This window comes from Zalophus californianus, chromosome X, assembly GCF_009762305.2.
Source record: "Zalophus californianus isolate mZalCal1 chromosome X, mZalCal1.pri.v2, whole genome shotgun sequence".
Taxonomy (NCBI): Eukaryota; Metazoa; Chordata; class Mammalia; order Carnivora; family Otariidae; genus Zalophus; species Zalophus californianus.
This window is the reverse complement of record NC_045612.1, coordinates 87379903-87449911: the sequence shown is the minus strand read 5'-3', so window position 1 is coordinate 87449911 and position 70009 is coordinate 87379903. Positions and strand designations below refer to the sequence as shown.

The 70009-nt window shown below is 50.0% G+C and overlaps 4 protein-coding genes and 2 pseudogenes across 4 annotated transcripts; 4 read left to right on the top strand and 2 right to left on the bottom strand.

The window, feature by feature from the left end:
• Nucleotides 1–2155: 2155 nt before the first annotated feature.
• LOC113931007 (polyadenylate-binding protein 4-like) lies at nucleotides 2156–4229 on the top strand. Its single transcript, XM_035725660.1, is given in 1 exon segment — nucleotides 2156–4229. A coding segment is annotated over 1 exon segment (1932 nt). The 5' UTR covers nucleotides 2156–2281; the 3' UTR covers nucleotides 4214–4229.
• Nucleotides 4230–15635: 11406 nt separating this feature from the next.
• On the bottom strand, nucleotides 15636–31942 carry LOC113930377 (annotated as a pseudogene).
• On the top strand, nucleotides 20119–20212 carry LOC113931641 (annotated as a pseudogene).
• A 7498-nt stretch (nucleotides 31943–39440) lies between the features above and the next one.
• On the top strand, nucleotides 39441–45888 carry WAS (WASP actin nucleation promoting factor). The gene is made up of 12 exons (XM_027608304.1): nucleotides 39441–39604; nucleotides 39862–40002; nucleotides 40852–40938; nucleotides 41049–41151; nucleotides 41264–41305; nucleotides 41398–41451; nucleotides 42116–42290; nucleotides 43313–43355; nucleotides 43562–43715; nucleotides 43911–44317; nucleotides 44587–44701; nucleotides 45604–45888. Exons 1-12 carry the CDS (start codon nucleotides 39473–39475, stop codon nucleotides 45657–45659), a joined length of 1509 nt encoding a protein of 502 aa, XP_027464105.1. The 5' UTR covers nucleotides 39441–39472; the 3' UTR covers nucleotides 45660–45888.
• A 5731-nt stretch (nucleotides 45889–51619) lies between these two features.
• SUV39H1 (suppressor of variegation 3-9 homolog 1) lies at nucleotides 51620–65290 on the top strand. Its single transcript, XM_027608504.2, has 6 exons — nucleotides 51620–51775; nucleotides 53837–53982; nucleotides 55292–55954; nucleotides 62337–62483; nucleotides 62566–62695; nucleotides 63433–65290. The coding sequence occupies exons 1-6, from the start codon at nucleotides 51757–51759 to the stop codon at nucleotides 63564–63566; spliced, it is 1239 nt and encodes a 412-aa protein (XP_027464305.1). The 5' UTR covers nucleotides 51620–51756; the 3' UTR covers nucleotides 63567–65290.
• LOC113930897 (60S ribosomal protein L36a-like) lies at nucleotides 57362–62234 on the bottom strand. Its single transcript, XM_027608505.1, has one exon. The coding sequence runs from the start codon at nucleotides 57731–57733 to the stop codon at nucleotides 57413–57415; it is 321 nt and encodes a 106-aa protein (XP_027464306.1). The 5' UTR covers nucleotides 57734–62234; the 3' UTR covers nucleotides 57362–57412.
• Nucleotides 65291–70009: the final 4719 nt, after the last annotated feature.

Genomic DNA, 70009 nt, shown 5'->3' with positions numbered 1-70009 from the left:
CGCTTATGCTCTCTCTCTCTCAAATAAATAAAACCTCAAAAAATTAATAATAATTTGTAAATAGCATCAAATACACAGTCAGCCTTCACATCGCCCTGATTTTGTATATATACTAGGGAAGGCTTTCATAAGGATGCTGTTTACTGGGACACCTGGGTGGCTCAGTTGGTTAAGCATCTGCCTTCAGCTGAGGTCATGTTCCCCGAGTCCTGGAATCGAGTCCCGCATCAGGCTCCCTGCTCAACAGGCACCCTACTTCTCCCTCTGCCTGCCGGTCCCCCTACTTGTTCGAGAGCTCTCTCTGACAAATAAATAAAATCTTTAAAAAAAAAGGATGCTGTGTACCTCCATAATTAGGCATGTAACTGTTAGTGATCGCTTTCTGGGATATTATCAATCACTGATGAGCAGAGGTTGGATCATTTATTCACAAAGGGTGGCAAAACGGAATGTTCTGATTCCCTTGTTCCTTCTTCTTTTATTAGCCCAAATATATCTATAAAGGAGAACTTCCCCTGGCCAACTCTTTGGTGTGTATAAGAAAAACAGGAGAGCTGCTCGATTCCTGCCTCCTCTTTACCAGTTTTCAGTATCAAGTGTTGTTTCCCTAAGCATCCTCTCAAGGAAAACCATGAGCTATTTTTATTTAAGGAGCTATTATTATTTATTCGTCAACTTGTGAGTTTCATATTGCTTTTAATTTTAATTCCAATAAATTAACATGCAGTGTTATAGTAGCTCCAGGCGTACAATATAGTGATTCAATAATTCCTATATATTTCTCAGTGCTCATCAAGGTAAGTGTACTCTTTAAATTTCACCTATCCCCCACCCACCGCCCCTCTGGTAGCCATCTGTTTGCTCTCTAGAGTTAATTAAGAGTCTAACTTGTGGGTTTTATTTTTTAAATTTGTATTATTTTTAAAAATATTTTATTTGGGGCGCCTGGGTGGCTCAGTTGGTTAAGCGACTGCCTTCGGTTCAGATCATGATCCTGGAGTCCCGGGATCGAGTCCCGCATCGGGCTCCCTGCTCAGCGGGGGGTCTGCTTCTCCCTCTGACCCTCTTCTCTCTCGTGCTGTCTCTCATTCTCTCTCTCAAATAAATAAATAAAATCTTTAAAAAATATATTTTATTTATTTGATACAGAAAGAGAGAGAGAGCACAAGCAGGGGGAGAAGGAGGCTGAGCAGCTAGCCCCGATGTGGGACTCGATCCCAGGACCCGGGGATCATGACCTGAGCCCAAGGCAGGTGCTTAACCGACTGAGCCACCCAGGCGCCCCTATTTTATTTTTTTTTTAAGATTTTATTTTTCGGACCAGCAGCGCCGGGGGCGGGCGAGTATAAATGGAGCGGTGGCTCCCCCCCGGCCGCCTCTCTCCGCCCTGGGTCGCTGCAGCCTCCGTCGCTTTCGGGCTGTAGCAGCCTGAAGGAAAACCAGGAAAAGATTCAAAAAAAATCCCAAAATGCTTTAAAACCTAAAAAAACAAAATGAGAGAGAGAGAGAAAGAAAAAAGCGCATCCTCCTCCGAGAACCCGCGGGCAAGTCACTTCTGCACGCTTCCGGCCTGCCCGCACCTGCCGCCGCCGCCGCCGCCGCACCTTGGCGCCCGTCGGTCCGGTGGGGAGCCGCCCACCCGCGTCCACACGCCTCCGCTCCGGCCGCCCCCGCGCCGCCTGGCAGCCCCGCGCCCGCCGCCCCCGCCCCCCGCGCGCCGGCCCCGGGCGCACCAAGTGTCCGCGCTGCCCTTCGCCGGCCCGGCGTGGGAGGAGGCTGCGTGCCCGGCCCCCGGGGGTTGCAGAGTTGGCGCCCACCAAGATTTGGCTTCTCTCTTGCCCTGGCTGCTGTAATATTAAACCGCCGGGAGCCCGCGGCCTATATTTATAGAGAAACGCGTGTCCCGGAGGCCGCCGTGGGCACCATTTGGTTGCCTCTTGGAGAGTTTTTATAATTTGGAGGGGAGTCCCCGTTTTAATACGTTATTTTTTATTTTCTTCTCTTTTGAAATTTGGAGCTTCAGACCAGGACAGCTGGAAATTACAAACTCCCAGGGAGGGCCATATTGTTTTTGAGAGCCTTTTGTCTGCGGTTTTGCAGTCTGGAACGAGCTGTCCCTGAACTCCCCCGTCTCTCCGAGCCTGCTCTGGCGTCTCTTAGCTTCACTCTGCCACCTGTGAGCCGCGGCGCGGGCCACGGCTCCGAGAAGAGCCCCTTTTGTCCTGTGTGGTCCCTATAAGAAGTTCTCCTGGCGGGGCTCGGGGTGGTGGGGGCTGGGGAGATGAACGCTGCGGCCAGCAGCTACCCCATGGCCTCCCTCTACGTGGGTGACCTGCACTCGGACGTCACCGAGGCCATGCTGTATGAAAAGTTCAGTCCTGCGGGGCCTGTGCTGTCCGTCCGGGTCTGCCGCGATCTGATTACCCGCAGCTCCCCGGGTTATGCCTACGTCAACTTCCAGCAGCCGGCTGACGCTGAGCGGGCCTTGGATATCATGAACTTTGATGTGATTAAGGGAAAGCCAATCAGTATCATGTGGTCTCAAAGGGATCCCTCTTTGAGAAAATTTGGTGTGGGAAACGTCTTCATCAAGAATCTGGGCAAATCTGTAGATAATAAGGCACTTTATGATACTTTTTCTGCTTTTGGAAACATTCTGTCTTGCAAGGTGGTGTGTGATGAGAACGGCTCTAAGGGTTATGCCTTTGTCCGCTTCGAGACGCAAGAGGCTGCTGACAAGGCCATCGAGAAGATGAACGGCATGTTCCTCAACGACCGCATAGGGTTTGTGGGCAGATTCAAGTCTCGAAAAGAGCGGGAAGCTGAGCTTGGAGCCAAAGAGTTCACCAATGTTTATATCAAAAACTTTGGGGAAGAGGTGGATGATGAGAGTCTGAAAGAGCTATTTAGCCAGTTTGGTAAGACCCTAAGTGTCAAGGTAATGAGAGATCCCAGTGGGAAATCCAAAGGCTTTGGCTTTGTGAGTTACAAAAAACACGAGGATGCCAATAAGGCCGTGGAAGAGTTAAATGGAAAAGAAATCAGTGGGAAAGTGATTTTTGTAGGCCGTGCCCTGAAGAAAGTGGAACGGCAGGCTGAGTTAAAGCGGAAATTTGAACAGCTAAAACAAGAGAGAATTAGTCAGTATCAGGGGGTGAATCTCTACCTTAAGAACTTGGATGACACCATTGATGATGAGAAGTTAAGGAAAGAGTTTTCTCCTTTTGGATCGATCACCAGTGCTAAGGTAATGTTGGAGGATGGGAGAAGCAAAGGGTTTGGCTTTGTCTGCTTCTCATCTCCTGAAGAGGTGACCAGAGCCGTCACCGAGATGAACGGACACGTCCTGGGCTCCAAGCCACTATATGTCGCCCTGGCCCAGAGGAAGGAAGAGCGAAAGGCTCACCTGACCAACCAGTACATGCAGCGGGTGGCTGGAATGCGAGCACTCCCTGCCAATGCCATCTTAAATCAGTTCCAGCCTGCAACCAGTGGTTACTTCGTGCCAGCAGTCCCACAGACCCAGGGAAGACCTCCATATTACACACCCAACCAGTTAGCACAGATGAGGCCTAACCCCCGCTGGCAGCAAGGTGGGAGACCGCAAGGCTTCCAAGGAATGCCAAGTGCTATACGCCAGTCTGGGCCTTGTCTGGCTCTTTGCCATGAGGCTCCAACAGGGTCTGAGTGCCCGGACCGCTTGGCTATGGGCTTTGACGGGGCTGGCACCGCCCAGCAAGGGCTGACTGACAGCTGCCAGTCTGGAGGTGTTCCCCCAGCCGTGCAGACCTTAGCACCTCGTGCTGTCGCTGCTACTGCCCCTCGGGCTGTCGCACCTTACAAATACGCCTCCAGTGTCCGCAGCCCTCACCCTGCCATCCAGCCCCTGCAGGCGCCGCAGCCTGCAGTCCATGTGCAGGGGCAGGAGCCCCTGACCGCCTCCATGCTGGCCGCAGCCCCCCCCCCCCCCCAGGAGCAGAAGTAGATGCTGGGAGAACGTTTGTTCCCGTTCATCCAAACCATGCATTCAAACCTGGCTGGGAAAATCGCGGGCATGCTGCTGGAGATCGACAGCGCTGAGCTGCTGCACATGCTCGAGTCCCCCGAGTCGCTCCGCTCCAAGGTGGATGAAGCTGTGGTGATTCTGCAGGCTCATCGTGCCAAGAAAGAAGCTGCCCAGAAGGTGGGCGCTGTTGCCGCTGCTACCTCTTAGCCAAGGAGAAACCGATTCAAAAGCCAAATAACCCCTCCTGGAATTCAGCTCCAGGTTTGAAGATTTCTAGCGTGTCCTATGGACCTCAACACCAAGAACCACAAATTGGAAATTTAATAGGTCATTTTGTATCAAAAGGTCAATTATGAAGCACCTAGACTTTTTCAGTTAAAAGAATATATTCTCTGGGTTCTGCTATGGCCCAGACAGTGTTAACTTTTTTTTTCTATTGTGGGTTTTGATTTTTCCCCCCAGAAATTGGTTTTATTTGATGTACCCGAGTCTTAAGTCTCTCAATAAAGAAAAAAATCTCCATTAAAAAAATTATTTTTCATCATCTCTACACCCAAGGTGAGGCTCAAACTTAGAACCCCGAGACCAAGAGTTGCAGCTCTACCGACTGAGCCAGCCGGGCGCCCCTAACTTGTGAATTGCAAACACGTTTATAATTAATGTTTCTTTTTTTTTCCTAAAGATTTTATTTATTTATTTATTTGAGAGAGAATGAGAGAGAGAGAGAGCATGAGATGGGGAGGGTCAGAGGGAGAAGCAGACTCCCCGCTGAGCAGGGAGCCCGATGCGGGACTCGATTCTGGGACTCGATCCTGGGACTCCGGGATCATGACCTGAGCCGAAGGCAGTCGCTTAACCAACTGAGCCACCCAGGCGCCCCTAATTAATGTGTTTCAATCCATTGCAATCATAACCCTCGTGGACGCTCCAATTGCCCATCTACAATCAGTGGGATCATCCTGAACTTGGCTTCTGGATCCTTTCTCAGAACTTCCGAATTTTCTGCTCTAACAGAGCATTCCTTTCTTTCTGGTACTGCTGGCTCATCCGGTGCGCCCACGGGGCTTGAGGCTTTGTCAGAGTTTCCTCTTGGTGACAGTGTTGCTCCAGAAATACCAAGAAGCCCGCCGGCCCTCCTTCCACCCCCTTCCACACTCGGCCTCTGCTCCCGCCCTTCGGGTCTGGAAAAAAATGCCAAGGAGCCGGAGAGCTTCGGGAAAGGAGGCCACCTGCTGCCGGCTTTGCAGGAAACCGGCTGGCTGCGGCAGTACTTGCCTTTTTGACCCCGAAATCAATCTGAGATCTAAATGGCAAACTCTCATCAGACATCATTTCTAGAATTCCATTTCTACCCGTCCTAGGCTTTGTCAGCCCGCCCTCGTTGACTCCACCTGAGATCCCCGCGAAGTTACCGTGGTGCCAAGCAGTGCTGGAAAGTCAAGGCCTGGAGGGAAGAAAGCAGCCCCGGAGGTCGGGGGATGTGGGGGGCTCACACACCTCCCAGGCCCCCGGGTGTCCGTACCCCGGGTGTCCGCCTCCAGGTGCGGATCCCAGCACCGAGGCCCGGGATTCTCAGAGTGCGCTGGGTGGCTGAGCAGCATCTGCATCCCTGGGAACTTATTAGAAATGCAAATTCCCAGACCCCAACCCAGACCCCTGGATGGGAAACTGGGGAGCCTGTGTTGAAGCAAGCCCTCCAGTGGATCCCGAGAATCACTGCACCAGGCCAGGTGTGTTCAGTGGGAAGTAGCAATGTGGGGCAAGGCTTCGGAGGACCGGTCAGACGGTCCGGATAGGTTGGTCAGTGTGCACCATGGACCGCTCAGGGGACGCGCCCGGGCGCTCCACGCGGAGGGGAAGGACAGTTTGGTCTTGTGGTTTTATCACTGATACTGGAACCGGCACCCTTTCTCATGCCATTAAACAGCCTTCCATTGCTTCCCATTTCCTTTACTTTCATTTAAGAAAGAGTGTTTAATATTATCATTGGAAAAGTCCACTCCCTGAGCGCCACGCCGGCTCAGCTGGTGGAGAGTGCGACTCTTGCTCTCTGCCCCGCGTTCGAGCCCGACGCTGGGGGTAGAGAGTACTTTTAAAAAAAGAAAGTCCATGCTGCTCAGAAGGTTTTCAGAAAAGAAAGAACTATATCGGAGATATTTCTACATTTCCATGTTTATATTTACATAAACGTTTTTATAAAATTGGGTTCACTTCTACATATTATTTTAAATTTTTATTTATTCACTTATTTATTATTGAAGTGTTCTATTAGTTTCAGCTGTACAATATAGTCATTCAATAATTCTATACATTACTCCGTGTTCATCAGGGTAAGTGTAGTCACCATCTGTCACCAAACAATATTATTAAAATATTATTGACTCTATTCCTTATGCTGTACTTTTCGTTTCCGTGACATTTATTTCGTAACTGGAAGTTTGTACCTCCTGATCCCCCCTTATCTATTTGTTCATATCATTGTGGATGGTACTTTTTCACTTCTGTTTGTACTGTTACACGATATGCAGTTTTCCAGTAACCGTAACTCGTGAAGGCGTATTTTACAATTTTAAAATAAAAATGTAATAATCAGGGGCACCTGGGTAGCTCAGTCGTTAAGCAACTGCCTTCGGCTCAGGTCATGATCCCAGGGTCCTGGGATGGAGCCCTGCATCGGGCTCCCTGCTCAGCGGGAAGCCTGCTTCTCCCTCTCCCACTCCCCCTGCTTGTGTTCCCTCTCTCGCTGTGTCCTTCTCTGTCAAATAAATAAATGAGATCTTTTAAAAAAAATGTAATAATCACAATGAAGAAATTAGAAATACAGAAACAAAATATTTCAAATCTCAAATTTCTGGAAATATATCCAGTACTATTGGCTTTATATGCATAATTTCAGACTCTATTCACATATAGTCATTCAATTATATCTAACATATGTGAGCAGGAATACAAAATGCCCAGGGTTCATCAGTATAATCCATATAATACTCATCATTCATTTTGCAAGATATATTTAAGTGTATATGTAAGCATATTCATAAACAATACACATTTTTTCTTTTATACAATTAAGACCGTGTCACATACAGTGTTCATGCCTGCAATTCATCATTTACCCCACGCCCCATATTATGACAATGTCCCTTATAGTTGTTCTCAAAGTGCCTGCTGTTTATTTTTTTATAGATTAAAAAAGTGTTTATTCTAATTGGAAATTCAACACATTCATTTACAAAGTTTAGAAAAGTTAGAAATGATTTAATAAGCAAATAATTTACATATTTAAAAATTTTAGGTGCAAGGGGCACCTGGCGGGCTCAGTCAGTGGAGGGTGTGACTCTTGATCTGAGGGGTGTGAGTTCGAGCGTGCCCCTCCCCCCCGTCTGGGTGTAGAGATTACTTAAAAATAAAATCTTTAGGGGAGCCTGGGTGGCTCAGTCTGTTAAGCGACAAGCTCCTGATTTCAGTTCAGGTCAGATCTCAGGGTTGTGAGATTGAGCCCTGTGTCGGGCTCCATGGTCAGTGGGAGTCTGCTGAAGATTCTTTCTCTCTACCCCTCCCCCCCATTTTCTAAAATAAATAAATAAATCTTTAAAATAAAATAAAATAAAAATTTTTTTTAACTTTTTAAAGATTTTATTTTATTCATTTATTTGAGAGAAAGAGCACAAGCAGGGGAGGGGGAGAGGCAGATTCCCCGCTGAGAGGGGGAGCCCCATGTGGGGCTTGATTCCAGGACGCTGGGATCATGACCTGAGCCAAAGGCAGATGCTTAACTGACTGAGCCACCCAGGCGCCCCTAAAATAAAATCTGTAAAAAATAAATACATAGTGGCACCTGGCTGGCTCAGTTTGTGGAGCATGTGACTCTTGATCTCAGGGTTGTGAGTTCAAACCCCATGTTGGGTGTGGAGCCTACTTAAAAAAATAAAATAAAATATAAAATAAAATTTATAAATTCATTTCAGTTTCGGCTTTTATAATATTTGTATTTCACATAAAAGTGGAATTATTTTCTACAGTTTCTTTCTAAAGATTTTTTTTATTTGACAGAGAGCACACAAGGAAGGGGCAAAGCAGAGGGAGAGGGAGAAGCAGGCTCCCTGCTGAGCAGGGAGCCCGATGTGGGGCTTGATCCCAGGACCCCGGGATCATGACCTGAGCCGAAGGCAGACTCTTAACCATCTGAGCCACCCAGGCGCCCCTATTTTCTACAGTTTTATAGAATATTTCTCCATCACGTTATGATCATTACTCATAAGTTTTTGTATTCCCAAAATTATCCAAAAAATAAAGGCTTAAACAGGCTAATCCTATTCTTCAGACCTAATGACTTTTTTTTTTAAAGATTTTATTTATTTATTTGAGAGAAAGAATGAGAGAGAGAGAGCACATGAGAGGGGGGAGGGTCAGAGGGAGAAGCAGACTCCCCGCTGAGCAGGGAGCCTGATGCGGGACTCGATCCCAGCACTCCAGGATCATGACCTGAGCCGAAGGCAGTGGCTTAACCAACTGGGCCACCCAGGCGCCCCTGACCTAATGACTTTTTAACTTAATCAGCAGCCATGATTTAATTCAATCTATGTGTACATTTGTTTCACTTCCTGGATTGATTTCGGAGTTTTTATTCCATTTTTTCTCCCAATGACTTGGAAGTTATGTTTTCTATTTCTATTATTTTAATCTTTATATAGAATTCTTTTCAAACTTAAACTTACCTACATTTTCTTTTAAAAGATTTTCTGGGGCGCCTGGGTGGCTCAGTCTTTTTTTTTTTTTTTTTAGATTTTATTTATTTATTTGGCAGAGAGAGAGACAGCGAGAGAGGGAACACAAGCAGGGGGGATGGGAGAAGGAGAAGCAGGCCTCCCGTGGAGCAGGGAGCCCGATGCGGGGCTCGATCCCAGGACCCTGGGACCATGACCCGAGCCGAAGGCAGACGCCTAACGACTGATGGGTGGTTCAGTCTTTAGGCTTCTGCCTTCGGCTCGGGTCATGATCCCAGGGTCCTGGGATCAAGTCCCACATTGGGCTCCTTGCTCAGCGGGAAGCCTGCTTCTCCCTCTCCCCCTGCTTGTGTTCCCGCTTCTCACTGTGTCTTTGTCAAATAAATAAATAAAAATTAAAAAAAGATTTTCTTTTATTTTTTTAAAAATTTTAAAGATTTTTATTTATTTATTTGTCAGAGAGAGAGAGAGCATGAGCAGGGGTTAGAGGCAGAGGCAGAGGGAAAAGCAGACTCCCCAGTGAGCTGGGAGCCCGATGTGGGGGTCGATCCCAGGACCCTGGGATCATGACCTGAGCCAAAGGCAGATGCTTACCTGACTGAACCACCCAGGCGCCCCAAACCTATATATTTTTTAAAGATTTTATTTATTTATTTGATAGAGACAGAGAGAGAGGGAACACAGCAGGGGGAGTGGGAGAGGGAGAAGCAGGCTTCCCGCTGAGCTGGGAACCCGATGCAGGGCTGGATCCCAGGACCCCAGGATCGTGACCTGAGCCGAAGGCAGACAATTACTGAGCTACCCAGGTGCCCCAATTCTACATTTTCTTAACAATAACTAAAGTTAATAAGTTATTTTCCACTTTAAGAAATTTTTATTTTTAGGGCGCCTGGGTGGCTCAGTTGGTTAAGCAACTGCCTTCGGCTCAGGTCATGATCCTGGAGTCCCGGGATCGAGTCCCATGTCGGGCTCCCTGCTCAGCAAGGAGTCTGCTTCTCCCTCTGACCCTCCCCCCTCTCATGTGCTCTCTCTCTCTCTCATTCTCTCTCTCTCAAATAAATAAATAAAATCTTTAAAAAAAAAAAAGAAATTTTTATTTTTATTTATTTTAAGATTTTATTTATTTGAGAGAGAGAGAGCACTTGAACAGTGTAGAGGAGGCAGAAGGAGGCGCAGACTCCCCGCTGAGCAGGAAGTCTGACATGGGGCTGATCCCAGGATTCTGGGATCATGACCTGAGCCCAAGGCAGACCCCCAGGTGCCCCTATCTGCTCTTTTTTTTTTTTAAGTCATCTCTACATCCGCCTTTTGTCTGGAATCAGCATCTTCCAGTAATTCACCAAATGATCAACACAAAGGGAAAGAGGAGAGGTACCTGCTATATGTTCTCCAGCCCTTTTAGAAAACATGGAGTTGTTCTTTGGCCACATAGATGCAAATCTATGAGAAAGGTGATATTGTGGACATCAAGAGAATGGGCACTGTTCAAAAAAGAAGCCGCCCAAATGTTACCGTGGCAAAACTGGAAATCTACAATGTTACCCAGCATGCTGCTGGCATTCTTAAAAACAAACAAGTTAAGGGCAAGATTCTTGCCAGGAAAATTAATGTAAGTATTGAGCATATTAAGCCCTCAAAGAGCCAAGATAGTTTCCTGCAGGCATGAAGGAGAATGATCAGAAAAAGAAGGAAGCCAAGGAGAAAGGTACTTGGGTTCGATGAAGCGCCAGCCTGCCCCACCCAGAGAAACACACTTAGTGAGAACTGATGGAAAGGAGCCTGAGTTGTTGGAACCCATTCCCTATGAATTCATGGCATGATACATGTAAAAAAAGGGGTGGGGAGGGGAGCCTGGGTGGCTCAGGCAGTTAAGCGTCTGCCTTCGTCTCAGATCATGATCCCAGGGTCCTGGGATGGAGCCCCATATCGGGCTCCCTGCTCTGCGGGGGGCCTGCTTCTCCCTCTCCCACTCCCCCTGCTTGTGTTCCCTCTCTCGCTGTATCTCTCTCTTTCAAATAAGTAAAATCTTTAAAAAGAAAAGACCTCAAGATTGTACCAAAAAAAAAGTAATCTCTACATCCAACATGGGGCTTGAACTCACAACCCCAAAATCAAGAGATGCATGCTCTTCCAACTGAGCCAGCCAGGCACCCCTCTTTTTTTTTAATTGAAGTATAGTTGACATATTAGCTTCAGGTGTTCGACATGGTGATTCAACAACTGTATACACTGTGAAATGCTCACTACGGTGAGTATAATCACCATGCATCACCACACAGAGTTATTACAACAGTATTGTTTTTTAAAGTTTTTATTCACTTATTTAAGTAATCTCTACACCCAACGTGGGGCCCGAGCTCAGGACCCCCGAGATCAGGAGTCTGCATGCTCCACAGACTGAGCCAGCCAGACGCCCCTATTTCCTGCTTTTGAAAAGCTTAATGTATCGCTTTGCTTTAACAGGAAAAGATTCATCAGGACCACAGGATACTGAAGGTTAACTGGGCAGTGATACAGACCTAGGTTTAAGACAGTTTTTAAAGAAACTACTGCAATCAGTCACGTAAGAAGTGTTTACCGAGTATTTACTATGTGCCTGGCCCTGTTCTGGGGACTGAAGACATCAAAGGAAAAACTGCTCTGATATTCTGCATTCGACTGAATGAGAAATGAGATACCACGTTGATCCGTATTCTTACAAATTTAATCTGTTTTTTTTTTCTTTCTCAGGATTTTTTTTTCTTTTGATCCTTGTACTCTCGAAGTTTCACTACTATTTCAACGGCTCGGAGAAAGCATCAAGCTAAGTGGACTAGAAATGTCAGGACTGGGGCGCCTGGGTGACTCAGTCGTTATTAAGCGGCTGCCTTCGGCTCCGGTCATGATCCCAGGGTCCCCGGGATCGAGCCCGGCATTGGGCTCCCTGCTCTGCGGGAAGCCTGCTTCTCCCTCTCCCACTCCCCCTGCTTGTGTTCCCTCTCTCACTGTGTCTCTCTCTCTGTCAAATAAATAAATAAAATCTTAAAAAAAAAAAAAAACAGCCAGGACTACCAGAGCAGACGGTGGAAGAAGGGTCAAAGATGAAGGCCTGCTGGACTGAGTCTATGATGTGGATCTGGGAAATCCCCACAAAAAAAACCCCGAGGATGATGTCCCCTGCGAGGGCCCAGGGGATCCTCTGTTTACCGAAGTGATAATAAGGAATGCCATGGTGAGGGGCCCCCGCATCACAAACAGGATGGGTGGTGGCGCTCCTCTGTCAGCCATGGCCAGTGGGTGCCAGTCAAGGAAGGAGGTGGATGGTGGGGCTGGGTGGGGAGGGAGGGGGACAAGAAGGGCCTTGGGATCAGCCTGGGGTGCTCCACCCACCCTCAGGTTGCCCAACACGAAGGTCCATGAGGGGTTCAAGATCAACAAAAACATCTACTCTCTCTTTTTTTTTTTAAGATTTTATTTTTTATTTTTTTTAAAAGATTTTATTGTGTTGACCATCTTTTTATCTTTTTTTTTTTTAAGTAGGCTCCATGCCCAACATGGGGCTCAAAGTCACAACCCTTAGATCAAGAGTTATTGGATGCTTTACCCACTGAGCCACCCAGGCACCCCAGTGTTGACCATCTTTTTATGAGCTTGTTTGCCATCCTTATAACCCCTTTGGTGACGTATCTATTCAAATCTTTTCCCCATTTAAAAAAAATTAGGCTTAAAAATATTAAAAAATTAGGCTTCTTTTTTTTTTTTTAAGATTTTACTTATTTTTTGACAGACAGAGAGGGAACACAAGCAGAGGGCGTGGGAGAGGGAGAAGCAGGCTTCCCGCAGAGCAGGGAGCCCGATGTGGGCCTCGATTCCAGGACCCCGGGATCTTGACTTGAGCTGAAGGCAGATGCTTAATGACTGAGCCACCCAGGTGCCCCTGGGCTTGTTTTCTAATTGTTGAGTTTCAAGAGTCCTTTCATATTCTGGAATCGAGTTCTCTGTAAATGCGATTTGCAAATATTTCCTCCCAGTTTGTACCTTGTCTTTCCATTCTTTTAACAGTGTCTCTCACAGAACAAAAGTTTTTAATTTTGATGAAGTCCAATTTACATTTTTTTTCTGTTGTGGATCGTGTGTTTTGTGTCCTAAGAGCTCTCCACCTAATTCTTGGTTACGAAGATTTTCTCCCATGTCTTCTTTTTTTTTAAGGTTTTATTTATTCATTTGAGAGAGAGAGGGAGGGAGGGAGAGAGCACAAGCAGGGGGGAGGGGGAGAGGGAGAGGGAGAAGCAGGCTCCCTGCTGAGCAAAGACTGCATGCGGGGCTCGATTCCAGGACCCTGGGGTCAAGGCAGCCGCTTAACCATCTGAGCCACCCAGGCGTCCCCTCAGGTCTTCTTTTTAAAAGTTTGATTGTTTTATGATTTTTTTTGAGAGAGAGCAAGAGCCTGTGCGAGCCAGCGGAGGGCAGGGGTCAGAGGGAGAGAGAATCCTGACATGGGGCTCAACTTAAGGACTGTGAGATTGTGACCTGAGCGGAAATCAAGAGTTGGAAGTTTAACCAACTGGACCACGCGCACCCCATTTATGTTTGACATATAGATCTATCATCCATCCGGTTTTCATTAATTTTTGTATAAAGTGTGAGGTTTCCATTGAAGTTCATTTTTTGCATATGGATGAGCAATTGTTCCAATGCTTTTTAAAAAATATAATTACAGAGGTGGGTTTTTTTAAAATTCCAGTATATTTCACATACAGTGCTATATTAGTTTCAGGTATGCAATATAGTGATTCAACACTTCCATACAACACCTGGTGCTCATCACGAACGTGCCCTCCTCAATCCCTATCACCTGTCTCACCCAACCCCCTTACCCCCTCCCCTCTGATAACCATGAGTGTGTTCTCTATAGTTAAGAATCTTGTTTCTTGGGCACCCAGGTGGCTCAGTCGTTAGGCGTTTGCCTTCGGCTTGAGTCATGGTCCCAGGGTCCTGGGATCGAGCCCCACATCAGGTTCCCTGCTCTGCGGGGAGCCTGCTTCTCCCTCTCCCCCTGCTTGTGTTCCCTCTCTCACTGTCTCTCTCTCTCTCTGTCAAATAAATAAAATTAAAAAAAAAAGAATCTTGTTTATTGGTTTCTCTGTCTCTCTGCCCTTTGCTCATTTGTCTGTTTCTTAAATTCCACATGAATGAAGTCATATGGTATTTGTCTTTCTCTGACCGACTTCACTTAGCATAATATTCTCTAGCTCCAACCATGTGGTTGCAAATGGCAAGATTTCATTCTTTCTTATGGCTGAGTAATACATACACACACACACACACACATATATATATGTATGTATATATATATATAAGCCACTTCTTCACCTTTTGTTGGATACATGGGGGACTTCCATATCTTGGCTATTGTAGATAATGCTGTTATAAACATAAGGGTGCATGTATTCCTTTGAATTAGTGTTTTTATATTCTTTGGGTAAACACCCAATAGAGCGATTACTGGAAGGCAGTTCTATTTTTGATTTTTCGAGGAACCTCCATACTGTTTTGCAGAGTGGCTGCACCAGTTTGCTTTCCCACCGACAGTGCACAAGGGTTCCTTTTCTTCTACATACTTGCCAATTCTTGTCTCTTTTGTTTTTGGTTTTACCCATCCTGACAGGTGTGAGGTGATATCTCATTGTAGTTTTTTTTTTTAAAGAGCTAGGAGTCTTTTTTTAAGATTTTATTTATTTATTTATTTATTTATTTATTTATTTATTTATTCGAGAGAGAGAGAAACAGCATGAGAGGGGAGAGGGTCAGAGGGAGAAGCAGACCTCCCGCCAAGCCGGAAGCCCGATGTGGGACTCGATCCCGGGACTCCGGGATCATGACCTGAGCCGAAGGCAGTCAGTCGCCCAACCAACTGAGCCACCCAGGCACCCTCACTGTAGTTTTGATTTGTATTTCCTTGTTGATGAGTGACGTTGAACATCTTTTCATGTGTCTGTTGGCCATCTGGATGTTTTCTTTGGAGAAATGTCTGTTCATGTTTTCTGCCCGTTTTTTAAATTGGATTATTTGGTTTTTGAGTGTTGAGTTGTATAAGTTCTTTATATATTTTGGATACGAACCCTTTATTGGGTATGTCACTTGCAAATATCTTCTCCCATTCTGTAGGCTGCCTTTTAGTTTCTTTTTAAAGATTTTATTTATTTGACAGAGAGAGAGAGACAGCGAGAGGGGAACACAAGCAGGGGGAGTGGGAGAGGGAGAAGCAGGCTTCCCGCCGAGCAGGGAGCCCGATGTGGGGCTTGATCCCAGGACCCCGGGACCATGACCTGAGCTCAAGGCAGATGCGTAATGACTGAGACACCCAGGCACCTCCTTTTTTTTCTTTTAAAGATTTTATTGACTGATTGATTGATTGATTTGAGAGAGAGCACGAGTGGGTGGAAGGGCAGAGGGAAAGGGAGAGGGAGAAGCAGACTCTCTGCTGAGTGGAGAACCTGAAAGATCATGATCTGAGAGATCATGACCTGAGCCAAAGGCAGCTGCTTAACCAACTGAGCCACCTAGGCGCCCTGGTTTAGGAGTTTTTAATGCTTGGAATGAAAAATCACAGGCTGGGCTTTTCATAAAGTTATTGGTCCATCTCTGGCAAGGCAAGGATCTGCCCTCACCCAGCAAGGTCTTCGGAGTGGGGGAGCTCCTTCTGTAGTGTGGTATAGTGACGCCCCAACCAGGAGGCACAAAAGCAAGAAGTATAAGGACCATCCACCTGCCAGGCCCAGGCACGACACAAGGCAATTTCAAGTGTTATCTCACTTAATCCCCACACCAACCCCATGAGGTAGGGATCCCCGTTTTACCAATGAGGATCCTGAGGCTTGGAGAGGTTCATCAAATTTGTCCAAAGTCATAAAGTTCAAAAGTCATGAAGTCTCAAAGCCGAGATGAAGAAAGCCTGGTCTTCTGGTCTTCCCTACTCTGCCACACTGAATTCTTTCTCTGATCCAACCTCAGTGTCCCATAAGAGGTTCTTTCTTAACATCCATATCCCTCGCTTTGTCCTGGTCCCTCTGACTGAGGGCACTCCAGTCCCAGCACTGGTCGCTTTGGTGCTCTTGGGGCGGGGTCAACACAGGTCCCCCAATGCCCAACCAGTCCCGGACTATGCTCACTTCCCGAAAGGGCACCCCAGTCTGGGCCATGCCAACGGGCCTGGGGTTCATGCCCAAGAGGAGTACTTCCTTGGGGCCCTGGCAGTAGCGGGTCACCTAGCTGCGGTGAGGCTCCCACGCATACTCCACAGGATTGTAGATGATGCCCACAGGCTCGGAGAACTGCAGTTGGCTCAGTTCAGCACTGAGCCGCAGCTCCTCCTCCAGGAAGCCCTCAGCCACACTTTGAGGGCAAAGCTGCGGCTCTATCGGGGCACTGGGAGGCTCATGGAGGGGCCCCAATGGATAAGCCTGGGGCACAGCCACGTCACTGCCCCCTTTTTCAATCCTGTTTAAAACGACCTTCTACCAAGGAGTCTTTCTTTCCCGATGGACTCCTCTCCGTTTCTACAAGCCCGAGTTCACTCAAGACTCAGCTGCCCGCTTTGCACTCCAATTGCTTCTGAGGGTTTGCCAGGCTCTGGGTGTGTTTCCATCATGTCTGGGCCTCCCATGGGGCAGGGATCAAGGTTCTTCTCCCCCATGGGACCTCGGGGTTGACAGAACAGCTTGATCCATCAACCTGTTCTCTGACCCTAGCCTGGTTCAGCTCTCCACCCAGTTTCTGCCTTTTAGTTTTGTTGATTGTTTCCTTCACTGTGCAGAAGCAATTGTTCCAACACTGTTGAAAAAGACTCTCCTACCTCCATCGAATTTCTTTGGCATCTTTGGCAAAAATCAAATGTCAGCATTTCTGTGAGTCTATTTCTGAGCTCCTCTGCCCCATGATATGTGTGTCTGTTCCTTTGCCAGTACCACACTGTCTGGGGTATTATAGTTTTGTGGATTTTTTGTTAAGATTTTATTTATTCATTTGAGACACAGAGATACAGAGAGAAAGAGAGCATGAGCAGAAGAGGGAGAAGCAGGCTCCTCGCTGAGCAGGGAGCCTGATGTGGGGCTCAATCCCAGGACCCTGGGATCATGACCTGAGCCGAAGGCAGACGTTTAATGACTGAGCCACCCGGGCGGCCCTCCCCTCACTCCTATATACAATTATTTATTTATTTATTTATTTATTTATTTATTTTTAGTAGGCTCCATGCCCGATGTGGTGCGTGAACTCATGACCCTGAGATCAAGAGTTGCATGCTCTACCGACTGAGCCAGCCAGGCGCCCCTTGGGTACGATCATTTTACCATAATTTTAAAAATTGATTGGTGTGATTCCTCCAACTTTATTCTTGCTTTTCAAAATTACCTTAGCTATTCTAGTTCCTTTATCCTTCCATATAAATTTTGAAATCAGTTTGTGTATAATTACACAAATTCCTGCTGGGATTTTGATTGGTATTGCATTAAATATTTAGACCAATTTGGGAGAAACTGGCATTTTTCTTGTGTTGAATCTTCCAGTCACTGAACACAACATGCCTCTTCATTTATCGAGCTGTTGTTGATTTCTTTCGCCAACGTTTTGTAGTTTACGGCATGCAGTCCCAGTACATGCTTTATTAGGTTTATAACTAAGTATTTCATTTTTGGTGGAGCTGTTGTACATTTCTTTGTTGTTGTTTGTTTTTAATTTTATTTACTTATTTGAGAGAGAGAGTGTGAGAGAGAGAGCACGAGCGGGTAGGGCAGAGGGAGAAGCAGATTCCCCGCTGAGCAGGGAACCCAGTGCTGGACTCTATCCCAGGACCCTGGGATCATGACCTGAGCCGAAGGCAGATGCTTAACAGACCGAGCCACCCAGGTGCCCAATGTATATTTCTTCGGTTATCAATTCTACATCGGTTTCCAATGCGATTGAATTTTGTTTATTGACCTTGTACACTGCGACCATGCTAAGCTTATTCATTAGTTCTAGGAGGGGTTTTTTGTTTTTCTTTTGTAGATTCCTTGAGATTTTCTACATCGACAATCTTGTTGTCTGTGAATAGAAGCAGTTTAATCTCTTCCTTTCTAATCTGTATGCCTTTTATCTTTTTTTTTTTTGTAAGCTCTATGCCCAAGTGGGGCCAGAACACTCAGAACCCCATGATCAAGAGTCATTTGCATGCTCCGCTGACTTCTAGGCACCCCTTATCTTTTTTTTTTAGAGAGAGGGAGAGAGAGGGCAGGGAGGGGCAGAGGGAGAGGGAGAGAGAAAATCTTAAGCAGGCTCCACGCCCAGCCATGGGGCTCGATCTCACAGCCCTGAGATCATGACCTGAACCAAAATCAAGAATTGGTTGCTTAACCGAAGGAGCCAGCCAGGCACCCCCAAAGTCTTTGTTTTCCCAAGAAGTTCCTGAATGGTCCTTGATTGCTTCTGATCTGAATATGACTTCAGAAGGGAATAAGACAGCACCAAGCAGTATCTTTTCTATGCTCCAATTCAGCATCATACTAAAGATCAGATGATTTAGAGAAAAATTAATTTGTGCAAAACATAACCAAGGAAGGTTTAGTTAAATTATAGGCTTTCTTTCTTTCTTTCTTTCTTTTTTTTAAAGATTTATTTATTTGAGAGAGAGAGACCATGTGCCGGAGGGGCAGTCGCTTAACCAACTGAGCCACCCAGGCACCCGCTGGAGAACTTCTATTACCCAATTTCTTTTTTTTTTTAAGATTTTATTTATTTATTGAGAGAGAGAGAGAGAGAATGGTAGAGAGCATGAGAGAGAGGAAGGTCAGAGGGAGAAGCAGACCCCCCGCTGAGCAGGGAGCCCGATGCGGGACCCGATACCGGGACTCCAGGATCATGACCTGAGCCGAAGGCAGTCGCTTAACCAACTGAGCCACCCAGGCGCCCTCTATTACCCAATTTCAAAACTTTCCAGAAACCTACAGTAATAAGATAGTGTGGTATTGGTAGATAGGCATATAGGTTGAGGCAAACTGATTTTGACAAAGGTACGATGAGAATTCAGTTGCAGAAAAGACAGTCTTTTCAACAAATGGTGTCAGGACAACTGGCTATCCATATGCAAAAAGTCAGCTTACACTGTTAGCTCACACTGTACAGAAGAATTAACTCAAGTGGATCATAGACCTATATATAAACCTGTAAAATGTTTAGAAGAAAGCATAGGAGAAAATCTTTGCAACCTTCAGGCAAAGAGTTCTTTAAAAAGACATTAAAAGGGGCGCCTGGGTGGCTCAGTCGTTGGGCGTCTGCCTTCGGCTCAGGCCCTGATCCCAGCGTCCTGGGATCGAGCTCCGCATCGGGCTCCCTGCTCGGCGGGAAGCCCGCTTCTCCCTCTCCCACACACCCTGCTCATGTTCCCTCTCTCTCTGTGTCTCTCTTTCAAATAAATAAAATCTTTAAAAATAAATAAATAAATGAAAAGACATCAAAAAGGGCGCCTGGGTGGCTCGGTTGAGCATCTGCAACCGGCTCAGGTCATGATCCCAGGGTCCTGGAATCAACTACCGCATGGAGTCCCACCTCCAGCCCCTGCATTGGGCTTGTAATTTAGCAGGGAGCCTGCTTCTCCCTCTGCCCCTAGCCCCTACTCGTGCTCTCTCTCTCCCCCTCAAAAATAAATAAACAAAATCTTAAAAAAAAAGACATCAAAAAGAGGGGTACCTGGCTGGCTCAGTTGGAAGAGCATGTGACTCTTGATCTCAGGGCTGTGAGTTCAAACCATGTTGGGTGTAGAGATTACTAAAAAAATAAATAAATAGAAACTTTATTTTATTTTATTTTATTATGTTATGTTAGTCACCATAAATAGAAACTTTAAAAAAAGACACCAGGGGCGCCTGGGTGGCTCAGTTGGGTTAAAGGCCTGCCTTTGGCTCAGGTCATGATCTCGGGGTCCTGGGATCAAGCCCCACGATGAGCCCGGAAATGGGTTCCCTGCTTGGTGGGGAGTCTGCCGCTCCCTCTGCCCCTCCCCCACTCTGTTCGCGTGTGCTCTCTCTCTCTCAAATAAATAAAATCTTTAAAAAAGAAGACACCAAAAAAAACATATTAAAAGAAAAAAAAGTTGATAAATTGGACTTCATTAAAATTTAAGGTGTTTGGGGTGCCCGGGTGGCTCAGTCTTTGCGCGTCTGCCTTCGGCTCAGGTCATGATCCCAGCGTCCTGGGATCGAGCCCCGCATGGGGCTCCCTGCTCCGCGGGAAGCCTGCTTCTCCCTCTCCCGCTCCCCCTGCTTGTATTCCCCCTCTCGCTGTGTCTCTCTCTGTCAAATAAATAAAATCTTTAAAAAAAAATTAAAGTGTTTGCATTTCAAAAGACACCACCAAGTAAAGGAAAAGACGGTGCTTGCTTTGGCAGCACATATACTAAAATCGGAACAATACAGAGAAGATTAGCGTGATTGACACACAAATTCATGAAGTGTTCCATATTTTTACAGAAAAAAAAGTAATACCCATTAAAATGGCAAAATTAAGGGCTCAAGCCGGCAGAGCAAGTGACTCAATTTTTTAAAACAATTTTTCTTTAAAGATTTTATTTATTTATTTATTTGACAGAGAGAGACACAGCGAGAGAGGGGACACAAGCAGGGGGAGTGGAAGAGGGAGAAGCAGGCTTCCCGCCGAGCAGGGAGCCCGATGCGGGGCTCGATCCCAGGACCCTGGGATCATGACCTGAGCCGAAGGCGGACGCTTAACGACTGAGCCACCCAGGCGCCCCTAAAACAATTTTTAAAAATATTTTATTTATTTGCCAGAGAGAGAGAGAGAGAGAGAGAGGACAAGCAGGGGGAGCGGCCGGCAGAGGCAGAGGGAGAAGCAGGCTCCCCGCCGAGCAGGGAGCCCGATGTGGGGCTCGATCCCAAGACCCTGAGAGTGTGACCTGAGCCGAAGGCAGACGCTTAACCGAGTGAGCCACCCAGGCGCCTTCATAGGCTAGTATTCATAGCAGCGTTATTCATAAGAACAAAAATCCGGAAACTATCCGTATGTCTATTACTGATGAACGGATAAACAAAACGTGGCGGCTCGGATATGCAATGGATTCCTATCAGCAATAAAAAGGAACAGAACACTGACAACATGGATGAACCTCAACAACATTACACTAAGGGAAAGAAGCTAGATACAAAGTTCCGTATGTTGTATGAGTCCATTTATATGAAATGTCCATAAAAGGCAAATCCATAGAGACAGAAAGGTCAGTGGTTGCCTGCGACTGGGGTTCGGGTGTGGGCAGTGACTGCAAGTGGGCTTCGCGGGAAATTTTGGAGCTGATGGAAAAGCTCTGAAACTGGCTTGTGATGATGTTGGCCCGAGGCTATAAATGTACTAAAAATCATTGAACTGTACACTAACAATGGGTGAACTTTGTGATATAGAAGCTATACGCTGATGAAACTATAAAATGTGCCCAGTGCCAGGAAAGACGGCAGGTTTTATCTTGCCCCTGCAGCCCCAGCACCGCCAACCACAGTGTGTGTGGCCGGAAACCAAGACCGGGGTTCACCCTCGCGCCACAGATGAGAGAGAGGGAGCTGGGGGGTGCTACAGCCGCGGCTGTTCTCCTGACCAGACACTGCCAACCTCCCCAAGGACTGGCCATTAGAAATGTGAGGAGCGGGGCGCCTGGGTGGCTCAGTTGGTTCAACCGCTGCCTTCAGCTCAGGTCATGATCCCAGGGTCCTGGGATCGAGCCCCACATCGGGCTCCCCGCTCGGCGGGAAGCCTGCTTCTCCCTCTCCCACTTCCCCTGCTTGTGTTCCCTCTCTCGCTGTGTTTCTCTCTGTCAAATAAATAAATAAAATTTTAAAAAAAGATTTTATTTATTTATTTGAGGGAGAGAGAGAGAGAGCACGGGCGGAGTGAGGGGCAGAGGGAGAGACAGACCCCCAGCCAAGCAGGGAGCCGGATGCCGGGGCTCGATCCCAGCACCCTGGGATCCTGACCTGAGCCGAAGGCAGACGCTTAACCGACTGAGTCACCCAGGTGCCCCCACACCAATTTCTTTTTTTTTTTTTTAAAGATTTTATTTATTTATTTGAGAGAGAGAGAATGAGAGATAGAGAGCATGAGAGGGAAGAGGGTCAGAGGGAGAAGCAGACTCCCTGCTGAGCAGGGAGCCCGATGTGGGACTCGATCCCGGGACTCCAGGATCATGACCTGAGCCGAAGGCAGTTGCTTAACCAACTGAGCCACCCAGGCGCCCCCCCACACCAATTTCTTAAATCAAGAAGGGATCACAGGTACTGCCAGGCCTTAACACCATCAAAAAGACCTTTTTGTGTGCCTTTGGGAAGAAATTCACATTTCCTCCCAAAAGGTCTTCTGAAGTTTTACCCCAAATCTCCTTAGCCCCCCAGCAGATGTCCCTAAAATGTTATCTGGAAAAGTGGGAGTTACCTCTCTTCTCTCCTTCCTGCTCAGTCTGTGACATCTTCACACCCGTTCTTTTTTTTTTTTTTTTTTAACTAGAAGTTTGTTCCTCTTCGTCTTCACCTAGACCACCCATCCCTCCACCCTCCTCCCCTCGGGTAACCACCAGTTTGTTCTCTGTACTTATGAGTCTGTTCTGTTTTGTTTTGTTTTTTGTTTGTTCCTTTTTGTTTTTTAGATTCTACGTATACCTGAAACCATAGGGTATCTGCCTTTTCTCTGTCTGACTCATTTCACTTAGCATTATACCCTCTAGGCTCATCTATGTTGTTGCAAATGGCAAGATCTCATTCTTTTTCTATAACTGAATAATTTTCCATTATATATATGTACCACATCTTCGTTATCCATTCATCTATGGTTGGACCCTTGGGTTGCTTCTGTATCTTGGCTATTGTAAATAACGCTGCAATAAACATGGGAGTGTGTATATATTTTCGAGCCAGTGTTTTGGTTTTCTCTGGGCAAATGCCCAGCAGTGGAATTACTGGATCATATGGGTTTTTTTTATTTTTAACATTTTGAGGAAATTCCATACTGTTTTCCACAGGGGCTGCACCAGTTTGCATTCCCACCAACAGTGCACGAGGTTTCCCTTTTCTCCGCATCCTCGCCAACACCTGGTGTTTCTTGTTTTTTTTAATAAGTATTCTTTTTTTTAAGGTTTTTATTTATTTATTTGGTAGAGAGACAGCGAGAGAGGGAACACAAGCAGGGGGAGTGGGAGAGGGAGAAGCAGTCTTCCAGCCGAGCAGGGAGCCCGATGGGGGGCTGGATCCCAGGACGCTGGGATCATGACCTGAGCCGAAGGCAGACACTTAACCACTGAGCCACCCAGGGGCCCTTTGTCTTTTTGACACTAGCCATTCTGATGGATGTGAAGTGAGATCTCAATGTGGGTTTCATTTGTTACTTCCCTGATGATGAATGATGTTGAGCATCTTTCCATATGTCTGTTCTTCACACCCATTCCTGCTTCTCTGGATCTCCGGAGCCCCAGAGGATGACAGGGCTATATTCTGAGATTATGTCCTTCCTACTTTTCTTTTATGTGAAAAAAACCTCTTCTTTCTTTTATAAAATGATGGTGAGAAGTTAGAAGTTGAGGCTTTGTCAGTTTGTTAATGTCCCAAACTTGGCAAAATGGAGAGTTGGCCAACCTCTGCCCCCTCCCACACACTCACATACATGACTACACCTGTTTTTCTTGGGGGGGGGATTCATTAGTCCAAAAAATGTGGCTAGTATCCACATTATATATCTAAATTTTCTTACACTTTAGAAACTTATGTAATATTTATCATAAAATAATTTATCATAGGGACACCTGGGTGGCTCAGTCAGTTAAGTGTCTGCCTTCGGCTCAGGTCATGATCCCAGGGTCCTGGGATCGAGTCCCACTCCCTCCTTGGCGGGAAGCCTGCTCTCCCTCTCCCACTCGCGCTGCTTGTGTTCCTGCTCTCGCTGTGTCTCTCTCTGTCAAATAAATAAATAAAATCTTTTTTTATTTTTTTTAAAGATTTTATTTATTTATTTGAGAGAGAGAGAATGAGAGATAGAGAGCACGAGAGGGAAGAGGGTCAGAGGGAGAAGCAGACTCCCTGCTGAGCAGGGAGCCCGATGTGGGACTCGATCCCGGGACTCCAGGATCATGAGCCGAGCCGAAGGCAGTCGCTTAACCAACTGAGCCACCCAGGCGCCCATAAATAAAATCTTTTAAAAAAATAGGAAAAAAACATAATAATGGCCAAAAGTTGGGTCGGTGCCAGGCACTGCCTCAAGAAAATGGCCAGAGGCAATCTTGGATGAATGAAATGAAGAAGAAGAGCAGGCTGGAGGTGCCCACCACACCAGGGCGGTGCTGCGGCAAGCAGGAATCTCCATCTCTCAGAGCTTAGAGCACTGCTAAGAAAGTGGAGGTCCCGTGTTTGATTTTATGTTTTCCGCTATGGGACCCAGGGCTATCATCCCTCTCCCGTAGCCCCACAAACACATAGCAACAGAGAAAAGAACAAGAATTCTGGGTACGGTGGGATTCAAGGCACAGGTGACCACGAGGAGGTATCATCTAAGTGCCAAGAAGTAAATAATATGTAATGTAACAGTGATGATGGTGATGATGGCGATGGCAGAAAAAAATGTAGAACTTGGACTCTTGGCTAGGGCGAACTCATTTAATCAACTGCATGGGATCTAATCCCAGCTGCTAATGTCAAAATGTTGTTCCCTGGTGGCCCCATTCTTTGCTTTCTACCATTTTTTTAAAAGATTTTATTTATTTGAGAAGGAGACACAGAGAGAGCTCGTGCGCGCGCGCGCACGCACACACACACACACACACACACGCACACACACACACACACGCACACAGGAGCTGGTGGGGAGCGGCTGCGGCAGGGGGAAAAGCAGGCTCCCCGCCGAGCAGGAAGCCCAACCCGGGGCTCAATTCCACAACCCTGGGATCATGACCTGAGCCCAAGGCAGAAGCTTAACCGACTGAGCCACCCAGGCGCCCCTCTATCTTTTTTTTTTTTTTTTAACTCTGTTTCCAAAATGTTTGCGTCTCTGGTCGGACTGTGATAAAGGGAAATAGCTATCCTGGGCCCCGGGGGTTCAGCCCAGAGCCTGCTCTTTATCTTGCACACGCCGTGTCCCTCCCCCGGGATGAATTTCTGCAGATGAGAGGCCGGGCGTTTCATTATCCTTACACACTGCCTGGCAGACTGCCTTGCGCAACAAGGTTTCTAATAAATGTGCTTTGAAAAACAACTTCTGGAGGACTGCAAGGGAGCAGACGGGGGAGGATTCAGTGGTGGAGGAAGGCCCAAAACCTATGCCATGTCTCCGGGGCAGATTTTAAACACGTGTCAACTGGTTAGTAAAGGAATCAGTTAAAGGGACAAGTCTTCAGCGAGATCCCAGTATGTTTTCCCCTTTGGTTCCAATCAGACATTGACTTTGGCTACTCATTTTCCCAGAGAGTGGCAGCAGGAATCTCTCCTTGGCCCAGACTTTGCCAAGAGGGGGCCTTCAGGAGGTTACTCTGCGACAGGGGGGTGGTGGATGCGGTTTCCCCATTAAAGAACCTGAACCTGATTTCTTCTCTCTTACAGGAGTGTGAAGGGTGGCGTCTTGGGGAGCAGAAGGGAGGAGAAGGGGGACCAGTAGGGAGTAGGGAGAGAGCTGGGGGAGCAGCGGGTCTCCTCCCAGCTGTCACCCAATCAGAAAGCCAGAGATTTATCAGAAGACTCACAGGGCCAGGCCAAGGGTTCTCTTTGTTCTACCTCTTTTCCCATGCCAGAACCAAAGAGGAAAAAACCCAAAACACATCAAAGGACAAGAATTAATGGTGTCAAATAAATAACATTAGGGACAGAGGCTTCTCAGTCTGTGATAAGAGCCGTGCTGCTCAGCCTGGGGCTGAAGTTCATGGTGCCTTGGGCAGAGGCAAGCCGCTGGTGCCTCCTGGGAGTGAAATCCAAAACTATCAGACCAGGAAAAAGTGAATTAGGATCTGAGAGACAAACGCATCGCAGTCCACATTTATAGGAAAGCAATACATTATCCATCGGGCACCCATCCTCTACCTCCCTCCAGCTTTTGGTCTGACTCGCCCCAAACACCGTGGAGGGAACACAAAATATGAGTCACTCATTACTCCTGTCCTCACATCGCTTCCAGCCTTCGCAGGGAGCTCATCCCGGTCCAAAGAGAGAACCAGCCAAGTGGGGACCGGAGCCGGGAGCCAGGACAAAGGACAATGTATGACCGAGGAAGTGAGCACAAGGGGACAGGCTAAATACACACACTTTTACCTGTGAGTGATTTGTTATTTACAAAGGAGTAATTATTGCAGGTGATCTATTATTTGCCAGTAGTTCCAAGGCATCAGCATCGGACTCTAAAGGTGTCAGGCTTGGGGCGCCAGGGTGGCTCAGTCGGTTCAGCATCTGACTTTTGATTTCGGCTCCAGTCACCATCTCAGGTCTGCATCTCAGGTCATGATCTCAGGGTCATGAGACTGATCCCAGAGTCAGGAGTTAGGCTCCAGGCTCAGGGCAGAGTCTGCTTCTCTCCCTCTGCCCCTCCCCGCTGCTCCCGCAAGCATGTTCTCTCTCTCTCTCTCTCTCAATTAAATAAATAAATCCTTAAAAATCCTTTATTTAAAAGGTGTCAGGCTCAGTTCTCCAGTCCATAATTTATATTCACATGATTGTTCTCATATTTGACTTGAGAACATTATTTGGATGAAACAATTTGTTTCATCTCTGATGACATCCGTTGATTTTCCTTTCCCTAGCTGCCCTCCCTCCACCCTATCCTCTCCTCCAGCTCAGGGCACTCTGCATTCCCATCATTTTCTGGAATGTCTCCCTAACCAGCAGTGAACTCACAAGGGCGGGTCTCCTCCCTGTCTGTACTGTGTCCCCCACCCCAAGGGGGTTCAGCCCTGGCCTGGCCCTTTGCAAGGAAGGAGACTGGGTGGGGGGTGGAAATCTTTGGCGTGCATCATTCACACCTTTGTTTAGTCACTCATCCAATAGCTATTTTTTTAAAGATTTTATTTATTTATTTATTTATTTATTTATTTTGAGAGAGAGAGAGACAGAGAGCATGAGGCAGGGGGAGGGGGAACAGTGGGAGAGGGAGAAGCAGACTCCCCCTGAGCAGGGCTCAATCCCGGGACCCCGAGATCATGACCCAAGGCAAAGGCAGACGCTTAACCAACTGAGCCATCCAGGCTCCCCAATAGCAATTTTTTGTAAATTTTAAATTGACTCCATGCCCATTGTGGGGGTTGAACTCACAACCCTGAGATCTCGAGTCGCAGGCTCTACTGACTGAGCCAGCCAGGCGCCTCTCCAGTAGCTATTCCTTTAATGTCTCCCATATACCTGATGCTGTGAAATAAGGCTGAAAGGCTTGCCCACTTACTGCTTACAGAGGAGGGATACACGAGTTCATGAGGAGGCAACAGAACCTGAACTCAGCGTGCCCGGGAAGGAGTTCCGGGGAGAGTGGGATCTCAGCTAAGATCTGAAGGATGAATAGAAGTTTGCTAGATGAATGGGGTGAGAGGCTGGGTAATGGGAGCCAGAGTTAAGAGGACAGGGGCCCAGCCTTATTTGTGCTGACTCTGTGATCCTGAGCGAACAAGTCACCTATATTTTCTGAATCTGTTTTCTCATGAGTAAAATGCGGACAAAATATCCCCCTTGTCGGTTTGTCGTGAAGGTTAAAGGGGAGAATGTAGATAGAGCATCCGACAGACTGCCTGGCATGTAGTAGATGTTCAGTAGACATCTGATGGAGTAGAGCCTGCTTCTCTCTCTCCCTCTGCCCCTCCCCTGCTTGTGCTCTATCAAATAAATAAATGAAATCTTTAAAAAATATTTGTTGAGGGGCGCCTGAGTGGCTCAGTCGTTGGGCGTCTGCCTTCGGCTCAGGTCATGATCCCAGGGTCCTGGGATTGAGCCCTGCATCGGGCGCCCTGCTCGGCGGGAAGCCCGCTTCTCCCTTTCCCTCTCCCACTCCCCCTGCTTGTGTTCCCTTTCTCGCTGTGTCTCTCTCTGTCAAATAAATAAATAAAATCTTAAAAAAATATATTTGTTGAATTTTGATTACCTGGATCTAATGCATTCCATAAATTTTATAGGTGGTCCTCTCCTGCCTAAGATTAAATCCCAAACTCTTGTGTGGTAACTTCATTGAACTACTTGAGAAAAATAATTGGGTATGGAGTAAGGGGGTGTCACCTACCGAATCACCTCAATCCCTCCACAATATTAGGTTTTTCCCCTTGAGGCCCCTGACCAATCCATGGCTCTGTGAGCCACACGAATACTTGCACACCTGTGTGTGAGTGCGCATGTAAAGTATATACACACATTTGTTTGCCTGAGTTTCTGGAGATCTCTCAGCCTTGTGGTTCAGCTTACCCTCTGCAACGGGGGGATGGATTTCAGTTTGCTATTTCAATGAATATTGGACACAAACCTACTTGCTGCTTAATCAAAAGATGCAATGGAAAGTCTCAGCCTGAAATTCAATGTTCATTTGGGCAGGGACATAAAAGATCCTTTTAATAACATTGCATTAGAGAATGTCTTTGAAAGTCTTCAGCAGAAACCACATATCTTTTTAAGACTTTATTTATTTAGGGGCGCCTGGGTGGCTCAGTCGTTAAGCGTCTGCCTTCGGCTCAGGTCATGATCCCAGGGTCCTGGGATCAAGCCCCGCATCGCGCTCCCTGCTCGGCGGGCAGCCTGCTTCTCCCTCTCCCATTCCCCCTGCTTGTGTTCCCTCTCTCGGTGTCTCTCTCTGTCAAATAAATAAGTAAAATCTTTTTTTTAAAAAAAGACTTTATTTATTTATTTGAGATAGATAGCTTCCCGCTGAGCAGGGAGCCCCAGGCAGGGCTCGATCCCAGGACCCTGGGATCATGACCTGAGGCAAAGGCAGACACTTAAGCTTAACCAACTGAGCCACCCAGGCGCCCCAAAATCACATATCTTTGTACAAGGAAGGACTTCCCCTCACCCAACGCCAACAAGTTGCTGATGGAAATTATGTATTTTAACGTTACGGATTTGGTTTGAAACCAAGCAAACATTATGACTACTCTTTGGCAGTGGAAAGAGCTCTGTAATACACTGAGTGTATGTATTCAAATAATCAGGCAATTTTTACACTTTCTCCCTAGATCTTGAAGAATGCTGTTCCTACATTTAAAATTATACAGCACCTTCAACTGGTTATCCAGACTAATAAGTAGGTATTCAAATGCTATACTATCACTTGCCCATAATATACCTTGTAGTGAACAGTTCTCACAGTGAAGCCTCATAATTGCTTAAAGAAACCTTTCTTGGGGCGCCTGGGTGGCTCAGTCAGTTAAGCGTCTGCCTTCGGCTCGGGTCATGATCCCGGGGTCCTGGGATGGAGCCCCACATCGGGCTCCCTGCTCAGCGGGAAGCCTGCTTCTCCCTCTCCCACTCCCCCTGCTTGTGTTCCCTCTCTGTCAAATAAATAAATAAAATATTAATAAATAAACAAATAAATAAACCGATTACAAGATATTTTATTCCAATTAGTTGTTTTCATTTCAACACATGGTTTCTTTCTTCCGGGAAAATATATCTTTGGGATGAGGCTCAGAAGCTGCCTGGCCACTCAACCGCACTCTAGCCTGGTAACTATTTTGACTCTCTTTGAAACCCAAAGGGCTAAGGCATTTAGGGCTTTCACAGCAGATATTCAGAGCCTTAAGGAGGGAGGAGAGACTGTTTGGTACCTGGCCTCACCCGGCGCCAAATACCCTGCACTGCTATAATTCTTTTGTAATTCAAATTTTACACAGAAGTTCATCTATCTTTGATAAGACTATTACTACTTTTTCAGGAAAAAAAAGCTTTGAAAAGATGAATTTTTTTCCTTTTTTGTTAAATCCCTGCCCCCCAAATGTCCCAGCTGTGCAATCCCGCCCCACCCCACCCCACTGTGTAGCTAGCCCCCATGCCCAGCCTCCTGAATATTTGTAAACATTGACAAAATATCTTTCAGTCACAAATAAAAAAAAAATCTTAAGTGAAAAAATAGCTTTAAGAGATTTTGCTTCGATTTTAAAAGACCATCGGTGGCCAAAAATATACATTTTAAAGCTTCCTGACTTAACTTGCAGGACTCAGGCAAGTTATGCTAACACTATGCATATGTGCATATTTATCCCCAATTTCCTGAAAGTTCCATTGATCATAAGATTATAAACACACACGCATTGTTTTCCCATAGTTGCCAAACCTAGCAAATAGACACAAAACAACTTTTTTTCTCAAGTCTAAACTGGGTTTGCTGGTGAAGAAATTCGTGTAATTGAAAGGGCTGCCAACATAATAATGCGAGCCACATTTATTGGAGGTTTTCTTTCAGCATTTTATTTTTTGCAAATGGGCTCATTCTTTTATTCATAAGCTGAAGATTTTCTTTTGTTCCCCTCCATCTTCTTCAATCATATCACTTTGGGGTGTATTTCTGGAAAGAGACTGTAGAGCTATTGCATGTTGGGCTACACCATACTATAACCATTAGGGCTAGATCCCAAACAAATACAATGCACCTCCTACCAACATTGGCCCTTGGGTGAAGATATTAAACCGAAGTATGTGTGTTACAAACCCAGCCACCATCAGAAACATTCAGGGATGACAAAGTACCCACACTTTAACCTAACCTTTGATTTGTTCTACCCAGCACCCCAAGCTCCCATATACACACTTAAAATAATGATCAGAGCTGATGCAAAAGCAGTGCAGGCAGTGCTGGGCATAAATTTGGAGTTTCCAAGCAAACTAAAGGAAATTTGCCCCTACCTGGTGAAGGCTGAGGGCTCAGGGCCCAGGCCTCCTAAAATTGAGGGCACCATGTGAAATTATCAAATTACTTGCCTTTGAGCATGTGACTGACCCAGGACAGTGAACCGAGGTCCCACTCCTCCATTTACATCATCTATATGCCTATGAATCATGTACTTATAGTTATTTATATGTATTTTATAATGCACGTAATATATACTTATATTTTAATTTACATACATTTATAATGCAAACATTGCCAACTTTAAAGCAGGTAACTGGCTGTATCACCTACGATGTATATTAAATAATACATATCAATCGCCAACAATCCTGTCCCCTCTGGCCGGGCCTAATGCTCCAAAACCATTGCTTTGTGCATCGAAAACTGGGGAAAGTATTTATTCTCTTAAACACACTTTGTCAGATCCCTCGCCAGGAGGGACCTTAACCGCTGTAAACTTTGTACCCGTTTGTCAGAGGAGTAAAATTAATAACTTTAGTACATTGAATCCAAAGACCGTAAAACGTCCACTCTGCAATTTACGGTATTTAGGGAGAGCCAGACAGCCCACCTGCGCCCGTCCTACTGCGGCGTAATTTTATTAAACTAACTTCTGAGTAGTTCCTGGAGTAGTTCCTAGAACCCAAACTCAAAGAACGCCTTCTATTTTGTGTTAACTAGAGAATAAAGGAATGCAAGAAACCTGGGGTGCAGGCACGAAAACCCTACTAGGTTTGTTAGAGTTTACAATTTCGAGGTTACACGGAGCGCCACGCCCCGGTGGGTCATCTCACTAACCCCCAAGGGGAGGCACCACCTCCTGCCCGTTCTTACAGGTGAACCCCTCTGAGCCCCGGGCGCGGTACCCGAGGCCGCGATGCGAAACCTCCCACAGCCTCGCTTTAGCGGCCCGGCACCGCGGTCTGGCATCCACTGCACACGCTCCGAGCGCGTGACCAATGGGAGCCCGGCGCGAGAGAGCGGAGGCGGACCGTGTTTGTCTCCGAGGCCCAGGGAGAATGCGGCCATCGACCAATCAGAGCCCACGGCAGTCTCCGAGCCGGCTCTCTGCACCCCTGAGCCTATTGGGGGCTCGGGTACACTGACAGCGGCTTCTAGGGAATGGAGTGGGGCGGTGAGAGTGGTTAAGATGGCGGATGTGAGTGAGGCCGAGGGCGCGACCAGAGCGTGAGGCACGCCCGAGGCGGGTGGGAGTCGGGAGGACCGGACGGGAATCTTGGGACAAGCCAGATTGTGACATGCCCTCTCTATTACGGATTGAGGCAGCTGTCGCAATCCTCCCCCACGAACAAATGGTATGTTGTGAGGTGGCCGTCCCCTTCCTAGTGGTACGGTCCTGGGCGGACTGTTCCATTTCGCGTTCCTCCCCACGCCCCTCTGTGGTCCGTTCCAGGCGGCGGTGTTAACCTTCCTGGGGGTTCACACGGCCAAGGGTGTGAGCTGCCCTTGGGACACGCAGACCGGAACGCGGATACTCCAGGAGTCACACACATGGGGATTTGGACCCTCAAGGGGTCACACACGCTCGGTGTGCACAATTCTGGTGTCACAGACTAGGGAAGGGACACGGGGTCACAAACATTGCGGTCCAGGGAAGTAGCGAGCACCTGTCTAGGGAGAGTTGGTGACTTTGAGGGGGTGGGCAGTGTAGGGACTAGAAGGGGACCTTTGGCTCCCCGGCTGGCCCGAGGTTAGCAGCCACAAACCTAGAAGGGAAGGGGAGGGCTGGCTGGCAGTTTTCCTGTGCAGGTTCGGGGAGTAGGACAGGAAGCAAGTGGTGGGTGGGACCTCCGAGGTTGCCAGGGAGGGCTCCAGGAACACGTGACGGCCCTGGAGGAGTCCGGCTGCCCCCCCCCCCCCCCGAATACATCTCTGAGATGGTCTTTGCAGCAAGGGAAGGTAGAGAAAGGGCAGTGGGAAAGTGGTCAGGTGTTCTGGGTCTCTCACCATCCACCAAGGGCGGTGGGACCTGAAAGTGGTATGGAGGAGGGTGAGGAGAAGATTGGAGCAGGGCTGAGGGATGAGAGTTCTTTCATCCAAGTTACTCAGCTATTTCAGAAAAACAACAATAATGCATAATTACAACATGGCCTAACCACTTTGCATGAATTATCTTATTTAGCCTTCCCAACAACCTTAACTGCTATTATCTTCACTTTATGGATGAGAAAAGGGAGGCACTGCGAGGCTCCCAGACTTTTATTTATTTATTTATTTTTTATAAATTTTATTTATTTATTTGACAGCACAAGTAGGCAGAGAGGCAGGCAGAGGGAGAGGGGCAGAGGGAGAGGGAGAAGCAGGCTCTCCGCTGAGCAGAGAGCCAGACGTGGGGCTCGATCCCAGGACCCTGGGACCATGACCTGAGCCGAAGGCAGACGCTTAATGACTGAGCCACCCAGGCGCCCCAAGGCTCCCAGACTTTAAACAGCCCTAAGTGGGGGCGCCTGGGTGGCTCAGTTGGTTAAGCGTCTGGCTTCGGCTCAGGTCATGATCCCAGGGTCCTAGGATCACCCCTTGGAACAAGAATGATCCCGCATCCCTCTCCCTGCTCAGTGGGGAGTCTGCTTCTCCCTCTCCCTCTGCCTTCCACCCCCGCTTGTATACACACATTCTCCCTCTCAATAAATAAATAAAATATTTAAAGGAAAAAAAAAACAGCTCATAAGTGGCACCGCCAGAGCCGGACTGTAGGGTCCAGAATTTGTGGTTCTAACCACTGAGCCATTTTTTTTTCTTTTTTATTAAAGTAAGGTCTCCGCCCAACGTGGGGCTTGAACTCATGACTCTGAGATCAAGAGTCACATGCTCGGGCGCCTGGGTGGCTCAGTTGGTTAAGCAACTGCCTTCGGCTCAGGTCATGATCCAGGAGTCCCGGGATCGAGTCCCACATGGGGCTCCCTGCTCAGCGGGGAGTCTGCTTCTCCCTCTGACCCTCCCCCCTCTCATGTGCTCTCTCTCTCTCTCTCTCTCTCTCTCTCTCTCTCTCTCTCTCTCTCTCTCTCTCATTCTCTCTCTCAAATAAATAAATAAAATCTTAAAAAAAAAAGTCACGTGCTCGACTAACTGAGCCAGCCCGGTGCCCCGCCACTGAGCCATTCTTGTCTTTCCAGGTGTCTCTGCTTTTCTGTGTGCCCCCATCCTCCCTCCACCCCCACCAGAACTAGAAATCAGCTCCCCTCCTGAGCACCCCTAAGAAAGCACCCATTTGCCCATAGCGTCCATGAACGGTTTAGACACCTCTGTGAGAGAGAATGGCCCCTGCACTGAGTTCTTTTCTTCCCCCTTTCCCCAGGCCGGGGCGGGGGGGGTGGGGGTGGAGGATGAAGAGAGGGCAGTAAATCTCAGCACAGATAGCTGGACTGTAGGATGATTATTCCACAAATACTGATTGAACAGCATGCAGGGTCTTGTGCCTTGTGCCAGGGTGGTGGGCATACGGCGATGAACAAGACAGACAAGGGTCACGTTCCTTCCTGGTACCTGGGGGGTTTGTTTTAGAAATTCCTGGTTGGCCGAGTTTGGTTGTCACAATGACAGGGGTGCTCCGGCATTGAATGGGCAGGGGCCTAGGATGCTGGGGGACAGCCCCACACCACCGAGACTTGTCATGTACCTGAATGTCATTCCAGGATGGTCAAAGGATTGGGTCAGAGGGTTGGGCACTGCTGCTTCCTTCCGCCTACCCGAAGGAGCACTCCTCAGTCTGGGGTCCAGAGGACCACGGGAGGCGGGGGGGGGGGGTAAGGGGAGGAGAAAGATGGCGTGGCAAAGAAAATGTTGCCATCTTGGCCTCAGTTTGGTCCTAGAGGACAGCAGTAGGACCCTACATTTGCCTACGTCTCTTCTGTGGACTCAGTCGTGCGGTAGGACCAAAGTGAGGAAGATAACCCCATGTCTTATCACTGACAGTGTCTTATTCCCTACTCAGGGCCTGAGGTGTGGCAGTCAGGATCTTGTAGGCAATCTCCTCTCAGAAGAAAGCAAAATAAGCGCAGGATATAAACAGGAAATGGTTCTCCATCTGGTGACCCCGGGGCAGGGGGTTGGGGGGGCTGTGGCAGGAGGGACATCAGGATGGTCTAAGTTACTGGGTATATCCTGGTTCTTGGGGCTTTCTGGGTATTCACTGGCTTACTGAGAAGTAAGCTGGAACTACTGCTCCCAGCTGTGGTGGGCTGACTCATATTCGACCTACCCTCCTGCTGAGAACCATAAAAGCTATATTAAGGTTCTTGTTCTTTTTAAATCTATTTGAAGACCCTGGAGAGCACGTTACCTTTAAGGTCATCACGTCACCAAAGACTGTCATCCAGTGCAGAAAAGCAAGAACTGATGGGGATACATAAAAGTGAAATAAGCCAGCTCCCCATTCCTTATGCAGGTCAACAAAGTAATTCAATAATTTGGATAATCTGAAAAATTATTACCAATCACTATATTCCAGGGTGGGGAAACTCATTCTGTTAGGGACTAAAATAACAAAACTCTAGTTTTTTTTTAGTTAGAGAAGAGTATACATTTTAAACCTATCTGCTACTTAGAAGCACAGGAAATATATAACTTTTTAAAAGAAGATTTATTTGTGGGCACCTGGGTGGCTCAGTCGGTTAAGCATCTGTCTTTGGCTCAGGTCAGGATCCCAGGGTCCTAGGATCGAGCCCTGCATCGGGCTCCCTGCTCCATGGGGAGCCTGCTTCTCCCTCTGCCACTCCCCCTGCTTGTGCTCTCTCTGTCTTTCTCTGTCAAATAAATAAAGAAATAAAAATCTTAAAATTTTTTTAAAGATTTATTTATTTATTTGAGAGAGAGAGAGAAGCAGAGGGAGAGAGAAACTTCAGCAGACCTCGAACTGAGTGTGGAGCCCTACACGGAGCTCGATCCCATGACCCTGAGATTACCACCTGAGCCGAAACCAAGAGTCGGACGCTCAACCGACTGCACCACTGAGGCACCCCAGAAATATATAACTTTTAAATGTTATTTTATTTTTTTTAAAAGATTTTCTTTATTTTTTTGAGAGAGAGAGAGCATGAGTGGGGAGAGGGTCAGAGGGAGAAGCATACTCCCCGCTGAGCAGGGAGCCTGATGCGGGACTGATTCCGGGACTCCGGCATCATGACCTGAGCTGAAGGCAGTCGCTCAACCAGCTAAGCCTCCCAGGTGCCCAGAACTTTTAAATGTTAATGCAAATGTAGCAGAGGCTTAAGGCCCCCTGGTATAGACTTAAGGGAGACAGATCTAGGGGCAGAGAAAGAAGGAAGAGGAAGGTGGAGAACAAAAGGCAGAGAAAGAGCAGAAGAATTTTGTCTCTGCCCCCATGTGACACTTGACAGATTAGGAATCACTTCTCACATATTTGGCCTCCACTCCACCATTCACGAGCCGGGTGATCTTGGGCAAGTTAGCTTACTTCCCTGGGCCTCAACTTCCCTATCAGTAAAATGGGGATAAGAGTAGTGTTTACCTCATGGGGTCATCTGTGAAGGTGAAACGAGTTAATAAATGTAAGGCACTTAGAAAAATTTCAGAAAACACTAAATCAAATTAGACACTAATCCCTCATTGATTCCTTCAGTAAACGTTTATTGAGTGTCTAGTTTGTGCCAGATACTGGAGATAGGCTTGGCACCCAGCAGGAGCACAATGAGCAGTATAAAAATGAATGAATGCAATGGCTTTTTTTTTTTAAGATTTTATTTATTTATTTGAGAGAGAGAGACACAGCGAAAGAGGGAACACAAGCAGGGGGAGTGGGAGAGGAGAAGCAGGCTTCCCGCCGAGCAGGGAGCCCGACGCAGGGCTCGATCCCAGGACCTGGGATCATGACCTGAGCCGAAGGCAGACGATTAACGACAGCCACCCAGGTGCCCCAGCAATGGCTTTTTTAAAAATTTATTTTTATTTATACTGTCAGAGAGAGACAGCACAAGGAGGGGAAGCAGCAGGTAGAGGGAGAAGCAGGCTCCCTGCTGAGCAAGGAGCCCGATGTGGGGCTCGATCCCAGGACGCTGGGATCGTGACCTGAGCCGAAGCAGATGCTCAACTGACTGAGCCAGCCAGGCGTCCCTGCAATGTTTTTTTTAAGGAACAAAGCAGGGCCTTGCCCCACGAACAGGCTGGAAGGCGCTACAGGCCCGGAGGTATGAAATTGCCTGGTGAATTGTGGGTTCCAGAAGCTGAGTTGTGAGTTGTGCTGTATGTGGCCGAGAGCTTCATGTCCCCAAACGGTAAACTGAGGCCCAGGGAGGCATGAGGACTGAGCTAGCATCCACTTGGGGGAAGAGCCTGGCATAATCTGGTCAAGTCAGTGATAGGCAAGCCCTACAAGCGATGTTCTGACCTCTGTAAATATTGACCCATTTAAATCCTCCTAACAAAATGGCCAGCAGACACATGAAAAAGTGCTCAACATCGCTCGGCATCAGGGAAATCCAAATCAAAACCTCAATGAGATACCACCTCACACCAGTCAGAATGGCTAAAATTAACAAGTCAGGAAACGACAGATGCTGGCGGGGATGCGGAGAAAGGGGAACCCTCCTACACTGTTGGTGGGAATGCAAGCTGGTGCAACCACTCTGGAAAACAGTATGGAGGTTCCTCAAAAGGTTGAAAATAGGGCGCCTGGGTAGCTCAGTTGGTTAAGCGACTACCTTCGGCTCGGGTCGTGATCCCGGAATCCTGGGATCGAGTCCCACATCAGGATCCTGGCTCAGCGGGGAGCCTGCTTCTCCCTCTGGCCCTCTCCCCTCTCATGCTGTTTATCTCTCTCTCTCAAATAAATAAATAAAATCTTAAAAAAAAAGTTGAAAATAGAGCTACCGTACGATCCAGCAATTGCACTACCCCAAAGATACAAATGTAGGGACCCTAAGGGGTATGTGCACCCTGATGTTTATAGCAGCAATGTCCACAATAGCCAAACTGTGGAAAGAGCCAAGATGTCCATTGACAGATGAATGGATAAAGAAGATGTGGTATATATATATATATATATATATATACACATATATATACACACACAATGGAATATTATGCACCCGTCAAAAGGAATGAGATCTTGCCATTTGCAACGACATAGATGGAACTAGAGGGTGTTATGAGGAGTGAAATAAGTCAATCAGAGAAAGACATGTATCATATGACCTCACTGATATGAGGAGTTCTTAATCTCAGGAAACAAACTGAGGGTTGCTGGAGTGGTGGGGGGTTGGGAGGAATGGGGAGGCTGGGTGATAGACACTGGGGAGGGTGTGTGCTATGGTGAGCGCTGTGAATTGTGCAAGACTGTTGAATCACGGATCTGTACCTCTGAAACAAATAATGCAATATATGTTAAGGAAAAAAAAAAGAAGATAGCAGGAGGGGAAGAATGAAGGGGGGGAAATCGGAGGGGGAGACGAACCATGAGAGACGATGGACACTGAAAAACAAACTGAGGGTTCTAGAAGGGAGGGGGGTGGGGGGATGGGTTAGCCTGGTGATGGGTATTAAAGAGGGCACGTTCTGCGTGGAGCACTGGGTGTTACACACAAACAACGAATCATGGAACACTACATCCAAAACTAATGATGTAATGTATGGTGATTAACATAACAATAAAAAAATTTAAAGGAAAATAAATAATAAATAAATCCTCCTAACAGCCTATGGGACATACACCCTTACCGGGTCCATTTGCTCATGGGAAGTGAGGGAACGGAGGCACACTGATTGTGTGGGGGAGAAAAAGCAAGACTCTGAAGAATCCAGACTTTTATTTTATTTTATTTTTTAAGATTGTATTTATTTATTTATTTGACACAGAGAGAGAGAGAGAGAGCACAATCAGGGGGAGAGGGAGAAGCAGGCTCCCTGCTGAGCAAGGAGCCCGCCGACATGGGGCCGGGACCCTGGGACCATGACCTGAGCTGAAGGCAGCCGCTTAAGGACTGAGCCACCCAGGCGCCTCAAGAATCCAGACTTTTATTTATTTATTTTTTTAAAGATTTATTTATTTATTTGAGAGTGAGAATGAGAGAGAGTACATGAGAGCGGGGAGGGTTAGAGGGAGAAGCAGGCCCCTCGCCGAGCAGGGAGCCCAATGCGGGACTCGATCCCAGGACTCCAGGATCATGACCTGAGCCGAAGGCAGTTGCTTAACCAACTGAGCCACCCAGGCGCCCAAGAATCCAGACTTTTAAAGGTTCAAAAGCAACGGGGGATTAAACAAGATGGGGGATTAAACTAGACGTTGCCTAGGCAGTCATATATGCTGTGAAGGGATGAGAAGCAGAAAGTGATTTGGGAACTGTGGGGAGGCAGAGGTAAGGGATGGGGAAGGGAGCTGGGTGTCCGTGCATTGCTGGGGGTCTCACGAGCCAGGAGGGAATGTTATTAGAGGAAAATATCACAATGTTATTAGAGGAAAAGTTTTAACACGGTAACCCTTCGGCACGAGGGGCCTTGGGCCTCAGGCCCAGAGCAGCTGGATGCTTTGGGGAGGAAGGAGGCCGCTCAGCCCCCGGACTGCTCCCCACCATAGCGTCCTCCAGCAGAAGTGCAGCAGTGGCCTAGCTCTTGCTCCCAGCCAATCAGAGGGAGGAAGATCTGAGCCAGTCCGAGGGAAATGGGCCTCGGGGAGTAAGGAAGAAGGAGGAGGACATGAGCTGGCCCCAAAGATGGGTCTTAACCAGCCAAATGGAGGAGGGCCTCATTCTGAGGGAGGAGGGTCCAAGCCTGTCCAAGGGAGGGAGGAGGAGGCCGGGCCCACCCCGGGGCCCCTGGAGGACTTGTTTCCCTTGTGGTTTTTTGTACTTCCTGTTCCCCTGTGCACTGCGGAAGTTCCTCTTCTTACCCCACACCCAAAGCCTGGCAGGAGAGGACAAGGGCAGGAGGCACCATGAGTGGGGGCCCTGTGGGAGGCAGGTCTGGGGGTCGCGGAGGACCAGGGGTTCAGCAGAACATGCCCTCCACACTCCTCCAGGACCACGAGAACCAGCGACTCTTCGAGATGCTGGGTCGGAAATGCTGGGTGAGCTGGGCATCTCCTGGCCCTCCCTGTCTCCCTCCCTTTTCTCCTCTTTCTTCCCCTCCTCCCCTCTTCCTTCCCTCCTCCATCATCTCCTCTCCGAAAACCCACTTACCCCCATTCAACAATCCCAGGAAGATCTTGATTGCGGTGTCTGTCTACTTTCCCTCTGGCTTCGGCTCTTCCTTTGGAGCCAGGACAGCCGTGGACAAGGAAGAACTAGACCCTCTTTGCCCCTGAGCCCTGCTCTTCTCTCCCAGACACTGGCCACTGCCGTTGTTCAGCTGTACCTGGCACTACCTCCTGGAGCTGACCACTGGACCAAGGAGCACTGTGGGGCTGTGTGCTTCGTGAAGGATAACCCCCAGAAGTCCTACTTCATCCGTCTTTATGGCCTTCAGGTGACCCCCATCCCCCCGCTGGACGTGCAAACCGGTTTTCAACCTGCAAACCCAGATCTGTGTCTAAAGCCCCAAGGCGTTGGACAGAGCAGTGAACCCCTGAGCCCCAGAACCAAAGACCTCATCTAGACGTCAAACTCTGGTTTGGCTTTCTTTGTCTTTGATGACTGACCCCAGGATCCCCATGTCAAGATTTATAACCCCCCAACTATTAGTATAGCTCCTAAATCTAATCTGTTTCATGAACTCAAAAAAATAAATAAATAAATGGGCACTGTATTTTTACCTGAACCTCAAATCTGTTCTAAACTCAAACTTTTGGGTTCCAGAAATCCCCCCATCAAAACTCCTGGACCCTAAATGTTTGCCTAGCTCCTAAGCCATAGCTCTGCCTCACAAACATCAAATTGTATATACCTTGACTGAATCTCCCACCCCTAAAACTTTCAAGTCTGTGTGTCTGAACCTCAAATCTCAACTCCAACTCCCAGTACTGGAGCCCTACCTGCCCAAATGAAGCCACCCCCCCATAAAGGAAGGATGTAAGATGGAGTCTATGAATGGGCTGTTTCCTAGGACTGGAGTCCTAAACCCTCATATTCAAGCCCCCAAGTCCCACATCTGGGGCCCTGAACCCCAAATCCAAATCTGACTGCAATGTCTAACTCCCATATGGTACCCCAACCCTCCACACCTGACATCTAGACCCCTAACTCTGATGATAAGCTGGAAGTCTCCAATCTGATCCTGGGGTCCCAAATTAGGACACCATTCTCCTTGCCCAGATAACAGAGGCCTGCCACCCAGGGCATGCCTCCCTGCTAATGTGCCCCCTCCCCACCTCTCCAGGCTGGCCGGCTGCTCTGGGAACAGGAGCTGTACTCACAGTTGGTCTACTCCACTCCCACCCCCTTCTTCCACACCTTCGCTGGAGATGTGAGTGACCCTTCAACCCCTGGGCCTCAGGTGGGGTGTGGGGAGGAGATGGGAAAGGTGCGGGGTGGGGGGGGGCGCCTGGAAGGCTATTGAGCCCAAGATGTACGCAGGCCTGCCAAGCAGGGCTGAACTTCGCAGATGAGGGCGAGGCCCAGGCCTTCCGGGCCCTGGTGCAGGAGAAGATCCAAAAAAGGAGTCAGAGGCAAAGTGGAGGTGAGGAGGCCTTCGGGGAGGAAAGGAGGTTGGGCAGAAGTGTGTGCAAGAGTAGGGAGCTGGAGGAGCCCCTCTTATGGTTCTGGTTCCCAGTCCACCTGTCTCTCCACAGATAGACGCCAGCTACCCCCACCACCAGCACCAGCCAATGAAGGTGAGTCTTCAAGTTCAAGGAGGGTACTAAGGGGCCAGCCCAGGAACTTATGGCAGGGTTGTAATAGCTCTCTACCCATTCCATCTTTCCAGAGAGAAGAGGAGGGCTCCCACCCCTGCCCCCACACCCAGGCGGAGACCAAGGGGGTGAGTGCTGATTCTTCCCTGTGTCTCTGGGTGGACAGGTGGGTGGGGGAGTAGACGGATAGATGGGTGAGGAGTGGGTGGATGGATGAGTAGTTGGGGAGTGCAGAGATAAGTGGGCAAATGGGGGGGTGGATGGGTGGGTGGATAGATGGTTGAGTGGAGGATGAATTGATGGGAAGATGAAAACATAGATATATAGATGTATAGGTGGGTGTACAGATGTATAGGTGAATGAGTATGTGGATATATGGGTGAATGGATGGATGGATGATTGCCTCAATGAATGAATGAGTGAATGAATTGAACAGCAAATAAATGAATAAGTGACATAACATTTCAATCAGTGAAGAAAGCAATGATTGACTGACTGAATGAATGAATGATTTAACAAATTAATTGGTTAATGAGCCATGAATGAATGAATCAATACTTAAGTGATAAGCATGAGTGGATGAATAAATAAATGAAGTGGTGAAGGTAAGAATGGTTTGTGGAACCCGCCCATCCACTTCTCCATAAACCCTAATTGGACCCCTCACCTACTCCCTCCATGACCATCAAACACACACACAGATTCCCCCAACACTCGCCCTATCTCTTGCCCCTATGCTTTGGTTGGTAGGTAAAGTAGGTCAATGGCTCAATCACCCTATTCTCCCCACAGGCCCAGCATCTGGCCAGCTGTCCCTGGGGCTAGTAACAGTGGACATCCAGAACCCCGACATCACGAGTTCACGATACCGTGGGCTCCCAGCACCTGGGCCTGGCCCAGCTGATAAGAAACGTTCAGGGAAGAAGAAGATCAGCAAGGCTGATATTGGTGCACCGAGTGGATTCAAGTGAGAACCTCTCCCCGCCAGTCCCACAGATCCCTGTTGGGGGGTGCAGATGAAAAGATGGACAGGAAGAGAGCTGGGTGGATGGAAGGATGGAAGATGGATGGGTGGGTGGGTAGGGAGATGAGTGAGTAGGTGCCTGGGTGCAAGGCCAGGACTAGGGAGAGGCAAGTGAGGCACTAATGTTGCAAAATTTACAGAGGCAGTTATTCTAAGGGTCATGCAACTGCAATTCATGACTGTGAGAGTGAGGGCCTCCTTAAATTTTGCACCCTAGGCACCTCACTTGCTTCCCCTTGGTCCCACCGTGGGTGGCTGGGGGGTGAGTAGATGGGTGGGTGGGTAGATGAATGGCCGAATGAATGAATGAAGGAAGGAATGAATGGATTGGTCGGGGAATGAGTGGATAGGTGGTTGGATGGATGGGTGAATGGGTAAATGGGAAGTGGGAGGGTAGATGGATGGGTGAGTGGATGAGTGTCTGGACAGAGGGATGGCTATCGGTTGGTTCACAGAGAAGGTGGATGGGGATGGATAGGCGGCCAGTTGCGTGGATGAATGGATAGTTCGATGGATAAATAGAAGTGTGTTTTGAATAGGTAGACAAAAGAGTGGATGGATTGAAAGGTGGGCACATGGGTAGATGGATGGGTAGATGGACAAGCGTGTGTGAAGACAGGTTGGCAGAGAAATGGGTAAATAGGTGTATGTGGGCAGATGAGTAGAAAGACAAATATACAATAGATGGGTGGTCTGACAGGTGAATGCAAATGGCTAGGTGGACAAATGGATGGGTGTGTGGATGGTAGAAAAAGGGATGTTTGGACAGACGGGCAGTATAAACCAGGGACTCCTAATTCTATAACTACTGCTCTCATTCAGTCACTCATTCATTCACTTAGGACTCATCCAGTAATTCTGGCCCCTCAGAGTCCCTCTGGGCAGGGGAGGGCAAGAGGGCTTCACTAGGAAGGGAGAGAAGGAAGGGCAGTGGGGCTTCACTGGGATCTCCTCACCTCCCCCAGACATGTCAGCCACGTGGGGTGGGACCCCCAGAATGGATTTGACGTGAGTAATTCCAAAGACCCCTTGACCCACTTAACTCCCCGCCTGCCCTTCCGTGGTCCACTGGCTCAGACCTACCCCCAGACCCCACCCTTTCTACACTCCTCTCAGATCCCCCCTCTGGGGTGGGCCCAATGATAATCCGTGCCCCTCCCCTATCCACCTTATGCCCCGACCCCTGCCCTCGCCGCCTTTTTCCTCCCGGGCAGGTAAACAACCTGGACCCGGACCTGCGGAGGCTGTTCTCCAGGGCAGGAATCAGTGAGGCCCAGCTCACGGATGCCGAGACCTCCAAACTTATCTACGATTTCATTGAGGACCAGGGTGGGCTGGAGGCTGTGCGGCAGGAGATGAGGCGCCAGGGTGAGCACCCTCCTTCTTTTTCCAGCCCTAGGAGCTGGTTCCTAAGAGATACACTGCAGTCACTCAGTCCTCATGGGTACCCTTACACTGCTTGAATCAGGAGTTGGTCAGTTAGGGTGCCCATGTTACAAATGAGCAAAATCGAGGCTCTGAAGAGAAGTGTAACAATAGCTCTGTGTTATTCCTCCCGCCCAGAGCCGCCTCCACCACCCCTGCCGCCATCCAGAGGAGGAAACCAGGCCCCCCGGCTCCCTACTATCGGGAGCAACAAGGGTCGTTCTGGTCCACTGCCCCCTGTACCTTTGGGAGGTGCTCCACCCCCACCAACTCCCCGGGCACCCCCACTCCCGGGCCGAGGCGGCCCTCCACCACCACCCCCTCCAGCCACTGGACGTTCTGGATTACTGCCCCCTCCGCCCCCTGGAGCTGGAGGCCCCCCTGTGCCTCCACCACCACCACCCCCACCCCCACCACCGCCCAGCTCTGGGGATGGGCCAATCCCTCCCCCACCTTCTGCTCTGGGGCCTGTGGGGGGCCTGGCCCCTGGTGGAGGTCGGGGGGCACTTTTGGATCAAATCCGGCAGGGAATTCAGCTGAACAAGGTGAAGACGGGCGAGATGGAGGATGGGTGGGGGGGTCTGGGACTCGGGGGTGCTGGGCAAGTCAGGATCTTGGGGCCCAGGGCTGAAACTCGCAGAGGCCCCAGGCTTTTGGGTTTCAGTGACAGGGCTGGGAGGCCGGTGGGGAGAGGTAGGTGGGGAACCCTGAAGGGGAATGGAGTGTATGGGAGGGGAAATGACGAGGAAGGGGCAGGGAGGAGTGCTCCTATCGCGGGCCTTGAACCCTCTGTGCTGGACCCTGCTTGGTGCAGACGCCCGGGGCCCCAGAGAGCTCAGCGCTGCAGCCTCCCCCTCAGAGCTCAGAAGGGCTGGTGGGAGCCTTGATGCACGTGATGCAGAAGAGAAGCAGAGCCATCCACTCCTCAGGTGAGAGCCCGCCCTTTGCCAGGACGGCCAGCCCGCTTCCAAGGGCCAGTGTCGGCCTGAAGACACCCCCACCGGCTACCACCAGTAGTAACAGTCACCCCATCATGACTCTCGTGTCAATCTCCTTTTTGACAGTGTTAACACTGTCATCATGGAACAATAATAGAATTCACTCTATCTTTGCCAATAGCATTAAGATTAATCCCAGGGTAGTTCCGCAAGATCGGTATGGATCCATTACCCGACAATATTCTAACAAGCCTCATCTTTTGACAGTGCGATCATCAATAACCCATTATGGGTCAACAGTATTAACATGAGCCTGCTATGAAATAGTAATATTGTAACGTACGCCACCTTCGCTATAATACTTAAATTCGCCCCATTAAGAAAGAAACAGAGCATTAACCCTTGTGTGACACCACATTTCTTTTTTTTTTTTTTTGAAATGTAGTATAGTCAAGAATTCAGACTTTTTTTTTTTAAGATTTTATTTATTTATTTGACAGAGATAGAGAGAGAGCACAAGTAGGCAGAGAGGCAGGCAGAGGGAGAGGGAGAAGCAGGCTCTCCACCGAGCAGGGAGCCCGATGCGGGACTCGATCCTGGGACTCCAGGATCATGACCTGAGCCGAAGGCAGTCGCTTAAGCAACTGAGCCACCCAGGCACCCGTGACACCACATTTCTGACAGTGATATTAACTTTCATTCCAACTCCAGCCCTCACCGTCCGCTCTCCCTCCTCTGAGGGGCCCCTTCTTCATTCAACTGCGTGGGTCCCCAGGAGACCTCAGCCCCCCAGAACCCTGAGTCTTGACCTCTCAGACCCCAGGAACTTCACCCCACCCCCGGCCCTTGAACCCTTCTGCCCATCCTGAGTCCCACTTTCTCTCTCCCTCCAGATGAAGGGGAGGACCAGGCCGGCGAAGAGGATGAAGACGATGAGTGGGACGACTGAGCCCCCCTCGCCACCTGTTCTGGGCCCCCTCCCCCGGCAGCCGCGGCTCGCTGCCCTCCGCTCCCAGCCTCCAGGGCCCTCAGGCCCCGTTTCTTCCCCGCCGACCCTTCCAATGCTGGTCCCCAACATTCACCCTAGCAGGAGCCAGGGCCCCTTTTTATACAGAATTTCTCGGTTCTCCTCACATAAGGATTTTGAGACCAAAATAAAATAACTGTCTTTTTGTTTCTCTAAGTCTCAGTTGGTTTATATTCCAAATGTGGAAATTTGGGGTCCTGTAGCCCCAAAGTCTCTTTTATTCATCTCTCCCATTTCATTCATTTATTTATTCACTCATTTGTTCCCTCATTTATTTCTTTGTTCCCTTCTGCCCTTCTTTCTTCCCACAAACATTTGTTGCTGGGCACTGCTCTTGGGCCTGGAGCTAAAGCCGTGGGAAGAAAACCTAGTGACGCCAACATTCTAGTGGAGGAGACAGATATGAAACCAGGAATCACATAGAAATGAAAGATAGTTACAGATGGTGACAAGGGCTGTGATATGCTGAGGGGGAATGGCCTTCAGATGGAACATCCAGGGAAGGCCACCAGGACGCTGTGACAGTTGTGCAGAACCTAAAGAGAGAGGAGTCAACCAGTAAATCTTTGGGGGGAGGGCATTCCAGGCAGAGGGAGCAGCTTGTGCGAAGGCCCTGAGGTGGGGGAAAAGCTTGGTGTGAGGTTGAACATGGTGAATTTGCAGGAGTTATTTGTTCAGTTATTTGCTTAGTTATTTTTTTATTTTTTTATTTTATTTTTTTAAAGATTTTATTTATTTATTTGAGAGAGAGAGAGAGAAACAGCATGAGAGGGGAGAAGGTCAGAGGGAGAAGCAGGCTCCCCGCCGAGCCGGGAGCCTGATGCGGGACTCGATCCCAGGACTCCGGGATCATGATCTGAGCTGAAGGCAGTCGCTCAACCAACTGAGCCACCCAGGCGCCCCAGTTATTTTTTTTAAAGATCTTATTTATTTATTTGAGAGAGAGAGAATGAGAGATAGAGAGCACGAGACGGAAGAGGGTCAGAGGGAGAAGCAGACTCCCTGCCGAGCAGGGAGCCCGATGCGGGACTCGATCCCGGGACTCCAGGATCATGACCTGAGCTGAAGGCAGTCGCTTAACCAACTGAGCCACCCAGGCGCCCTAGTTATTTTTTTTTTTTAAGGTCCAATCGGCACAATATTAGATCAAGAGAATACTCAATGGTCAGACTTACTCTCCCATGCACAGAACTCACACACCAGGATCCTGATGGGCAGGACCCCTCTCTCCGTTTTAAAATTTGGTTCTGCCTAGTTCTCAGCGCAAACCAAGTCCTGGCCAGTGGCAGTGGAAGAGGCAAAGACTCAAGACAGATCAGCTCTAGAACCTGGGCAAGATGCCCCACCTCTGAGCCTCAGTTTCTTCATCTATACAAGGGCGGTAACGATATGTAACTGATTTGCAACTGAGATCCCACTGGGTTCCCCCTCCTCTTCTAGGAATTATTCACCAGAAGAAAAGGAGCAACGCAAAACTGTCCGTGGTGTTTACTTATTTATTTTTTTAATATTTTATTTATTTATTTGACAGAGAGAGAGAGCGAGAGAGGGAACACAAGCAGGGGGAGTGGGAGAGGGAGAAGCAGGCTTCCCGCCGAGCAGGGAGCCCGATGCGGGGCTCGATCCCAGGACCCTGGGATCATGGCCTGAGCCGAAGGTAGACGCCTAACAACTGAGCCACCCAGGCGCCCCTGTCCCTGGTGTTCAAAGCTATTTCCAAGGGAGTGATTAGAAGCTCTTGCACATCAGAGCCTTAGCAGAGGTGTCTACTCCTTCCCATTTCTGAAATCTGGTGGATTCAAGACCTCAGGTATCCTACCTTTAGAGGAGGAGGAGGGGAGTGGGAAGAAAGGTAACAGTGAGGAGGAATCCAGAGAGGACAGGCTTCATCCGTCTGCAAGACCAGTGGAAGAATTTCGAACCATCTGAGGTGCAGGCTGGGGGTCAGAGGAGGGAGCAAAGGAGAGCCAGGGCCAGGGTGGAGGTGTGGGAGGTGAGAGCTGGCTTTGCTCTTAAGAATTCCCCTGTAGGGGGGGGCCTGGGTGGCTCAGTTGGTTAAGCGACTGCCTTCGGCTCGGGTCATGATCTCAGGGTCCTGGGATTAAGCCCCGCATCGGGCTCCCTGCTCCGCGGGAAGCCTGCTTCTCCCTCTCCCTCTCCCTCTCCCACTCCCCCTGCTTGTGTCCCCTCTCTCGCTGTGTCTCTCTCTGTCACGTAAATAAATAAAATCTTAAAAAAAAAAAAGAATTCTCCTGTAGCCACAGAAGCAGAAGAAGGAGGGAGTCTTGGGTTCCTTTTAACTCTTTCATTGTTCTTCACCTCCCACTCTACTCCCCACCCCACTTTGGCCAGGTTGCCAGGGGTGAGCTGAGTCTAGGAAGGGCCTGTCATTATCACTCACCTGCCTCCCCACTCCCTGCTAGGTAACCCCAGAAATCCGGGTGTCTTGGGACCCCCTCAGTAGGCTTTGTCCTCGAGAAGACCTTATATTACACAACCTCTGAATCTCCAGGAGCGCTGCCTACAGCAGGCACGGGCTTGGTGGAAAAGAATTGACCGTGGACAAGTGGCTTGACATTTCTGGGCCTCAGTTTTCTCGATCTTTAAACTGAGACTAAAAATGCATACTTCACGGGGTTGCGGAGAGAACGCGAGTGTCTGCAAAGTGCGGGGCTCCTTGAGGCATCTACAAACATTAGATGCTGCTGTTGCTGTTCTTCCTACTACTGACTGGTCCCGAGTCACCGTTGATCATAAAATGCACCATCATTGTATGTATCACCAAGAAAGACAAAGTACTGCGAATTAAATTATGACTCACCAGTGCCTGGGAGACGTAGCCAGATTTCAGAGATGTTACAGATTTAAGTATTCCTGGAATCTGGCTGGGGATGTTCCTTTAACCTGCGTTCTGGTTCCACGTGTATGTTTGCTTGTGAAAACTTGTGATGCTGATCCCCCATGGTCAGTGCCTTCTTTCTGTATGTGTGGTACACTCGAGTACGAGGTTTACATTAAAAACAGGTCAAACCTGTACAGCTCGGAATGGATAAGACCTTATATTGGCCCCAGCACTGGACAAGGCAATATAGACTTGGCACTGAATTAATGCTGAATGAACAGACAAGTGGCTGGGAGTGGGACACAGGAATAACAGGGTGGCCTCTTACTTTTGAGGTCTCCTGGACAAGATGCTACTCCAGAAAGATTCATTTCCACACGAGTGGGAGATGCCCTCCCCAAGGTCACTCATCTGAGGTTTTACAGATGAAGAAACTGCCTGAGGTCACACAGTTTAGTAAATGGTGGAGCTGGGATTTGAACCGGGGTAGCCAAGCTCCAAGACCCAGGCCTTTACCCACTGCATTACATATACTGTTATATATACTGTTTGGGGAGGACCAAGGTATGAAAATTAATAAAGGGAAACCTTACTAAAATGGACTCAGGATGCTAGAAGGGGAGGCTGGTAGAGGAAACCTACCGCTCAATGTCAATTACAGCAAAAAGTGTCAATTACAGACCCAAAAGAAGTATCTCAGCAGGAAAGAATGGTCAGTTACAAGCCCCCCACAGGGAAAGATATACATTGTGGCTCCTATAAGAAATTGACTACACCTGCAGCTCAGCCACTGAGAAACCATCATGGCTATGAACTCTTGCTTTTCTCCAACAGACTTTTGTTCCAAACAACCCCTCCCAACTTCCTCCTCCAAAACATAATGTTCCTCTCCTCTGTTTATTGGACTTGCATATGGTTTTGCCATAGCTTGCTTGTCCTGCATTGCAATTCTCAGCTATTCCTGAATAAACCCATCTTTTGCTGGTAAAATAACAGGCAGGTTTTTTTTTGTTTTTTTTTATTTTTTTTTAAGATTTTTATTTATTTATTTGAGAGAGAGAGAACGAGAGATAGAGAGCACGAGAGGGAAGAGGGTTAGAGGGAGAAGCAGACTCCCTGCCAAGCAGGGAGCCCGATATGGGACTCGATCCCGGGACTCCAGGATCATGACCTGAGCCGAAGGCAGTCGCTTAACCAACTGAGCCACCCAGGCGCCCATAACAGGCAGTTTTATCTTTAAGGTTGACAAAGGGATGTTTGCCCAACACCCACAGACCCCTATATGACCCCCTCCAGATTCAGTCATGCCTCAAGCCATTCTTACGGGTTGGACTGGACTTCTGGGAATAGGAGGGTTCTGCCTATCCGGGGAGACTGAGAGCATGTGAGGACCAGCATCTGACTGTGTTCTAGAAGGAAAAGGGAAGGGAAGGGGATGCATGGTGGGGTGCATGCTGCTGGCTGTTCCACTCACGGTAAGCAGGGGCTGCTGGAACTTCAGACTGACTGGCCATTTCTCCCAACTAGCTCACAGCTAGACTGGCAGGCCGACCGAACGACCATTTGCTTAACCGTATAATCATTTGGTTGCCTACATAACTCACGGACCCACAGGGAGAAGGGCAGTTTGAGGAATGGACAGTGCAATTTCCTGATGCTGTGAGGTACTGAATATCTAATGAAATTATGCCAGCCTAGGACCGGCTGCGGCTGGTGGTCCGAGAGCGTAGAAGACAGGCAGCCTCCTGAGGGACTGACAGGCTGGCTGACTGATGGCCCGTGCGAGCTGTTGCTGCCCGCCTGGGAGGCGGGATGTTGTGAATGGCTGACTATTGCAGGGAGTCACGTCTGGCCCGAGGGAGTGTGTCTGGATGTGACGCCATGGTCTGATGGTGCGTAAAGGAGGGCTACCCTGAGGGGATTTCGGGCTGACTGATGGCCAGATCTGTCACTGCCTGATAAGCAACTGTATCTGGTGAGGGACTCTCCACCCAGACCGTGTGGCCCGTCAGATGCTGAGAATGGCTGCCTGGCGGGTTGACAATACGATGAAGGGCAGTGAACGAGTCACAGGCCAGCTGACCCATCGAAATATCAGTGTAGCCACCTGACTGGATGGCCGTACCAGGTTGGAACCACAGCGGCCCTGAGGGCCCCCCTGGGTCAGAGGAGACTGACTGGATGACTGACCAATGGTGGGCATGCCTCCCCTGAGAAGTGACAGACCGCTGACCCACTGTCAGGTGGTGTGGAGGCTTCAGTTGCTGTGACTCTTTGCTTTGAGGGAGTAACTGCCTGATCAGGGCATGAATGAGGGGTCACCCGAGGGAATTAAAGATCGACCAACTAACAGTGGATAGAATGTCTGCCCGAGAGAGCGACATTAGATGCTGACAATGACAGCCTGTCCTGACCTAATCATGGCCCGCTTGAGGCCACGGCTGGTGGTTGTGAGACGGTTTCCCCTGGGGCTTTCGGAGCTGCCCCCGGAGCAAGAGTACCATGGAGAGACGGGCTGCTTGACTGGCTGTGTGAAAAAGGGGCCGTCGGAGGCAATGACAGGCTGGCTAACAGTGTAGTTGTTAGCGCCGTCTGTCTGCCTTGAGAGACTCGCAGCTGGCCCGAGGGTCGAATGGGTGCCGCTGTTGACTGGCAGACAGTGTGAATGGGGGGGGAGCGGGGTCTGACTAAACAGTCGTCTGTGGTGATGGACCCGTTGTCTGATTTGAGTCTGGGGGCCGGCTGAGCAGCTGTACGTGGCGACAGTCCCATCTTGGGAGTCACGGTCGGCTTGGGGTTAAAATGTGGTGACGACTGACTGACGGTGGTAACTGGGGGTCTGACAGGACGGAGAATCCTCCGTGCGGTCGGCTGACAACGTGATTGGCTGACAGCGTGACAGACAGACCGGCGTACGGGCAGGGCCTCCCGCAACCTTAGTTGCCGCCGCCGCCGCCGCCGCCGCCCAGACGCACTCTGGGAAAGCGCTGGCGAGCACCCGCCTTCGGGACCGAGCGGGGTGGCGGGGAGGGGTCCGGTCACGGCTCGCCGGTTGGTCCGCGCGGGCGCTGCTCCCGGCGCCGCGCGGCCAATAGGCTGCGCGTTCTCGGCCACGCCCGCGCGAGCTCTCTTCTCGCGAGGCCGGTTAGGCCCGAATGTCGTTAGCCGTGGGGAAAGATGGCGGAAAATTTAAAAGGTGAAGCAGTGGCGGCGGCGGCGCGGGCCTGCTGGCCGGGCCGGGTGGGCTGGAGGGGTGGCGTTGCGGGCTCGGGGCCCCGGCGTCCGAGGCCACGGAGCCGGGAGCCGGAAGCCTGGCGCGGAAAGGATGGGGCTCAGGGAGCCCGGGCCTGGCGCGCGGGGCTGGGCGGGGCTGAGGGGAGGGGGCGCGTGCCTCGGAACGCGGCGGGCGCGGGGCTAAGTGGGGACGCGGGAGGGGGGCGCGCGCCTCTGATCGCGACCAGTCGGCGCGCGCACGCGCGGGGGCTTGTCGGGGAGGCCGCGCCCGCGCGCGGGAAAATCGGCCGCCGGTGACCGTTACCCGGTTGGTGTCCACGCGAGACGCCGGAAGGGGAGGGAAGGGAAGGGGACGGACCTCTTTTCAGAGTGGGGGGACAGAGGACTCTTCAGGGTGAGGGTACCTCCTTTCCGCGTGATGGGGAAAGGGTTTGCTGTAGAGAAGACTCCCCCGGGAAGAGGGGAAAGGGGCTTCTCTAACAGGAGAGCTGGACTCCCTCGTGTGCAGGGGAAGAGGGGGTGACTTTTCCAGTATGTTGGGGAGGGTGGGCTCCTCTGGGTGAGAAAAGCTGCGGGGAGGATGGGCTCCACAGTGTGAGGGGGACCTCTGAGGGGTAGGAATCCACCTGTGGTCAGTGCGGAGCCAGCAGCTGGAGAGGTTAGTTGGGACCACTTTAGTGGGTTTCGAATGCAAGTTAAGGGGTTTGAAAGGGAGAGGCATCATAGGGAGAGGAAAGCGTGGGCACAGGGCTGAGTCTCCACTAGGCCTGCCTAAGTGGAGGGGGGGTTGTGCACACGAAATAATTCTGCAAAGCTCTTGTACGTTTTCAGGTTGACGTCTAGAGTATTTCATTATGAGTTCAAATGTTTGATTTTTGTAATGGGAGGTAGGAAATACTAAAGATAGGATGAGGACCGACTGCATTTGGAATAAGTGTTCTATGGAATGATTTGATAAAATGGCTTCTAAAGCACATTGTGCCTTGAATCAGAATTTTTTAAAAAAAATCCGCATCTTGAAAATTTCTGATAGCCCCAGAAACATTCCAGGTATATTTAAAAGAATCGTCATTAATCTGTGCTGTTTTGCCGGTTCCTGAATTCAGAGCATACTCCTTTGGGTGGGCTTTACTCTTCACAGAAATGTAGATGAGACAGCCAAAATGCAGTGTGAAAAAATATACCTTGCAGGTTTAAGGGACCCAGGCTAATCATTCAAGGAAGCTTCCTGAAATCTAACACCATTCCACAATCTCTTCTTCCTAATTCTGAAATCTAAAAAGCTCTGAAAACTTAAGTTTGGCACCATTCAGTGGCAAAACTAGATTATAAGGCGGGACTATCTTGCCTCTATTTCTCCTATTTAATGTAAAAGTTCAGATTTTTGCTGCAGAATTATTAATGTGTTTGATTATGGCTTGATACCCCTGACCACACTGGGGGTGTTACAGTGTCGGGGGCACACCTAGAACTATACTTGTAAAAATTAAAAAAAAAAAAATCTGAATTCCTAAACACAACTAGCCCCAGGAGTTTCAGATAAGGGATTCCGGACCAGTCTTTCCAGTTAAGCCTTTGTTTGGTGCCTACAGGTTGTAATGCTGTCCCCACCAGTTCCCCTGGGGCAATGCACCTTACTGAGATGGGGGGGGGTTGTTCTCTTTATTTTGCAAAGTGGGGAGAGGGACGATTAGGTCCTGAACCCTAGGCAGGTTTGCGGGCAGTTTTAGGAATAGTATGGAGGGAGTTCGAAGCTTCTGGGAATAGATTCCTTTAGGATAATCCATCCAGCAGATCCCACTTTGAGGTCTACTGCTCCAGGGGTAGCCTTGGAATGAGCCCTGGGGTTGAAGAAGTGGCACATTTTCGTCGTAGAAGGGTCTCAGCATTGGGAAGGCCTGTGGATTAAATCTCACTGACTCTGAGGCAGCCCTTTGGAAGTCCCAGAGAGGATTTGGGGTTCCCTTTGACCCGTGGCTTCGCCAGGATGCCCATTAAGTTCTTTCTGCCCTCCTTGTCCCAGGCTGCAGTGTGTGTTGCAAGTCTTCTTGGAATCAGCTACAGGACCTGTGCCGCCTGGCCAAGCTCTCTTGCCCTGCCCTCGGCATCTCCAAGAGGAATCTCTATGACTTTGAAGTCGAGTACCTGTGTGATTACAAGAAGATCCGCGTGAGTCTGGGGTGACCTTGGCCAGGGCAGGGGTGTCTCAAGGAAGATGGCTTAGTAGCCCCTTTGCCCCCACCCCCACTGCCTGCATCTGTTTCCAAAGGGAATTTTCTCCTCTAATCTTAAAAAATTAGGTTTAGTAGGACTTCTTATCATCCCCATTTTGCAGGTGAGGAAACGAGGTGGCTTTCTCAGGGGGGTAGGAGCCAGAATGAGTCCCCAAATAAGTCTCTCTTCCCACCTCCATAGGAATACAAACCAGTTGCAAAGATTGAGGTGCTGAGCCCAGGAAGGGAGCGGGTGATAGCTAGCAGTTATTGAGCACTTTCAGTGTGCTGGGCACTTCCTCTCAGAAACTCATTTAATCCCCCCAGCAACACTGTGAAATGGAAACTGTTACCATTGCCAGAGGAGGCAACAGGATAAAGAGAACATACTAGAACCAGTATGTTCGGGTTCAAATTTTGGCCCTGTAGCCCTGGGATACTTACCCACATTCTCTGTGGTTCATTTTCTTCATCTGTAAAATGGAGATGACTAGTAGTATCTAGCTCATACAGAGTTATGAGGGTTAAATTAGTTAATAAAACATAGAAGTTACTTAGAACAGTACCTGCTACATACCGAATGCTAGAAAAATGTCAGCTTTTTTTTCTTACTTATAGATGAGGAAACTGAGGGTCAGCAAAGTTAAGTAACTTGCCATAGGCCACCTGGTCAAGGAGCTGCAGGTTCAGAATTTGTACACAGTGTGTCTGCCTGTAGAATCTGTGGTTAAATAGCTGCTCTGTGCAAGAAAATATCCCTCTGTCCGCTGATTGGAGAACAGACTATGGGGGCAAAGGTGGGACTGGGGAGACTGGTGAGGAGGCCTACTACCCTAATTCAGGCGAGTGATGATGGGGGTGGCGATGACGTTGGTTTGAAGTGGTTGGATTCTGGATGTAGTTTGAAGGTGAGGCTGACAGGATTTGCTGAGGGTGGACGTGGGGACTAAGAAAGTTGTGACTCCCAAGGGTTGGGGCCTGAACAGCTAGAAGGAGGGGGCTGATAAGAGGGAAGATGGGAGGGAGTAGATTAGATTAAAACTTGGAATTTGGACACTAGTAGCGGGGAGTGTGGGATTTGAACCTAGGGATCCTCAGGCTAGAGCCCGTGCTTATGCTTTGTAACCACCGCATAGAGTCATTCCAGAACAAGCGCCGGGAGTGGTTTGGGTCTTAGCCAACCAGCTTTGGGATAGAAGTCCCACAAGGGCTGGGCCAAGGGTATGGCCACTTACGGTGCCCCCGTCCCCTGGTGCCCCCAACAGGAGCAAGAGTATTACCTGGTAAAATGGCGTGGATACCCAGACTCAGAGAGCACCTGGGAGCCCCGGCAGAATCTCAAGTGCGTGCGCATTCTCAAGCAGTTCCACAAGGACTTAGAAAGGGAGCTGCTCCGGCGGCACCACCGGTCAAAGCCCCCCCGGCACCTGGACCCAAGCTTGGCCAACTACCTGGTACAGAAGGCCAAGCAGAGGCGGGCGCTCCGGCGCTGGGAGCAGGAGCTCAATGCCAAGCGCAGCCACCTGGGACGCATCACCGTGGAGAACGAGGTGGACCTGGACGGCCCCCCGCGGGCTTTCGTATACATCAACGAGTACCGTGTGGGTGAGGGCATCACCCTCAACCAGGTGGCGGTGGGCTGTGAGTGCCAGGACTGTCTGTGGGCCCCCGCCGGAGGCTGCTGCCCTGGGGCGTCCCTGCACAAGTTTGCCTACAACGACCAGGGTCAGGTGCGGCTGCGCGCCGGCCTGCCCATCTACGAGTGCAACTCCCGCTGCCGCTGCGGCTATGACTGCCCCAACCGCGTGGTACAGAAGGGCATCCGCTATGACCTCTGCATCTTCCGCACGGACGACGGGCGCGGCTGGGGCGTCCGCACGCTGGAGAAGATCCGCAAGAATAGCTTCGTCATGGAGTACGTGGGAGAGGTAGGGAGCCGGGATCCGATGTGTGTGCGCACGCGCATGGGCGCGCGCGTCCAGCTCGCCTCACTGTGTGCCTGCAACTTCCCTGCTTTTCCTGTCCGGGGAAAGGTGGGGGGCGGTTGGCCTGAGTGTGACAGGGACATCCTGGCAGGGGCGTGCGTTTCAAGCTGGTAGTTGAAAGTGCAGCGAGATACTTCTGGACTGGGTTGCCCTCTTAAGGGTACCTGGCAAAGAGGGAGGCGGGAACTGAAATCCAGGCAGAGTTCCTTTTATCAGGCCATGTGCTCAGCATAGGGTTGCGTCACCTGGAAAGGCTCCACTTCTCATTTCGCAAGGGTTCAGCTTACCACCGAGCGGTGTCTGACCAGGAGGGGAGCGCCTTTTACTACTCGGAACACGAAGGCTCTGGAATAGGACGTAGACATGCCTTACGTTGGCTGCCTCTTCCTCCGGACTTGCAGGACCCCGGGGGCAGGCCAGGTATACAGTTGACCCTGGAACAACATGGTGGGGGGGGGTAGTTAGGGGCACTGACCCCGCGTAGTCAAATCGGCCTGTAACTTCTGACTCCCCAGAAACTTAGCTACTACTAGTAGCCTACTGTTGACCTTACCGACGACATAAACAGTGGATTGATACGTACTTTATATGTTATATGTATTATATAACGTATCGTTACGGTGAAGTCAGCTAGAGAAAAGAAAATGTTAAGTCATGAGGAAGGGAAAACACTTACAGTACTATACTGTATTTATCGAAAAAAACCTGCCTGTAAGTGGGCCCACATAGTTCAAACCTGTGTTGTTCGAGGGTCAGCTGTACTAGGCAGGCTAGCTGCCGTACCTATAACCCCCAAATCTTAGTGGCTTCACACATTAGAAGTCTCTTCGCTCCTGTGTCAGTCCCGCATGGGTATTTGGCTAGTGTCCTTCCATACAGTGGCGTGGCCATCTAGGCTCCTTCCCTCTCGAGCCTTTGCTGTGCCTCAGAGCCGCCCCCTGATCCTCACTCTGCATCGCTGGCAAGTGGGCCGAGAATCGGGGTGGAAGCGGAGGTTGCTCATGGGCCAGGCTAGGACACGGTGCCCATCACCTGTGCCCACACTGACTGGCTAGAGCCGAGTCACTGGCCTCACCTTGGTGCGAGGGAGGCTGGGAAGTGTGACTCAGCCATGCGTCTAGGTGGAGAACAAAAGGAGTGTGTGTGTGAATAACCCGCAAGTGTCTGTAACAGCAAGTGTCATGTTCTAAGGTAGGACGCGGTGTGCATTTGGGGTGGAGCAGTCCTTTTTATGTAGGACCATCTCATGCATTGGGGAACAATTAACATCCCTGGACCTTGACCAGTTAAATCCGTGAGTGTGTTGTCGTGGTGATAACCCCAGATACCTTTGTATTTCTTTTTTTTTTTAACATAACCTCATGATTTTATTGTCTTCGTAATATTAACAAAATATGAAGCTTAGAACTGGATCACTTGGCCCTTTCTCTTCTTATCTCCTCCCAGTTCAAAATGCTTGCGTCTCTTAATAGCCAGCATTCTCTTAGATCTGCAATTGGGCTCAACACATTCAAGCCTCAGCACAATCTTCTTTGTAGTTTTAGCCTTTTTCCGGAAAATCGGCTTAGTCTGCCCGCCATAGCCACTCTGCTTCCTGTCATAACACCGCTTTCCCTGGGCATAAAGAGAATCTTTGCCCTTCTTGTACTGTGTCACTTTGTGGGGCTGGTGCTTGCCACACTTCTTGCAGAAAGTCCGGCGGGTTTTAGGAACGTTCACCATGTTTGCGAGAGCGCTATCGGCACGGAAAGCACCTTTGTATTTCTTAGCAGTCTCTTAGGGGTGTGATATGGTTGGGAAGTGACAGAAATTGGCCTAAGGGACACACACCTGAAGGTGTCCACACTGTAGTAATGACACTGATGGAGAGGAGAGACTCCCAATAATGAACCATAAAGTAGAGAGGGTCATAGCCCCAGGGGGCAGAGATGATGTAGAGGCAGAGCAGTCCACACTTCCGAGGACCCTGACCGTCTAGACGAGAAGTCCACACTCAGATAATCCCGACGGTCTGGTGGAAAAAGTGTCCACACATCAAAGGACCTGCCAGTCTGGAGGAAGGAGTAGGTGGCCATACCCCGGAGGGTTCCCGACAGTCTGGGGCAGGGGTCCTGACAATTTGTGGGAAGAGGTGTCTCCGTCCCAGAGTGACCTGGAGGAAAAGAGCGAGCTCTCCACACTCCACAGGACCCTGGCAGTCCAACTTAGGAAGTGTCTACACCCACACTGTCCTGACAGTCAGGAAAAAGAAACATCTTCACCCCCCGAGGGATCGGGACAGTCTGAAGGAGATCAGGTCTACACCTAAGAGAATTCCGACAGCCTGGAGAGAGTGTCCACACCCCCAGTGTCCTGACACTCTGGGGGAGGTATCCAGACCTCCAAGGGATGCTAACAGTGCAGCAGATGTTAATAGCCTAGAGGGGTGTCACCAGTCTGAAGGAGGACATGTGCACACTCCAGAGCCCCTGACAGTCTGGAGGTGTCCAGCCCCCACGGGAGGCCGCCAGTTCTAGAGGAAGTCCAGGAGAAGGGAGTGTCTCCAGCCTCACTGTACTGACAGTCTTGAGGAAAAGCTCTTTACAGCACAGAGGATCCTGACGGGTGAAGAGGAGGGAGAGTCCCCTGGTCAGGGTGCTGTTCTGGCTCTTTTTCCTTAGTGCCTGTCCTGTCCCATGCTGTAAAAACATTGGCGCTTTCAGGGCTCCTCACCCCGTCCCCGCTCTTCCCGCTCCACACACACTCTCCTTAAGCTATTTCTTGGCCTCCTTCCTGCCACCTTCTGTGACTTCCAGGCCCAGTTCTGACACTCTCAGACCCGTGGGGCCTCCTAATGGCACCATAGGTCCCCAAACGCTGCCAAAGCCAAGCTCCTCTTCATGCATCGCCTGTGAGGAGGCAGCACAGCCAAATGGTCGGGAGCGTGGAGCCGAGCCCCAGCACTCAGCGGCAGGCACTTAATCCTTTTTGTGTCTCAGTTTCCCAGTCTGTAGAATGGGAATGGTAATAGCACCCACATCATTCGCTTGTTACAAGAATTAAATGAGTTATGATGTGTGAAGCACTTGGAAGAAGCACTTGGACAGTAAGTCTTCAATAAATGTTAGCCATTACAGTCTAAAATTCAGAAAATGCAAAATGCTCAGAAAACCCAAAGTCTCTGGTAGCCCATCCTGCTAGGAGACCCCACCAGACCTGATCCGGGCCTGATTTGTAGCCTAGTTATCCCACTTGGGGTGACTATTCATAGATTTCATTGCAGGAGTATTCATTTACTCGGTTACATGGTGCTGTCCCAGACCCTACCTGGTGTCCCATAATCGAGGGCAAGCGCCCCATCTCTGGTCGCCAAGCTGTCCTACAATCTGGACACGACATCTGCCCTCCCACCTCTGCACCAGTGGTCCTTCCACGCGAGCCGCCCGTCCTCTCCTTTGGACCCTTCCACGTTCCATCAGAACATCCACCCTCGCCCAGCGGAGAACAACAGCCTAGCTTATCCAATCTAAGACCTGCATTTGCTTCATATTTTACCAACCCCGAAATGAAGGTGCGTCTCCATTAGTTTAATTAAATGACGGTACGTCATCATTTAATTAGCAGTGTTTCCTTTCTCGGGAAAGGGCACATAAAAATAAGAGCGCGTGTTCGACTGGGCTAGGACTGGTACTCATAACCATTCCTAACAGTGCTCAGTGTCAAGAACAGAAACATCGTTCCCGCCCCTGATCGCGCTGGAGCTTTACAGCAGCCCCCGTCAGGTCGGCGTTACCAGCGTGGTCGTCCCCATTCTACAGAGGCGAGCCGAGGCTCAGAGAGAGATAGTAACGTGCTCAGAGTCACCAAGCTAACAAAGTGGGTAAAAAAAGGCCCAAGTGTCTAAAACTGGTGTGCTTCCAGACCTGGTAGAGGGTTTTTTTGTTTTGTTTTTGTTTTTTTGGCTGAGGCAATAGGCAGAGGGAGAGAACGTTCAGGATCCCCTATCCAGATGGGGGCAGGGCAGCGGCTGGACTCGGAGTCTTCTGGGTGCTGTTCACTGTCAACACCCTTTCCAGGCTGCCAGCTTCTAGCCCATCTGTCTTCCCCAGTCATTCTGGAGAGCTGCTAGGGAGCAGGGACGTGGCCTGCTCTGTTCCCGAATTTTCAGGGTAGACCTGCCCTTACCGAGTGGGACTGGGAAGAAGACTGGAGAAGGAGCCGTTTGTGCCCTGGAGGGCTCACCGTGTGACTCACTCTCGGTGAGACTCGGGAAGCAGGTAGAGGCAGAACAGGCGGGAAGATGGAGACCGGGAGGATGTGGAAAGGGAAAAGCTGGCTCAGACACCACCCGGCAGGCTGGCGAGCCAGCGGAGGCTGCCCTTCAGTCCCAGGCCTTCAGAGAGCTTCGGGGAGGCGGCAGCTTCCGCACGGCGACCGGGGGTCGGGAGGCCCAGGAAGGCAGCAGAGAAGTAACGTCTGTTGCGCCGACTCCACAGGCAGCATGTGTTCTCGGGAGATGGACGGAGACTGACCTTGATGTACTCCTCCTTGGAACACTTCTGTGGCTCCTGTTGTGTCCCTCTGGAGACACTGGTGTCAAAGCCCTTTTGTGACCTGTAGCTTGCTTTAGATGCTGTATTGCTTTTCTCCTGCCCTGGGACCCCGAAGCACTGGGTTTCCTAATCGGCATCTTGCCCGGCGGGTATCCGAGTCCGTCTCTCTTTCACCAGACTGTGACCCCAGAGGGCCAGCGCCAAGCCTGGCTCCTGTTGTCTTCTCCTGACCCACCCAACTGGGACTGCGGTGGGCACCCGGCCTGGTCCCCTGTGTCTCCCCCTGCAGACACGGGCCCCTGAGTGCTGGGACCGGGCACAGGGTAGGCCTCCTAAAAACCCACTAAATCAACAAGTGAACGAACAAGCACACATTTGGAGCGTGGGCGAGCCAGGTTCCTCGGAATGGAGCTGGAGTGCGGGGCAGTGAGCCATGTGGCCCGAGGGGTAGACCTCGGTCTTCTCAAGGTGCTGGTGAGGATTTGGCCGGGAGCAGAGGCCGGAGGTGCTGGTGTAAGAGGCAGGGAGGAGACCGCGAGGACCTCAGCGCGGCCGTCCTGGCCGGAGGAAGTGGAGGATGGTCGTGGGTGGCGTGAGGGTGAGCGAGCCAGGGAGCCGGGGCAGGTCTGGGTTTGCGTCGTGTGGCAGGGCTGGTGGTGGCCAGTGGGTCTCTGACGAAAGGAGAGGGAAGAAGGGGTGTGTGGGGGGCAGAGCATTCGAGTTGCCTCGAGGACCACCGCAGGACAGAGGAGAGGTCACTGGGCTGGGCAGCGGAGTGAAAATAAAGGGTACTTGGGCGTTTCTGCTTTGCGCTGTGTGGGCGCTTGTCTCTCGAGGGGTGGGCAGAGGTAGCAGGAAGCCCAGGAGTGGAGAAGATCTGCCCTGGGCTGGAGGCAGCCCTCGGCTGAGGAGGGGGCAGTCTTGGTTCCCAGGGGACCCTCTCCCAGAGTAGGGCATGGTTGGCTCTGCGGGGGGATTACCAGAGGGCTGTGGTGGTTGGCCCCGGGGGGGGGGAAGAGGCGGGGGACCCAGCCGGGCAGGAGGAGAGGTCTGCTGCTATCGTAGAACCCCAGCCGCTGGCACCGGGTGGCACCAGGGCCGAGGGAGAGCGCTCAGCTGTGCTCTTGCCTCCTTTCTTTCACCCTCTGAGATTTTGGCCCTAGCTTTGTTCTTGCCGTCTCAGACTCCACAAGGGTCTTGAGCTCTCTTGGACCAGGGTCTTTCATACCAAGTCTCTGCCCGCAGCTCACTTGTCTGAGTCTCTCTCCCCTTCATCCCGTCCCCCCCCCACCCCCGGTCCCACCGGTCCAGGCCGCTTTCTCCTCTCCGTGCCCCCGTGCCCTCGTGTCTGTGCCGCCTCGGGCCCCCTTGCAGCCTCTCCGTCCCCCAAACACCCACCGCTCTCTGTGAGCCCTGGGTCCTTTTCTGGCCCTTGAGCTCCTCGCCGTGTCTCACTGCGGGTCTCTCTCTTTCTCTCTCACTGCTGGACCTTGTGGCCGGCTTCCGGGTACCAGTGAGAGACACCATGCCCTCCAGAGGCCTGAGGAGGGATGGGTGGCGGGCAGCTGAGGCCCAGCCCCCTTCTCAGGGTGCTGACAGACCCTCTGCATTGCAGTCCCCCATGTGTCCATACCCGCTAGCCCTGCTGAGCCAGCCCCAGCTCTGCTCATTTGTTCTCCCGGCCCAGGGGAGGAGGGCGGGCGGGCGGGGGGAGGGGGGGCGGTGTCAGGAGCTCTGCTGATTTTCCTGAGCCTTCTTGGCCGTTCTCCCCTCTCTCATGGCCCTTTCCCCAGATCATTACCTCAGAGGAGGCGGAGCGGCGGGGCCAGATCTACGACCGCCAGGGCGCCACCTACCTCTTCGACCTGGACTACGTGGAGGACGTGTACACCGTGGATGCCGCCTATTATGGCAACATCTCCCATTTTGTCAACCACAGTGTGGGTACCCTGCAGGCGGGCGGGGGTCGGGAGGAGCAGGCTGGGGCCCCTCCTCACCCTCCCGCTGTTCTTTTTCGCCTAGTGTGACCCCAACCTCCAGGTGTACAACGTCTTCATAGACAACCTTGATGAGCGACTGCCCCGCATCGCTTTCTTTGCCACAAGAACCATCCGGGCAGGCGAGGAGCTCACCTTTGATTACAACATGCAAGGTGGGGGTGGCGCAAGGGACCGGGGGCAGGGGCACACAGTGACATGGGACACGAAGACCCCCTCCCTGAGGAGCTTTAAGAGGCCCTTCCTGACTCTTAGTGTCCCATCTGGACTCCTGGACCTCTGCCTACCTCTTGGGGGTCCCCTCATTTCCAACCCCTGAACCCCACCCCTGAGATACTCCTACAGACTTCTCCCAAGACTCCTGGCGGGGGGAGGATGTTTGGCTTAAGAGTTAAGACACTCCTCCCAATTCATCTGAATTTCCCCAGTGCCCCCAATCCTCCCCACTCCTAACCCCCTTGGCCTGGCTCATTCCAAGTGTCCAGACACTCTTGTGGCCTCCAACGAGTCCCCTTCTTGACAGACTAACCACCTCTGAGACACTCAAGGTGGGGATCCTTGACAGGAGAGTTCAAGTGCCCCTCTGGATGTGTAGGTGACCATTCCTGACTTCTGATTTGGCCCTTCCCCTGACAGCACCCTGCCTCTCTCCAAAACCCCCGACTCCTGGCCATCTTTCCAACACCTGAACATCCCTCCAGTGCTGAGCCCTGGCCCTATCTCCAAACCACCGACCCCACAACTCCCTCCTGACCCAAATCCCAGATGTGCTCCTAGCACCCAAAATTCCTGGGTCTCATGGTGAAAAGGGCAGCGGGACACTTCACCTTGGCCTTCTAACAAGTCCCCTCCTCCCCCCCCCCCCCCGCCCTCCCTGGCTGTGAATCCACAGTGGACCCCGTGGACATGGAGAGCACCCGCATGGACTCCAACTTTGGCCTGGCCGGGCTCCCCGGCTCTCCCAAGAAGCGGGTCCGTATTGAATGCAAGTGTGGGACTGAATCCTGCCGCAAATACCTCTTCTAGCCCTTTGAAGTCTGAGGCCAGACTGCCAGTGGGGGCCTAAAGCCGCCCGCTCCACCCACCCACCGCTGCCCTCCTGTTGAGGAATGACTGCCAGGGCCTCCTGCCTCTACCTGCCCCCACCTGCCCTGTGCTTGGGGATGTGGGGTTGCAGTGAGGACTGACCAACTCTAGGAGTCCCCTTTCCCCATCCCAGCCCCATCTGTGGGTTGCACTTACAAACCCCCACCCACCCTCAGAAGTAATTTTTCACCACCAGGACTTTCTGCGGTTGAGATTCATGGCCTATCAAGGAGGTCCAAGGGGTGATCCCAAGCCTGGCCCCAGAACAGAAGGATGTTTATTTTTGCACCTGCTTCTGCCTGGAGCTTGAGGGGTCTGTTGCAGGCCTTCTCCCTACTGCCCCAAGGGTGTGGGGAAGCAGCCCCAGGGCAGGCTGACTTCAGAGCCCTGAGTTCCCAGCCCTCCTGTTTCCCCTGCCACAGAAACTTTGTGCAAGTGAAAGAAAGGGGAATCCCTGGGGCTGGGACTGGTTTCTGCTCCTGTGCCGGCTAGTGTTGGGCCTAAGAGCCAGAGGGTCTCTTCAGGGTTGCGCATCCGAGAAGTGGACACTCCCATGCTGCTGGAAGAGGGGTGGGCGCCCATGGCCCACTGACCAGTGAGGAGGGCAGGCCCGACTTTGCCAGCCCTGATGGTGGGTGGGCTCTCAAGTCGGCCTCCGGAGTGCATATAAGAAGGCAGCCAGGGCTCTTGACAGTGTGGAGGGTGCTGGGAGCCCTGACCTGGGCCGTGACGACTGCTGGGACTTCTTAGAGCTGGAACCAAGACCTAGCTAGGCTGTAGATAAGCACTTAGGACAAAAATGTGCATTGATGAGGTGCCAGGCACTGGGCAGAGCACCTGATCCACGTGGATTGTCTCAGGGAAGCCTTGGAAGCTATGGAGGTGGACCCCAGGAAAGGGTGCACGTGGCAGAAGGCAAAGTACAGGCCAAGAAGGGCAGGAGGGCAGGCCTGGTTTACCCGGGAGGGTATGGTAGGGTGAGAGGGAAGCCTCCACCGCCTGCCAGCCCCAGCCCCCAGGCCCTCTGCACTCACCTTGGGTTCACTGGTCTCAAAGGGACCCGCCCGCCAATAGACACAAGGCAGAGGCTCTGATGGCGGCCTTGCCCCTTGCTTCCCCTGTGAGGTCTTCTCTAGGAAGCCTTCCCTGACTACCTGTGCTCAGAGTGCCCCTATGTGAGACTGTGTGCCCTGCCGCCAGATGCCAGATCTGTGTGTGTGTCTGTGTGTCTGTCTGTGTCCGTGCTCCCTGCCCCCAGACTGACCTTCAGGCATGGACTGAATCTGATTCTCCTCTTGTATATCCCTTGGCCCTACCCAGCCTGGGGTAGGCATCAATAAAACAAATCAGTGACTGAACAAACCAAGGTGTGGGGATTGAACACCTCGTGTAGGTGGGGGTTGGGGGCCCGAGAAGGTGGGTGCTGGGGTGCCCAGGAACGTTCCCCTCAGACCGCGGCCGTCGGCGGTAAGGCAGCTCCCCACAAGGAACCGCTTGCACCATCATCCTAGATTGTGTGACCTAAAATAAGCTTGCTTTTTAAAAGGCACTGAAAGAGCAAACTAAATCCGGGGCACCTGGGTGGCACAGTCGGCTGAGCGTCCGACTCTTGGTTTCAACTCAGGTCGTGATCTTGGGGTCATGAGATGGAGCCCCGTGTCGGGCTCTGTGTTCAGTGCAGAGTCAGCTTGGGGTTCTCTCTCCCTCTGCCCCTCCCTGCTGCTCACTGGCGCACTCTCTCTCTTCCAAATAAATAAATCTTTAAAAAAGAAACCAAATCTATTGCCGTCTAAATGAACAAACTGTTATCACTTGTCATAAACAAAAATAAGAAATACAGTAGAAATACAGAAATATGATATAATTCGAGCTAGACCCTCCCTGCTCTCCGAGGCCGTGAACCCAAAGCCTACCTACTGCAAAAGGAAAAGTCTGTGCATACTGGGGGAAGCTTTCTCCGCAGATCGTTATTGGGTGCCTGTGCGTGCCAAGGTAGAAAGAGAACAGAGATGACATTTCCAGTAAGCTTGTTTTCATCACCCCTCACTTGGGAGTGTGAGCCAGTGCCCTCTGCTTTGCTCAAGAGACCTCATACGCAGTGACACAGATACCTATTTTGAAGACCTCACACACAGGAGACAGAATCCTAATTGGTTCAGAGACATCACAGGGCACCTAGGACACAGGCTTCCAAACAGCTCATAGACCTTATTATACCCGGATATTGACCCTAGCCCTCAGACGGCACGCCCTGGGATACCTATCTCCGAGCAGCTCCGAGATCTCGCACCTGGACACAGACCCCAATTAACTCAGAGGCTGCACTGGAGCTATGGGACAGACTCCCCAAGAGCGCCAAGGCCTTGAACGTCACCTTATACACTGGGATTCAGAGCCCAAACCACATCAGAGAATGAGCTTTCTGGGATAGAGATGCACAAACATCTCACAGATCTTGCAACCTGGGATACTGCTACCCAAGCTATTCGGAGCCTTCACACCCTGATCGTCAACTCCCAAACTGTTTGGAGACCTCATATCCTGGGGCAGACCCCCAAAAGTAGAGATGTGACACCCTGGACACAGACTGCCCACAGACCTCATACTCTGAGCACAGCTCCCTAAATGATTCTGAATCCACATACCTTGGACACAGACCCCCAAACTGCTCAGAGACATCCTGGAAAGGAGAGCACTAAACATCCCAGAGACCTCTCCCTAGAGCAGAGTGCCACAAACAACTCAGAGACTCAAGTCTTAGAAGCAGACTCCGAAAAGCATAGAGATCTCACAGCCCAGAGACAGACCCTGTTCAGAGAATTCCAAGCCTGGGAAACTGATCTATATACACAGCTCAGTGACCCCACACCTTCTGGCACAGACCCCTAAATGGTTCATGGTCAGGACAGCCTAAGAAAAACTACCAAACTTAAGAGACCTCCCACTTTGTAACCCACACACCCAAAGAGCTCAGAGACCTGAAAATCTGATTACAGACCACCCCCCCCACACACACACACAAAGCTTCACAACCAGGGATAAAGCTCCACAATTCCTCAGAGAACTTACAAACTGGAATAAAGATGGACAGACAGTTCAGAGACCCCACACCCTCTTCTCAGACCACCAGACCAACTCGGAGACCTCATGCCTTGAACAATACTAGAGAGCTCCAAAATCACATACACTGGAACACAGGCCTTAAACCAGCTCAGACATCTTGCACCCTTGACACAGATTTCCCCCCAATAGCTCAGAGCCGTCATACACTGAGACATCCCCAAACAACTCAGAGGCCTTCCACTCTGGTTCACAGAAGAGCTCAGAGACCTGAAAACCTGGACACAAATCCTCTACGTAGCTCAGAGACTGCACACCCTGTAAGACCGACCACAAATAACTCAGATCACACATCCTGGATGTAGACTCTAAACAGTTTAGAAACCGCATATCCTAGGCTCACATCACCAAACAGCTCAGAATCTTCAGACTCTCCACAGACCTCCAAATGATTCAGAAATATCTCACCCTGAACTCAGACCCATAAACCATTTATGGAACTCCCACTTTGTACTCCTATCCAGAAAGATTTCAGACCCCTGACACTCATGGACATAGATCACCAAAGAGCCTAGAAACCTCACCTTCTGTTCCAAGTCTGCCACAAACAGAGGAGAGACCCGGTAACTGGGACACAGTCCCACAACAGCTTAGGGATCTCACGTTGTGGACACAGGCTCTCAAATGACCCAGAGAACTTCTAACCCAGGAGGCAGACCCACAAAGAGGTCAGAAACAGCACATCCTGGTGACATCTGCCCACACAGCTCAACACCTCCCGTTATGGGACAGAAACCCTCAGAGAGTTTATTAACCTCTGGAAAGCAGACCCACAAACCGGCCAGACACCTCACACATCAGACATGCCGTGCCAAAATGCTCAGAGTTAACAATCCTTACACCTTAGGGCACAAATGCACCCCCACCCCCAGCTCAGAGACCTAACAGCCTGGACAAAGACCGCCCCCCAAACACCCAAGAGATGTCATTACTAAACAGAACCCCAAACCACTCAGAGGCCTCAAACCCTGGAAACAGACTGCTAATAAGTCCAGGACCTCATACCATGGGAATGAGACTCTCCCAACAGGAGCTACACCTCACCCTTGGAAACACACCCCAACAGTTAGGAATCTCAACACCAAGGGATCCAGAGATCAGAGAGCTCACACTCTCGGTCACAGAGGGTAAAGCACCTCAGAGGCCCCCCAAAGTATAAAGACATCAGTAGAAAGTCCTTAAACTCAAAACAGATCCTGAAACTGCTCCAATAAATCAATCACACCCAAGGACAAAACCCACATCATAGAACTCATTTGCTGGGACATGGGCTCAAAACAGTTAGGAGGGGTTGAGCACAGATACTCAAACACACCTGAGTTCTCATATGAGGGTCACAGACCCCAAACAGCCCCGCCACCTCATACCTGAGAGGAGAGACTGCTAAGTAGTTCAGAGACACCATACTCTGCACAGACCATCACAGAGTTGAGAGATTTCACACACGGAATGAAGACCTCCAAACAGCTCAGAAAACTCACCAGCTGGGCACCCTCCTCCCCCCATGTAAAGCTCAGAGACCAGGACCCTGGAACAAATCCCAAATGAGTCTGATGTATCACACTCTGGGACAGAGACCTCCCAAAAGGAAGAGACTCTGCACCTGAAAATATCCCCCAAACATGTCAAGAAACTCTCAAACCAAAAGAGCGCAGGGACCAGTATTCTGAACACAGGGGCCAAACAGCTCAGAGATCATACAGTGTAGACACAGCTGCCCAAACAGTTCTGTGAACTCACCCCTGGAATGTAGACCAGAAAAAGCTCAGAATCCTCGGATCTAGGATTCAGAAATCCTTCTGAGACTTAGGGTATAGACCTCAAAATATAATTCAGAGGAATATGCTGGATACAGAGCATCAAAGAAATCAGAGACCTCAAATCGTGGGACACATACACCGAAACAGATCAGGGACCTCACATCCTGGACGTACATACAAAACAGATCAGAGAATTTAAATTCTAGGAAATACACACCCCCAACGAACAGACCTCACATCCTGTGACATACTCACAAATAGATCAAAAACCACATGAGCAGAGATAGACACCCACGAGTATTTCAGAGAAATAGCATCCAGGGACATATACCCACAAACAGATCATAGACCTCAATCCCTTGAGACATACGCACATAAAAATATCAGATGCCTTACAGGCTGGGACATATACCCACAAACATTTCTGAGCACTCATATCCTGGGAAATAAACTAAAGAATGGATTGGGGACTTCAGATATTGGGACCTACACCCACAAAGAGACCAGAGACTCAAAGCCTGGGGACATAAACCCCGAACGCCTCAGAGACCTTACATGCTGAGACAAAGAAAAGGCAAAACCTGATGGCCGGAGAAACAGAACCTCAAACAGATCAGAGACCACGCACTGTTGACAGACATACCAAGAACAGACCCTCACATCCTGAGACACGCAACCACAAAGGGATCAGACAAATCCTATCTTGATGTGCGCCCACAGACAAATCTGACATCCTGGGGCACAGACCCTCAGGGATGCCACACCCTTGGACAAATACCCGCAGACAGGTAATATGCAGAGAACTAGATGAAAGACCTCTCATCCTGCAACATAAATCCAAAAAGTGGTCAGAGAACTCACGTCTTAGGACATATACCCACAGTCCTAACAGAGACATCATATCCTAAGACGCATCCGCAAAACATCAGAGAGGATAGGCCATGGGATGTACGCCCACAGAGAGATCAGATATTGCCCACTGGGACACATGTAGAAAAAGAGCAGAGAGAGGGGCACCTGGGTGGCTCAGTTGTTGAGCGGTTGCCTTCGGCTCAGGTCATGATCCCAGGGTCCTGGGATCGAGCCCCGCATCAGGCTCCCTGCTCCGCGGGAAGCCTGCTTCTCCCTCTCCCGCTCCCCCTGCTTATATTCCCTCTCTCGCTGTCTCTCTCTCTCTGTCAAATAAATAAAATCTGGAAAAAAAAAAAGAGTAGAGAGAGGCACATTCCAGGAAATACACTAAAATATCCTGGCAAATTCATCCACAAAAAGATTAGAGACCTTACATGTTTGACAACACACATAAAGAGATCGAAGATATCACATCCTGGGACACAGAGTGACAAAATGCTCACAGACCTCACATGCTGGGAAACAGGCACAGAAATGGATGAGAAACCTCACATCCTAGCCTAGGACACATACCCTCGAAGAGTTCCCGGACATAAAGTCCTGCAAAATGCACCCCCAGGCCATTCACAAACCTCGCACCCTGGAACACAC

Excerpts from the sequence above, each read along its gene's own strand:
- WAS (XM_027608304.1), top strand. The coding sequence starts at position 39,473 with ATGAGTGGGGGCCCTGTGGGAGGCAGGTCTGGGGGTCGCGGAGGACCA. Across the intron at positions 40,939-41,048 it reads TCCACACCTTCGCTGGAGAT|GCCTGCCAAGCAGGGCTGAA; the intron begins GTGAGTGACCCT and ends AGATGTACGCAG. Across the intron at positions 43,716-43,910 it reads GCAGGAGATGAGGCGCCAGG|AGCCGCCTCCACCACCCCTG; the intron begins GTGAGCACCCTC and ends CCTCCCGCCCAG.
- SUV39H1 (XM_027608504.2), top strand. Across the intron at positions 62,484-62,565 it reads CCCATTTTGTCAACCACAGT|TGTGACCCCAACCTCCAGGT; the intron begins GTGGGTACCCTG and ends TTTTTCGCCTAG. Across the intron at positions 62,696-63,432 it reads CTTTGATTACAACATGCAAG|TGGACCCCGTGGACATGGAG; the intron begins GTGGGGGTGGCG and ends GTGAATCCACAG.
- LOC113930897 (XM_027608505.1), bottom strand. The coding sequence starts at position 57,733 with ATGGTGAACGTTCCTAAAACCCGCCGGACTTTCTGCAAGAAGTGTGGC.